This window comes from Tauraco erythrolophus, chromosome 11, assembly GCF_009769465.1.
Source record: "Tauraco erythrolophus isolate bTauEry1 chromosome 11, bTauEry1.pri, whole genome shotgun sequence".
NCBI classification, from domain to species: domain Eukaryota; kingdom Metazoa; phylum Chordata; class Aves; order Musophagiformes; family Musophagidae; genus Tauraco; species Tauraco erythrolophus.
The window spans coordinates 23,765,628-23,822,803 of record NC_141475.1 but is presented as its reverse complement, the minus strand read 5'-3'; the positions used below and the strand labels follow the sequence as shown (position 1 = coordinate 23,822,803).

General features: G+C 40.0%; 1 protein-coding gene across 6 annotated transcripts; it reads left to right on the top strand.

Moving 5' to 3' along the window:
• Positions 1–4,709: 4,709 nt before the first annotated feature.
• On the top strand, positions 4,710–31,436 carry ECT2 (epithelial cell transforming 2). Of its 6 annotated transcripts, none has more exons than XM_086618075.1 (24): positions 4,710–4,839; positions 5,884–5,960; positions 6,060–6,152; positions 7,076–7,258; positions 7,816–7,905; positions 8,954–9,061; positions 10,213–10,286; positions 10,419–10,549; positions 11,916–12,031; positions 12,226–12,288; positions 12,588–12,810; positions 14,345–14,481; positions 15,165–15,284; positions 16,986–17,054; positions 18,006–18,116; positions 19,132–19,228; positions 19,951–20,032; positions 20,965–21,043; positions 21,232–21,351; positions 22,698–22,836; positions 24,424–24,578; positions 26,599–26,706; positions 27,831–27,977; positions 31,347–31,436. In XM_086618075.1, the coding sequence occupies exons 1-24, from the start codon at positions 4,710–4,712 to the stop codon at positions 31,434–31,436; spliced, it is 2,742 nt and encodes a 913-aa protein (XP_086474201.1). The 6 variants fall into 6 exon arrangements, with proteins under 6 accessions (XP_086474201.1, XP_009979392.1, XP_086474199.1 ...); XM_009981090.2 differs by having other exon boundaries at positions 5,881–5,960; XM_086618073.1 differs by lacking the exon at positions 31,347–31,436 and adding an exon at positions 29,653–29,961 and having other exon boundaries at positions 5,881–5,960.
• Positions 31,437–57,176: the final 25,740 nt, after the last annotated feature.

The following is a 57,176-nucleotide window of genomic DNA, read 5'->3' as shown; positions in this document are numbered from 1 at the left end:
CGGAGGAAATACAAATACTGTAGAGTTCAGCCTTGACACAAATGACTACTTAATACTTAGTCACGGTCCTATCTTCAGCAAATGAAAATATTTATTTAAATAGCTAGATTCACATGCGTTGTGAATCTAATGCAGAAAAAAAGAATGAGCACTAATTTTAAAAATAATATTGCTTTTAAAAATGAGTTTATAATACTAAAAAGTCACATATAGAGTCGTGGAAAGGAAAATTTTCCTTTAAAAATGGACATGAAAAGGTAATTAAAAGAAAAATATGTTTCTAAGAAGTAAAAGGTCAGATTTTAAGACAGGTTTACTGGAACAGAAGCAAAACCTGTTAATCCTCAGCCCTGATAAATATGCTTCTCCTGTCTTTGCAGGCAAAACATTTTATATAGCTTTTTTGAGGATCTAGACCTCAAGTGGAAATTAATGCACAATCATCAGCTTCTTTTCCAGAAGCTATACTGCAGGACTTGTTCCAAACCCAGGAGAAACCTTGTCCGTGCTTCAGGGTGTGAAGGGAACTCAAGACCTGGCTGAAAGGGACTTTTTAAAAAGAGTTCAAATAAAGGAGAGAATGGGAAAAAGCCAGTGAAGGGCAGCCTGGCCTGGAACTGCAAAGTGATGGTCCCAACTGATACTTGAGGGTGATAAAAGGCCCTCAGGCTAGGCTGTACTCTTGTCAGTCATCGTTGCAATTACTCTGTATGAAATAAAGTAATTGTAGGACTGTGTAGTAATTGGCTGACTCAAGTGTCAAAATTGAAACGACCTCCTTGGTTTCCAGGCTGTTATTCTGAAATCTTTTGCTCAAGAAAATAGTCCTAATTTACTTGTACCTCACCAGCAAATCTTTATTCACATAAACACCACCTGCTATCATCTTTGGCTTCTTCGTATTCCGTTTTTCTTCCAAATCGTATGAAGTCACTGGACTCTTACTGGCACTAACAGCTGCTGGATCAGTCATGAATACACCCGAAGTAATGAAAATCTGTAGTATAAAAATATCGGTAAGATCTAAAAACTCGATTTGGTGTATAAGAATTTAGCATGGAATAGAAAATTCTATCTCCCATTCTTTTTTTACATGGAGCCAGTGAGACATTACTCTAAATCAGGTTTCAGAGAAGCAATGAAAGAATCCCTTTCCAGACCAGAAAAATAATTAAAAAATTATGGTAAAGCATTGGGTGCAATTAACGTGTTTTGGGGTTGGTACCACTGAGTTAGCTGACTGACTTTCATCTTGACCAGTTACATTTTCTCCTGTAAGCTCTTTTCCTATAAACTGATTAATATTCATGCACACTAATACCCTCGGCAAGGCAGAGCTTACTGAATTATTAATAGCATTAATAGTTTTACGGTGGACATAGTGATTATTAGTAACATTAATATTTTTACGGTGGCCATAGTGATGATTTCTCCTCCATTTTGCGCGGTGCCCAAGGGTGGTGTGACGGACCGCGGGACACACGGCGCCCTGCGGACCCCACGACATGACGGTGTCGGTCAGGACATGGCGAGGGGAGCGGCGGCAGGGCGGGAGCCCCGCCGCGAGTCTCCGCCGAGGGACGCGCCTTCCCGCGCACACTGCGGGCCGTTAACCGCTCCCTTCGGACAGCCGCGGGACAGCCGCGAACGCGGCCCGGGACCGTCCCGGCCCGCCCCCTCCCCGCCGCTCCATCCGGGCCTCTCCGCCGCGGCCGTTGGGAGCGTTCGAAACCCGCCAGTGGCCAATCAGCGCACAGCGCCCCCCACCCAATTCAGCAACCTGCTCTCGGGTTCCGCAGCGAGGCCCGTTCGGCTGTCCGGGAAACAGCCCACCGCCAATGGGAGGCCGCCCAGCCATGAGCGGCAGGTGCCGCATCCAATCATAGAGGGCAGGAGTGGAAGCGCTGTCCAAAAAGGGAGGGGAAGGGGGCGGGACATCTGGGAGAGATGCCGAATGAGGTGGCGGCTTACAGAGGGGCGGTGGGGCCGGCAGCCAATGCGCGGCGTACTTAGTGCGGCGGCTCGCTTTTTGAATTGGTGGCGGCGGTCGCTCATGGCGGAGCTCTCGTTTGCGGTTGGTGGTAGGTGGCACCGGCGGTGAGGGGCTGAGCCAGCCCTGGGCGCCGGGAGCGGGCGGCGGGGGCGCGGAGCGGCGCGGCCGGGGCGGGGCTGGGGGAGCCCGAGCCCGAGGAGGGCAGCGGCGGGTGCGGGCGGCCTGGGGCGGGGCCGGGTGAGGGGCCGCGGGCGGGCACCTGTGAGGCCCGGGGGTCTCTCGGGGCTCCTCGGCGCCGCGCTGGGCCCCCTTTGTGCCGCCAGCGGCCTCCTCGGCGGCCCGGGTCCGCCGGCACCTGCCGGCTCGTAAGGTGAGAGCAGCTGGCGGCATCTAGCCTTGCCTCCGGCCGCCGCCGAGCAGGGCAGCTTGACCGCATTCCTGGGGCGTTCCTCGGGAGGGAAGCGGGCGACGTGCGAAGCTTTTTTTTTAACGTCGTCTTTTTGCTTTAAAAGCACGTTTTAACGCGTGGGTGTTTAGTGACTTTCAGGCTTTCCACAAACTGTTGGGAAGTAATTTGTAAGTGTGATGCTGTGCGGACGCTCAGGTGTGCCTGAATCCTGCAGTGATCGTTCTGAGTTCTGTTCTTTTTTATTTGAGGGGAAAACTGTTGTGTTCTTGTCTTCTGTGAGTGCTGTTTGTTCTCTTCTGTATCTTGACACTTCTAGTGTGTAAGTCTAGTGAGTAGTGTTATGTTATCACTTAACTTGTGACCATATTTTTTAATTACACCCAGAATGAAACCTTATAAATAAATTGTAAAAGCCATAAAGAAAATCAATGCCCAGCTCAAAGTATGGGCCTCTCCCAAATATGCTATGAAGTTCTCCATAAGTTCATATACATGCTATTAGATATAACAGCAGCAGCATGACAGGAATCATTGATGTCTCAGACTAGTAGGATGTAGTAGTAGTCTTTAGGGTTTAAATTCAATGGTGCCCTTAACTGGAGGGTTTTTTTTTTGTCTTATTTTACATATAACTGTCTGTGTGGTAATCATTATTAACAATATGGTTTGAATCTTCCAAGATTATGCTTCCCTCCACCCTCACTGCCAAAGAAGTGGTAGTATCTTTATAACCTTCTAGACAGGTGATCCCTAAAGACTCTTTCTGGTTAAAATTACTTTCTCTTCCTGCTAGATCTCAATCTATTCTGAGATGAGCTGGATGGCTGGGATCTACTGCTAGGAAACTTAATTCTGTGAAGCCTGCACAGCTGTGTGACATTAAAATTGCAACTAAGGTGGCAATTTTGATAACTGAATATGCCTAGAGTGATAGATTCGTAGTGTTGACTTATTGCTCATCACTATATTAGGAGCTTACTTGATGTGTTATGATGACATGAATCCTGTCCAAGACTCAACATGATGTCCTAGACTCTAGAAGATGAACTCTTTTCTATATTGCTGTTACGCCAGAACACCCATTATTTTTTGTCTTCTGATTTTTGCTTTGCTTTGTAACTGGACAGGCATTGTACAACTTGAAAAATAGCGTATGCTCTTCTCTAGGGGTTTTACTACCTCATGAGTCCTCTTTCAGACAATGCTTAAATGTATTTTTTGGGTGGCTACTGTAAATAATGCATTATTTAAAGCGGCATTTGCAGTCATGAGGAGAACGACTTCAGCTAAAGTGATACTGAGGGTTATTATACTACAGCAGTTCAGTTGAAGTGGCTGGTCTAGGTAACTTCTGATATCACTGTGCAAATATTTGAATTTGCATGAATGATGAATCACAGGAAATGCATGTTTCTTGCTTCATACACAAAATAAAATGAACTACATGTTGGGTAGGTGTCTTGGAACAAATTTTCTGGTGCAAGATTTGGGTAGCTACCTGTACAAAATACTAGAAAGGCAGAATTCTTATTCCTCGTGTATGTGACAAGTTTGTTTGATGGGCAAGGAGAGCACAGATATCTTCTATCTGTGAGAAGACAGAAGACCTCTTTGTCCGATGATTAACAGATACTTTAACTATAGTATAGTAGATGTAGGACAATAGACTAGATCATAGAGATAGATATATGTGCATATTAACTTTGGAGAAACTCTCATGCATTTTGAGAAACTTAATTTTTCTTTGAGTAAATACTACTCATTCTACTCCCTGGGTGGTCATTTTTGTGTAACTCTAGCCAGTTCACCTGAAAAATCAAATTTTGGCAAGATACTTTGTGTACCTTAATTCATCTGCTAATGCTTCACTTCAGCAATGCTGCTCTTTGTCTCAGATCTAGCTTCTGGTAGTTTATCACTGAAGCAAACAAGTGCTTTTAGTTTGGTGGTGTTTTGTGATGAAACTTTTTAAAATGAACAGAGTTAGTGCTTCTCTGCTGCTCAGAGTTGAAGTACCCTTTCTGCAAATGATTATTTCTGTGGTAAGCAGCCTGCTCAGAACTATTCCTATAATGAGTTTGTTGTCAGTCCTTTCTATCGATTGTGTGACTCCCAATACTTTCAGAACTACTCTAACTGATAGTGTGAGTGGGATTTTAGTAAGAGTCTGAATGTTTTGTTTTCAGAAGTCTGATGTTAATTCTGTCTGCCTTAGTCACAGAACTCTTGTTACTGAGCTTTTTGCAACTGTGACTTAGTTTAACACATCTATCTTCCAGCTGTTGAAGAAAGGAACAAGACATAATCATGGCTGACAACAGTACGCTGGTGTCTGAAACCGGGAGGAGCCTCTTGGCTGATTCTTCTGTTCTTGATTCAAAAATTATAGAAACCTCTAAAGAGAATGCATTTCCTGGATCTGTTTTGGACATTGAAGGTAATGGGAGAAGCTTATTTTAAGACTTACTATGTTTTTGTAACGAGTGACTACTTCGTAGGTATTTAGTAGTTTTGAAAAACAAAAAGTGCTTCGCTGAACTACAGAACTGTGTGTAGGGTAGCCAAAAGGGTGTTGGTTTGGTATCCTTTCACCAACAAAGGAACTGTTAATTTTTAACTAACTCATCTTGTTATAAACATTTAGGGTTACAGTGATGAAATCAAACGAGTCTTCTGGCTGATGTGTAGGAAGCTGTTAGTTCCATTTGTTTCCTCTTCTGTGAAATAAATCATTCGGGTGCCCTTTTGACAGCAGTGTTTGGAAACTACAGCTGCTCTGTTGTGTACAGGTAGATCTTGGAGAGATGGATAGTCTTGAGCTTGAAATTAATTCAAGAACAAATCTTGAAATTAAGAAACAATGAAAAAGATATTTTTGTTTTCCTGCAATGCAGTAGCCAAAATCCAGTGGCACTATTTGGTGCAAATGACATGGAGGCAACACTTGCCCCTTTCTCCTAATATTTTGAAATATTACAGATTTTTACATGGAGGAAAAGAACAAGGTATCTAACTTCAGTTCTAATATTCCATGGTGAAACTGAGGAGTTGCTAAGAAGTAATGAACCTTGTCAGCCAGGAACACAGAAACTAGAAAACATACTAGCTGTCTATTTTCCAGCAAGTCTTGATATCTAATTCTGCTAGAAGCATTAAGTCAATATTTTTCTTTTTTCTTCTTGCCTTTGCTGACTCTTCTTGCATATTCTCGCTTTGACTGTAAGGTAACTGATCATGAATTGCAGGATCTTGTTTGACCGTATACTACAAAGTTTAGGCTCTCTGGTCAATTTGGTATGCCTTAATTGAAGGACAGGCTTCTTGAGAGAACATTTATTTTCAGGCTTGTTCCTGATAAACAAGGTATCTTGAAAGCATGCAGTCTGCCTGTGTTCTTCTATACAGGATCGCTTGATTTAGACCTAACATGGATTTTTTTATTAAAATACAAATATTGTCCTTGTTTCTCTGTAAACAGAAGAAATGCCTCAAATAGAAACAAGAGTGGTTTTGGTTCAGGAAGCAGGGAAACATGAGGAGCTTCTGAAAGCCTTGGAGGTATGTGAGTCTAATAAAACAGTCACTGGAATGACATGGTATACTTTTACACTTCTGGTAGCCAATTTGGTTCCATACTAAAGTTTTCCTCTTCCACAGACCATTAAGATAATGGAAGTACCAGTTATAAAGATAAAGGAAACTAGTCCTGGTAAATCAGAAGAAAAACTAATAAAAAGTGTTATCCATATGGTATGTCATGCAATTAAGCACATGTGATTGCATGCAGCATGTTTTGCTTCACCTGGACTGAAACGTGCACACGCTTTCATTTATATTAATTGGGCATAATGGTCACAATATATGCTAATGATTCTGACTGTGTTGCTCAAAGCTTGTCAAAATTGACACTTTCTTACACTCAGATATGGAAGTAATATCTGCAGCTCTTAGTGGTGTTTTCTAACACATAGAAATATCCATGGAGACATTCAACTGCATGCTTATTTTCAGTCAACGTGTAAGTTTTTGCTATGAACTGACTTCATAATTGGTTAATTGACTTCTCTTTCAATTGAAAGCTGCGTTTAAACTTAAGTGTAAGAAGTGGTTGTCCATTTCCTGATGTGAAAAACCTAGAAAATAAAATTTGGAACTAATGATTGAAATTGGAACAGACCAAATTTTTAGAGCCTTTAAAAATGTCAAGCAATGAACGAAATTGACTTACATTCTTTAGCTCTTATGCAGCATGGAGCTTGCTGTTGCAAGCTGGATGCTCCTTTTTAGTAGCATCCAGAAGTACCTTAAGCTGATCTGTCTGACAGTCTGAAACTTCATTTCTCTTTTGTGCTTAGCTTGGTTTTTTTTTGTCTGTAGATATTTCCAATACTATATTATCAGTGTGAACTGATACATAAACTACTAAAGTAACTAAAATTCTTATTCTTTAGAAGCAGGAATTGCTTTAAGACACTTTCTTAGGTGCAGTTCATAGCTATTCTTATGCTAGAGAACAGTCCATCTAATTTCAGCTTTCACAAATCCTAAAAGTCTCTGTTGAAGTCTGAATCATATATTTTTCTAATGGTCCAGTGTAAAAATCAGTTGAATTTTGATGCTAGTGTATGTATGTTGCCTGAATGATGTGTTCCCCTTCATCCCCATAAATCAAGGAAATTAAAATGCCCTACATAAAGACAGACACGATAGAAGAGCTTGGAGATTCTGATTCCCCAGAATTTGAGACTATCTTCATTGTATCAGACTTCCAAGATTCCATCTTTAACAACCTCTGCAAAGCAGATTGCCGTGTCATTGGACCTCCAGTAGTATTGCACTGTGCACAAAAAGGAGAGGTATGTGCTTCCTGCTCAAATCAACAGAGTAGTTCTCTGGTGTAGTGACTTCTAAATATTAAATGTTCAAAATAAAATCTATTTTGCTTTGCCAATTAATCATAAATATTCTTAGCAAGAGAAGTTTAAGAAAAGCAAGTGTCTAATGTTATGTTAGAATATTGCATGTATTGAGAAAGCACAGGCAGACAGTAGTAAGGCTACAACTACTGTAAGTAGTTGTGGGAGTTGTTGACCCACTAGTTGGGATTGTGCCGTTAGGAAAGGCAGCATACAAATAATACTCCAGCAGACACCTTATATTTGCAAAGGTTATCACATAAAGGGGATGGATTGTGGAGGAAAAAAACAGAATGGAGCACTACCTGTGGAACTTGAGGGTGTTCTAGTTACTTTATCAGAATGCTAGCGGGTCTGGAGCTGAGGTGTAACTGAATACGCAGACTTGGACTCGTGTCTGATGCTTTTTAGTACTAAGAACAACAGTACTGTATTAATGTTGAAACTTTAACGGAAGCAGTATGCTTTTGACTAATAATCTTACTTCTTTCTTTCAGCCTTTACCTTTCTCCTGTCGTCCACTGTACTGTGCAAGTATGTTGAACTTGGTACTGTGCTTTACGGGATTCAGAAAGAAAGAGGAATTAGTAAGACTTTTTTTCTTTTGAATTGGTAAAACTGTGTTAAGTTTATTTTCAAAATACAGTTCTGTCCTATCACACATAGAGTTTAACCATGACTAGAGCTCTTATGGAGAGAGTGAATTCTTTTTTATTTTGTTTTGTTGCATGTCCAGAGGCAGTGATATTTGAAGATGGGAATGAAACTGTTTCCTTGTCCAAGTCATTTTATCTGTGCCATTTTTGGTCACTTTTTTGTTGAATGACATTAAAAAGCTCTAATTCAATAAGGCTCAAAGATTTGTAGATTTAGGCTTCAGATAAAATGTTTACTCGATAGCGTCATCTGATTTGTGCAGGTAGTAGTGTGGTCAAGTAAAGCTTTGTAGTCCTGTTCAAAGCGTTTTCAGACATGTTATCTTGCTGCTGTACTATCTTGCTATCAGGATTTTAGTCTTGCCATATCTAGGGATGAAGTGGTTTGATACTCTAGGGCTTTGCTCTTCCATTTCAGTGATGCAGTTGGCAGCTTATTTCCCTATTGAACACCTGAGAATCAACAGTATGGCTCCACATTTTTATCTGGGGGGAAAAAACAAACCAAAACAAAAGCCTTTTCCCCATGTTAGGGATAGTTGTTTTATCTGCTAGGTTTAAACTGGCCAAATCATAATCTTGTGTGAATTCTGGGAATGGCCCCTTCAGGTAGAATTGACTCAATCAATGAGGATAACATGCCTCAAATCCATTGTGCATGAAAGGTGAAGGCGAAGGCGTTGCGCATGATGATGATCACAAGAGTCCTGGTGGCTTGGGTAGTATTCTTCAAGCTACACAGCAAGGCTCTATTAAACATTTAAAAAAAAAAAAGTTAATAGTTCTTCTGATGTATCAGCTATATCTTCTCCTGTAGATGTGAACAAGTTGTTTTAAGAACAAATCAGAGCATTTCTATTCCTAGACATTTAATGTATCCTCCTGTAGCTTGCTTTGTAAACTATTTTTGTACTGCTCTCACTCTGCACTGTATGCTTCAAAAGATACACTTAAAACTTATTTCGTCTTTGCTTTTCAGGTTAAGCTAGTGACCTTGGTTCATCATATGGGTGGAATTATTCGAAGGGACTTTAGCTCAAAAGTTACACATCTGGTGGCTAACTCAACACATGGAGACAAATTCAGAGTATGTAAGCTTGAGCTGGTACTTCATGGAAACTTTCAGAATTAGACTCTTGTAGGCTAGATTTGTAAATAATGCTTGTAAATTGCTGGGTTTTCTCCTATACTAACAATGACTTGTAATGGTGAGTTCATCTCTGTCTGGTGTTGAGCTTCGACATGTTTTTGTCTCTGTTAGAGATCTAAATAATATAAATTGCCTAAATGCTGAGACTTTGAAATAGCTAGTAAATAACAAGAACCAAAATGTTACTGAAGTACTGAGGTAATCAGTACTTGAGACACTTAAGACCTTGATGAACATTTTTTCGTCGATGAACAAGTGTTTCTATATCAATATGCCTGCTTCTTTTTTTACAAACAATAAACTTCAAGGTAACTTGCAAAACACTTAAGAGCTCAATTTATGTGCATCTTCCTTTAAAAAGTATTTTTAAATTGTTGTGTATAAGCATTCATATCTTCCTTTATGTATAAATATGTGGGTGATATGGGTTTTTTATTCGCTGACACCACCAAAAGGGCATCCTTCAGGACACGTATGTGCAGTTGGCAAGTAAATACAAGTTTATAGGGTTTTTATACCATGGAATAGACATAGCAATGCCTATGTCCCTTGACATTCCTTTGTTTGAATTCTTAGTAGTCTGTTGTTTTTTTCCTACTTTGTCTTTCTAATATTCCAGTTGGAAGAGAAGACCTACTTTCTAATTCTGTTCAAACATTCCTTTCTGCCAACCCAAAGGGAGAAAGGAGGAAAACTTTACAATCTCTCTCAAGCCGTCATGGAATTTAGCTTTGGAATAGTTGCTTTCTCTTTGGTAAAAGCAGGCTGGATGTTTGTCTTCTTGCAAAGTATCAAAAGCAAAAAAAATATCCCATATTCCACTAGAACAGAGATTTGCGAGGGATATCAGACTAACAAAACTGCACTTTTGCACAAGTGTCAAATTAGCTCTTGATGTGATATCCTAGTCACTGAAGAATTAATACATTCTAACTTTTTGGAGTTACAGTTGGACAGGATTCTTCAAGGAACATATTCACTTTTTGCAGTATCTGTCTTAAAGTAAAAGCAAGGTTATGAATTTTTCTTGGCATGGGAGACTTAAATGGAAATACTTGGTACAACTCTGTGCTTTTCCTGTTTTGTAGATTGCTGTAAGTCTTGGTACTCCTATCGTGAAAGCTGAGTGGATTTATAAGGCTTGGGAGAAAAGGAATGAAATGTAGGTGTTTATTTTCCTTCAACCTTAACCCTGCATCCTGTTCACCTGTAGCGCTGTGAGCTTCTGTTTAAATAGTGATGTAGCACTGATTTAGTGACCTTTTTGTGCATGTTTTTCCTTTTTCTTTTTCAGTGACTTCTGTGCAGCTGATGATGATTTTAGAAATCAGTTCAAGGTTCTTCCCTTCCAGGATTGCATGTTAAGTTTCCTTGGATTCTCTGATGATGAGAAAGCTAACATGGAAGAAATGACAGAAATGCAAGGTTATTGTTTATGAAAATTGACCTGTGGAAAGAATGGGGTTTATAGCTGGTAAATACTTCACTGCAGCTGAGGTGCTGGATCATGAATCCTGAGGACTCTTCAACTTGGAGAGCTATAAATTGGTTTTAGATGTTGGTGTACACATAAATTCTGGTAGCTGTTGAAAACTTCAAACTTTGTGGGTTGATTGAAACTAGACAACTTTTCTTGCAAAAGAAGTAATTATAGAATGCTTGAAGGTGTCCTGGAAGACTTGCTACATAATATGTATATTCTGCTTCAGTTTTCACAATCAATTTTGTGGTATGCATAGAATCATAGAATGGTTTGGGTTGGAAGGGACCTCAAAGATCATCTAGTTCCAGCCCCCCTGCCATGGGCAGGGACACCTTCCACTACACCAGGTTGCCCAAAGCCTCATCCAACCTGGCCTCGAACACCTCTAGGGATGAAGCATCTACAACTTCTCTGGGCAACCTGTTCCACTGCCTCACTACCCTCGGAGTGAAAAATTTTGTCCTTAGATCTAATCTAAATCTCCGCTCTTTCAGTTTAAAGCCATTGCCCCTTGTCCTATCACTACACACCCTTGTAAAAAGTCCATCTTCAGCTTTCCTGTAGGCTTCCTTTAAGTACTGGAAGGCTGCAATAAGATCACCCCAGAGCCTTCTCTTCTCTAGGCATCTTTACATAATTTACAGAAAGCATCTACAACATTTACAACTTTAGTATGAATCATCACTGGTAAAACACTTGACTGGAAGTGTTCCATTTTTTGATGATAGTATACTATAACATTAATAATCACATTGACAGTAATGATGCAACAGAACTTAGTCTCCAGCCTTGTATTGCTAGAGTTGCATGCAACAGAAGGATAGAAATGGGAACGGAGCAAGCTTGTAACAGCAAGGCTTCTTCAAAAGAGATGACAATTGGCTGAGTTTGCCTTTTTTTTCCCCCACCTTTCCCTTCTGCTGACCTGTTTACCTAAAGCTGCTTATAAGACTGTGACATGCTCAGGTTCTAGCTTGTGGATGTCTTTAGAGTGAGTATTCCTGGCTTGTTTTTCCAAGAAATTCTTTCCAGAAGAATATGGCATTTATTGCCAGACAGGTTTGAATGCCCTCTGAACTCTTTGTACTCTTGCCTTTTCAATGTGTACTTTACTATTACATGCATCATCCTATTTCCTAAAAACTGTCTGCTGCCGATAATATCCGGGTGTTATGTGAACCCAACAACTGATGGGCTCACTGAAGAGTTCATCTCCCATTAATATGGGTGCCATAGAGCTATAAAGTAAGCTACTAATTTCTAACAGTAATATTCTTCAGTCTTGCTAATTTACTTTTTTTTATCTAGGAGGACATTATTTGCCAGTTGGTGATGAAAGGTGTACACACTTGGTGGTTGAAGAAAATACAGTAAAAGATCTTCCATTTGAACCTTTAAAAAAACTTTATGTTGTAAAGCAAGAGGTTAGTGCTGACTAATTCCTGAAAGAATATTGCTAGATGATGCTCCATATGTAAGACACTTTTTTTCAGCATAAGCCACATGTTTGCATTTAGTAGCCAAACTGCCTTACTATTACATATATTACTTTCAATATTTTTAACTTTGGGTGAAGCCTTGTAATGCGTTTTTAATGTGTGGTTCCTTTTTCCTTTAGTGGTTCTGGGGAAGCATTCAAATGGATGCCAGAGCTGGAGAGTCCATGTATTTATTTGAGAAGGTTTGTTGAACTCTTCTTATATCATGTGCAGCATGTGATTGGTGGTAAAATTAGCATGTGCAATAGTATGTTTGGGGCCAGAGATCAAATATGTTCCAGGTAATCCATTATAAATTTTATACATAAAATACTAAAATACTAGTGTGGTTTCCAGTTAAAAAAAAAAAGGCTTTGCCCATTTTTTCCTAGGCTTTCTGAAGAAGAGTTGTGTGCTGATCTCTGCAATTAACTTACCTTTGCAGTTAGTTGAGCTGGAAACAGTGGGTAAAACCACTAAACTAAACTTTCTTTTACTGCAGTCAGAGAGTCCTGGCCTCAAGAAGTCTGTGTCACTACTTTCTCTGAATACTCCAAACAGCAATCGTAAAAGACGCCGTTTGAAAGAAACTCTTGCACAACTGACCAGAGAAACAGACATGTCGCCGTTCCCTCCTCGGAAACGCCCATCAGCTGAACATTCGCTGTCTATTGGGTCCTTGCTGGATATTTCCAACACTCCGGAGTCAAGCACTACCAATGGAGGTAGAGCTAAAAACCTTCCTTCAGACACACTTGCAATGTTTAAGAGCTCTCTGCATACAAGTGGTAATAGTAGTGGTAGGGAAGTCTTACAGGTTTCCAGAGGAATTCCAGGCTTTCTCCTTTTTGAAGTATGCAGAGAGCAGAATTGTAGTGAAGGGTTCAGACACAGACAGAGGCCGGGCTGCCTCTTGTCATTGCAGTAGGCGTATTCATAGCTGAAGGAAAAGATGGAGTTGATTAGTATAAAGTACAGTACAGCCTTACTCCAAAGTGCTTCAAATGCTCTGCTGAAAATCTGCAGCAAACAGGCAACACAGTTAACACTAAATCTAAAAGCCTCTCTAGTAGGATACTTGGTGAAAGGAGGACAAAGATTCTTTTCCAAATGAATTAAAGGGAAAATTCCTGCAAAGCCTACTCCTCCCAGGTCTTTGAAAAGTTCTGCTGAGGTAACACTATCTGTGCCAGCAAACTGTCATGTCTAAAACTTCACAAGAATATAAATCACCAGCTGGTTTTGATGGCTTAAATGGTAAAGAGCTTTTAATGTCTCTGCACATGGCTCTTGTGGAAGAGAGCAAACTGCAAAATTGTGGATTAGTCAAAAGCTAATATCTGAGTATTTAAACAAAAAGCCCCGGTACCATCATATAGAGGAGGTATCTGGAATTACTACTGCTTTTTAAAAAGCTCCTGTATACAAGTCAAATAAGTAACCCCAGTGAGGCACAACCTGTAAGTGGTAATTCAGAAGGAATACAGGAAAGATCAGCTTACTCCCAAAGACCAGCTTGCTTAGATCACGCTAGCGCTTTTGTAACCACTGATACGGAAGCTTCTTCTAACCCAACATCAGTAGACAGTTTCAGGAAAAGGTGCTATTTGAAAACAACAGGTAAGGTTCTTATTTCATATTAACTGTGACAGTAATGATCTTGACATTGGAATAAATGAGTACAGGTCTCTGAGGTCCAATACATGAGCAAGTATTTAAAACTAATGGACTGCTCCAGGTCCACCTTGGCTTTAGCTTTAAGAGAAATGGCTTTCTTGTGTCTTCCTCCTGCAATAAGATGAAATGTGAGTGTTGCATGCAAGGACTGACTTTAATAAGTGTTTTGAGCTACATACGTAATGCAAGGATGATAGGCAGCTGAAAGATAACTGTTTATATGGCAAAGGGAAAGTAGAAAAGTACTTTTGTACATAGTGTATGCATAAATAATGTTCAGCGCCTAATCCTCGCTTCCTACTAAACATTACAGAGTTAAGTCATTGACCTGCCCATAAGTGACTTAGTGGTTTCAGAATAATTTTGAGCAATAATATATTACTATTGTTTTATAATTAGACTGTAATAAAGCTATTTTCTAGAAAGAGTTCTTATAATTATAGAATAGCCTTTAAAAAAAAAGGCTATCTGTCCTTAAAAGTTCTGATGGATTTTTTTTTCGGACTTTGAGGGTGAGCTTTTTTTTTTAGGGACTCTATTGTAATAAAGCGCTATTTTCTTTTGGGAATATCTCTTCATTAGAAACACCAAAATCCTGTGCAAGGCCTTCAAAAAACTCAACTCCTCTTCCACTAAAGCAGTCTGCAAGATGGCAGGTTGCAAAGGAATTGTATCAGACGGAAAGCAACTACGTTGATATTCTAACAACAATCATTCAGGTAAGTTGGTTTTAAAACAAGTACAGATCAATTGTAAGAAGATGTGTAGTGTTGACATCAATTATTATTTTCAACTTGGGATCTGCAGGCTTTTGAGGGCTTAGGTGCATCAAAGGTTCATAAAAAGATGACAATGTAAACAGTCTCATGCAATTTTACTGACATAAAAATGTTTAGTATCTATTAACGATAAAGGCTGGAAAATACAATTTCTAATCTGAGATTTGTAGTGGGACTGCATGGAAATTTGCATGGAAATTTCAAGCTTCAGGAAAATAGGGTCTTTAAGGCTCAGATTTTTAAGATAATAGAAAGAGGTGGTGGGGGTGGAAAACTTTTTAAAAATTATTCTTAGAAGACCAGAATAGCAAACAGCTTATAGGAAGAGCTTATTTCTAGAAAGTTTGTTTCTGTTGCAACTAATTATCTACTTGAAGAATGAGCTAAAATGTGTATGAATAGAAAAGCAGATGAAAGGGGTGTTATGCTGTAGTGATGTGTCAAACTGTGTTTGTGTCTTAAACCCGCTCCTCCATAACCCGCTCTTGCTAAATGGGAGTACCTCAAGATTGTGACTGCAGGAAAGTATGATCTGGCAGGAAAAAGCTGTTGTTTTTATAACTATTTCTAACTGAATGTGTAGTGGATGGGAGGGCATTAACTTTTTTTATCTAATTCATCAGTTATTTCAAGTTCCGTTGGAGAAGGAAGGACAACTTGGAGGACCAATCCTTGCACAGGAAGAGATTAAGACAATATTTGGCAGCATTCCAGATATTCTTGATGTGCATACTAAAATCAAGGCAAGTTGCTACTTCTCCCCTGCAGGGGAAGCTTTGATACACACTTTGAATCTTTTCTGCATGCTTGAAGCTGTATCTGCTAGCCTGGTGTAGATTCATGCTGGTGCTGTTACATACTTATGTGCAAATCCAAAGTATGGTTTAAGATTTAACACTTATTTATAAATATTTGAAGTCTGAGTATTGTGCGTGTAACTAATACTGCCATTCATGAGCTGGATTCTCCTTTTCCCATTTTAATACCTCTTCCTGTTGGAGGTTTTCTGTAACTGGTACAAAACTGGTCAAAAGGGCCAGTGGTATGGAATGGTAATCTAACGCTCACAAGTGCTTATAACATACATGTTTCTATCAAAGCAGTAAGCAAAGACTCTTGGAAGCATAGCTAAAGCTATGGAATTAAAAACCAAACAAAAAACCCCTAAAAACCCAAACAAAAAAATAATAATTAAAAAAAAAATTGGTGTTTTTCTGGGCTTTAGACATGGTCACATAAGTAGACTTCTATCATTCAGCAGGAAAACCTGATCCCTCCTTAAATGGCTTTGAGCCAATTGTCAGAAACTACCAGCTCCTAAAAATAGCTCACACTTCAACTTCTGAAGCAGTTGACCTGCTACTGAGGCCTAATAGAGCTGATTAGAATTTTCTATGAGATTTTTTTTAATTGAGGTTTTGCTTATTTTTGTTTTGATCTGGATTGCCAGCACTCTCCGAAGCCATCTCTGGGTCTCACAATAGTCTATGATGCAATTCTTCCTCAAATCTGAAGGCATAACATCTCCTTCAAATAACGGCCTATGTCTCTTCCTGTCTGTATTTCACAGTAGACTTTTAAAATAGAGACTTGCAGACTGCCTGTAACTCAGTGGTTTGTTTTATTTTGCTGGTTTTTGTTTTGTTTTTGTTTTCCCAATCAATATTGGGATCCACTTTAGTTAATCACTGATAGGTGTTGATTTGTGCCCACTGAAACCAAGATGAAAGTACAGCATGTGTGTCGAGAAGGACTCACCTGCAGCATGGACAAAGTCGCCTAGATGTAGTGGTTGTGTTTTCCTTCGTCTTTGGTGTAGTAAAGATAGGAGAAGTGGCAGAAACGAACCAGTATTAATGGTGAATCCTTTCCACTTAAGGTGAATCCTGAACATTCAGCTGTACCTCCTGTCCCTGTTATTAGCTGACAGTGAATAAGCTTGATCCTTATCAAGCTGATACAGGCTTAAGAGCTTGGTCTCACTTTCCTTGGCACCCTGGTGCAGCAAGTGAGGGAAACCTGTGCTAGTTCCATTTCAATCCTATCTTATGACCTTAAGAGTCCTGTATGAGTTGTGCACTCTTAATTAGAATTGTTTCAACTATCTTCTGTGTATACTTTTTAATAATCATATGGGATATGTTCTGTAGTGTGTTGGACACAGCAGTGCCATCTTGTTGCAGAGCTGGCTAGTGCTGATACACTGCTAGGCTCTGCTTGCATTGATTCAAAACTATGTATTCAGTAAGCCAGAGGTCTCTTGCTTTCAGCTTTCGGCAGACTGAAAGGACTTAATGTGAAATTGTACAGCTCTTAGGATTCCTGTTTTGTCAGCATGGAAGCATACAGCTAACTGTGTTTGGCAGAACACTCATCCTATCTTACAGCTTTATGCAGTTCATTCTCATTTTATTTTCTTCCTCCCATCCCTGCATGTATTCTAGGAAGACCTGGAAGATCTTATGATGAATTGGACTGAAAGCAAAAGTATTGGTGATATCATTCTTAAATATGTAAGTTTCTGTGGGTTTTTAGAGCTATTATGAGCTATTATCTTGCTTTACAAATAATCCATTTGTAGGACCTAGCCAACACAAGCAAAGCACTACTGGCTGAGAACGAACACCAATTTGTATCATTGGATTTTCTGTTTATAATTTAACTCAAGTGTAAAGTCTATGCTTTGTATAGGTAATCCCTGTCAAGTTTAAATGTATGTGTCTGCTTGTATGAGGGGGTAAAACTCCAATTTGAGAACTGTAATTTGCAACACTACAGACGTACTTTTTACTTGGACATTAAAAGGGGCTCTTCCTGTATCTGCCGCCTCTGATCAAAAACAGTAAATAACTAGGAAATAACTTTCCATGGAAACTTCTTGTGTTCTTCCTTCAAGACTTTAAATGTGTAAGTGAATAAAGACTCCTTGTTTTCCTACATACAGAATGTGCCGAGTGGGAAAGTTTGGCCTGGGACTGCAATGCATTTTAGCATAAGCAGTCTGCTAGGCATCTTGTGCTGACCTGATCATTTTGAGGCAGATAATGTTTGGCATTCAAAAGTTTTCAGTCTAAGGTATTGCTTCTGGTGGTTTAGTGTCTTTTAAAGGTGATTGCAGTAGCTGGAGAAAATACCTGTCTGCAATTTCCAGAATTCTCACCAAAAACATCTTGCTAGGTGAGAATCTGCCTTCCACTTGAGCTGCTTGGCAGCTTCTAAGATTGTCACGTGTGTAGTTGATGTTTGTGAGAGCAGTCTGCATTTAATCAGCAGCGTTGAATCTTGGGCATCTGGCATGCAAAAATGTCTTAACTTGTTCTGTGAACACGCATGGGTTTACAACACATTTTTTATTATTCTTTATCGAAATGTGTCTGAGCAGCTTCGTATGGCTCAGGGCATATGAACATATGTACAATGCTACATAATATGTAAAGCAGAGCTGTAACAGTTGTTTCTTTCAGTCAAAAGACTTGTTGAAAACATACCCTCCGTTTGTGAATTTCTTTGAAATGAGCAAGGAGACTATTACTAGATGTGAAAAACAGAAGCCAAGGTTTCATGCCTTCCTGAAGGTAAGTGTCTGCAGAACTAAGTCTTTGAGTAGAACATGGAGGCCTTTATCAAGTAAACTACTTAATGCAGTAGATGGAAGAATGTGGAATTTTGGAAACTTGGAGGAATGTGAACATCTCTTCGTGAGACAGAAATAGGAAGGATTTGAAATTCAGTCCTTCAAGCTCCTCATAAGACTCTTTCATAAGAGGTCCAAATTCCTCCTCTGTTACACAGCTTTCAACGTAGTTTGATTAGATGCATTAATTGCTGAAAAAAGTGCATATTGATTACTTTCTCCCAAATACATGTCTTCTCTTTTCTGTAAAGATAACTAGAGCTATTGCTTTTTATTGGTCCCCCTCCCTGTGTTTTAAAAGACTTGTATTTCTGAAATAGCTTTTAACTCGCTTGTGGCAGCTGTGAAGTTCCAGGGAAGTAGGATCTCTCAACATTTGTGTGACTAATGAATAGGAGCATAACAGTGGAGATCTAAAGGAATGTGATCTTCAAAGAAGAGTTATCTGAAGATGAGTCTTAAGACTCTTGAGTTTTCAGATAAAGGTATATAGCTGATTAATAGCGCAGTGTAGCTTTAACTCCTTTTCCATATCCAGCAAGTGCCTTTCAAATCGTAGGGTAATCAAATTGACAGATGTCAGCTCATGTTTTTTGAGGTACCAGGAATCATATCTGAATATTGATATCTAAAAGATGGGGGAATGAATAAGAGAGCAGGCTGTCCCCTGTCCCACTCCTCATTAGCATCAGCATCTGAAACAAGGACTGAGAGGTTGATTAAATGGATAGTTTAAAACTAGACATTCTGAGAACATAAATGGTATGATAAATGCTGTGCAGATTTGAATATAATGCGGTTTTTAACATGATGTTAATGACTGAGTATCTGTGGTAAACGATTCTCAAACTTTTACTGCAATGCTAGTTTCAAGGAAGACAATTTTTCTCCTAGTTTTTGATTTTTGGAAGGGGTAAGTAAGAATTACTTCCTTTCTCCCTTTTCTCTTTCCCCAGATAAACCAAGCTAAACCTGAATGTGGCCGCCAAAGCCTAGCTGAACTCCTTATTCGTCCTGTTCAAAGGCTGCCTAGTGTTGCTCTACTGCTAAATGGTAATCTAGTGATGTACTCTTTTAATTCGTTTGTCTGTGAAGATGATAAAACCTGGCTTTTGTCGTAATTAGCAACAGCTTTTCTCATATAGAACAAGCATGATTCTGGGAGTTAATTGCTTAATGACAGTCAGCAAGACTAGTTACTGAAGAATGCATACTTCTGGCTAAATTTGACTTGTTAATGTATTTGCCTGGAGGATACAGGTAGAGGAAAGGTTTGCTCTGACAACAGTTTTGTCTCTTCAAATACAAATATAATTGAGATTCAAATGCAGCTAGCATAAACTAGAGAGCAGTTCGTATTGACAAGGCTTACAGCTTCATGTGTTCCACCTGCTATTAACCACTTGTAATAATGGTTGGTTATTATTGTTAATAAAAACAATAATAAAAACCCATATGACCGCCCTTTTGCTTTAGTTAAAAAAAAAACTTCTATGCTTGTCTCTGCACTTCAACAAAACCAGCACATGGTCTTGTTGATTTTTAAATAGTTTGAGGTTTTGGTTTTGTATTGTAGGTGAGCCTTTTCCTAATGAGATGCACGAACAGTTGCTGCTCAGCCTACTTCCCCACTTAATCAAGGCTATTTGGACTCTAGAACAACTGTAACTTCTTCAGTCATCTTATCTGACTCTACAGTTGAAACTTGAATTTTTTGTATTTCTTTTCAGGCTTTTGTAATGTGTGGGATTTTTAACTTTCTTTTTTAATTGTAGATATTAAGAAGCATACAGCAGAAGACAACCCAGATAAAATAACTCTGGAGAGAGCTATTGAATCATTAAAGGAAGTGATGACGTAAGTGATGCTCGTTTTATGAAACATACTGATATACACTTAGATCTCTCTGTTCCTTCTAAATTGCTCTTAATATGTTGTTGCCATAAATTAAGTCTCCATGCGTTCTTCAGTCTCTCTCTTGCCACTGTCACTTTGGGATTCTGTGCCAGAGCTCTCAAAGGGGTCTGTGGTGGTGTTACCCAGCAGTTCTACCTAAATGTCTGCTGATTCCCTGCTTCAGCACGAAGCTGAATCTCCTGAGTCCTCTGTTCTGTTCCAACTCCTACTTCTGTCTATTCCCTCCAGAATGGAAGAGATGTGTTTTGTCTTTAAATCTTACTTCTGTGCATATATCCACTGAAAGGACACACTAATAGTGGAAGATTAGTTTCTCTTCTGGTTCTGTATTAGCTATTCTTGGCAGCATTCCATGAGTTAATTAGCTTTAAGCTGAAGCTATTTAGGCTGTAAGTCTCACCTTTTGAAGTGTAGTGTATGTCTCCAGCAACGAGAACTCCTGTATTAATTGGGTAAATGTTTGTCCGATTTTTAACAGCAACAACTTGTAAATTGTAATTATTCTTGCATTTTCATCTTGGTGAGCTGCAGTCCTGACTTGAGGGGATAAAATGCAGGCTGTAAAGAACTGCATTGGGTTGGTGTCTAGTTCAAAATCTTACGGGGCAGGGGAGGGGAATTGTGTGTTAACTGAGTGATGTGTCAACTACTGATAACATGACAAGAATATTGTTCTAGATATGAAGTTTCCTATGTGCTTAGCATATGGTATTTGGTTCAATGAGCAAGTGTGGATGATTTTGTATTTTCCAGTGCTGCTGTGTAAACTTTCTCTCTGAATGTTTAGCTTTGTAATTTTTGTGTGTCTTAAATGCAGTGTATTTATTTACTGTTGCTTGATATTGAAGATAAATATAATATGCTTCCCTCAGACATATTAATGAAGACAAAAGAAAAACAGAGGCACAAAGGCAGTTCTTTGATGTTGTCTATGAAGTTGATGGATGTCCAGTAAGTAATTTCTCTGAAGCTGCAGACCTGTAAAATGACTGTGTGCTAGTTTGATCCCTTTGCAAAAGTATGTGTGGTGAAAATGCGATGGTACTGGTTTAAACAGATTTCCAGTGTTAAGTTGTAATCAAGCAGTAATCCAGCCCTTGAACTAAATGCTTAATGAGCTTTTTGCTTCTGTCACTTAGGCCAATCTCTTGTCATCTCACCGAAGCTTAGTTCAGCGTTTGGAAACCGTAGCGCTTGGTGATGACCTCTGTGACAGGGGAGAACAGGTCACACTGTTTCTGTTCAATGACTGCCTAGAGGTAAGATGACTGTGTAAGTACATCTCATGATCTGAATTACAAAAGCTTAACACTGCTTATGAAGATAAACCAGTAAAACTTAAAAACTTTGAATCAGAATTCTAAGTCACGGAAAGCTGGTAGCTTAACATGTGCTCATGTTGCCTTTCCATTAGCTATTGTATAAGCCATCACAAGTAGCTAATCAATTCTGGATGGTTGAGAAGTGTTAATGTAGCCTTTCATGTCTTGCAGCCAGATCAAAAATTTAAAAGCAGCTTAATATGTTAAGAAATAAATGTCTATCTGAATAGCAGCTTGAGTAGTACCAATGGATGAAAAAGTGCAGGAGTCTTTGGCTCAGCAGGATGTTTGTCCTTTTAAAGTTTAGTCATGTTTAATGTGAGTAAACAGTGGGCCTCTGGGCTAAGTCTGTCTGTGCTTAGGCTACAAAAAAATAAAAAAAGTCACATATTAAATGCCTTAGACTAACAGTATGTTAGGAAGAGCTAGGAGGGAAAAGTAATCTAACTGGGTTTTGGAGACTTACGTGGAGAAACTGAGGTTGTAAAGGACACTTTATGGAAGTACTTGTTATGGCCTACAGCAGTAAAAAACACTGTCTTCTGTGAAGACCAACTCTAAAGTAATCCAAAATTAGTGCTGTCTTAAGCAGCGCTTAGAGACAAAACCTATTGTTGTGATTAGTGATGAACTCTTCCTGGGAGTCAAGCTGACTCTGCTTCATCGCTCCTTGTAAAGAAGGGAAGGAAAATGAAAACACTTTAATAAAAGCTGCTTGCTTTATCTCTTGTGCAAGATACACGTTTTCTAAGTCAGATATCTTCAGTTGCTTGTAAGATACCTATTGTGTTAATGTAAAGTAAAAACTGACTGACCAACCTGCCCTACAAAACCCACTTGATGGCTGCATGCTCAGCAAGTGACGTTTCTAGGATGTAACTCACCATAGCCTAAGTTTGTTCATGCATACAGATGTTGTCTTTTCTGTTTAAATCTAGACTACCTTGTAGTAGGTTTCAAAGGCCCCTTGCTTGTTACACAGGGTAGAATTGAGGTCTGTAACACAAAATTACTTCCTCTCTTGATTCTTATTTATTTTTTTTTGAGGTGAGTGTATTGATGCTAAGCAACAAGTGTTGCTGGGCCATTTGAGCTGTAGATAGTTAATAGTGAGATAAATGAGTTCCTTAAAGACTTATGCAGTAATGTAGCTCTCTTTAGAGCATTTTTCTGTAGCAAGGCTTTCTGTGCGTTCCTGTATACTAGAAGGTAAAAGAATAAAAAAGAAAGAAAACAATGGGAATAGACCTTCTAGCTCTAATCTGTCTTCTGTCTAACTGCAGATTGCAAGGAAACGGCATAAAGTTATTGGTGCTTTCAAGAGTCCACACGGCCACACAAGGCCTCCTGCATCTCTCAAGCATGTTGTTCTCATGCCTCTCTCCCAGATCAAGAAAGTCCTAGACATCAGGGAGACAGAAGGTCTGTATGTTTTGAAGTGCTGTGGTAGCTAATGAAAACTGTGGTTCAGAGTATAAAGGAGAAAGGTCTGCTGTTGTGGGATAGAATGCTAAGATATGTTTGTTGTATGGTATGTTAGGTATGTGATTTTAGTACAAGCTTCTGTCTTAAGCTCTATATGAGCTTGAGAATTCCTTGCATTGACACCTTCTGGATTTTCAACAATCGCTGCAGGATGCTGAATTTGGCAGAGCTACTAGATGATATGATCCTAAGCCCACCAAATGGCAGTCTGAGTTAAACAAAGGAGTATGCTTGACAGCTCTGGATTTACAGAACAAGAACAAAACCTCCAAACTTCAGTCCAGAGCATTAGACTGACCAGACACAAGTGCTGTTGCTGTGAAACCAAATCTTCATTTAACTGGTGATAATTGATGCTCAGGAGGAGCTGTGATAAACACCTTGAAAGAAAGATTTAGATGACTTTATCTCCGTGGCTGCTTTGCCATACTGAGACTGTAGGGGTTCCACTGAAGTAATGCATTGCCACAGCAGCAGAACTCACATGCTACAGTACTGTTCCAGCCTTGCTAGTGACTTCTAAAGAAGTCTAGTCAGGCTGGGTTTTAGATCCGTATCCCAGAAAGGTAGATTTCATGTTTCACTGTAGGTGATGGTATGCACGTCATAGTGATTCTGTTTGTTCTCTGAAGCACCTGACCATAGAAACCCAATAAAAAAACCAGAGGTAGGCAAAAAGGGTAGGTAGTAAACATGATGTCTACCTGCGTTTTTAAAAGATTTCTTCTTTAAGAATTCTCTTTAAATTACTGTGCAATGCATAAGTTTACTTTGGGACTTGGGTGATGGGAGCCATTTGTAAGCATACCATTTAATATTTTCTAAGAAAATATTTAGGATGCAAGTCTTGGGAGAGGTCAGCTACTCTCTTTTATACGCACTCTTTTATAGGACTGCTTTTCCAGTACTCCTTTTCTGAACCAGCGATGGGTTGTTTTTTCTTTCTTTTTCTCTCAACTATGTTTACAGCAGACACAGCTGAAGCATACTAAAGGAATATCAGCACTGGATTAATTTTCTGCTATCAAGTGAGCAATCTTTGTCAAGTTTAAAGAGTAAAATCATTGTAACTTGACTGTTTTAATGTGTCATATATAGTACTGATGTCTTTGTTGCTTTTTCGTGCTTTACAAAATAGGGTAAATGTTGTTTTCCTTGTTCTCTGATAAAGAAATGATCTGTCCAACATTTCATGAGTTAGAGAATGAAATTGATATTTACTGCTGTATCCAGTAAAGACTGACTCATCTGCAGACTATAGTTTGCAGAGTATTTGGTGAATAAACAACTGTTGCATGAACAGCTGATTTCAGCCTCTTGATGAGGGAAGTGGGCAGAGTTTAGTGCTATTGAAATGATGCAACAGCTGTTGTGTAAATAAAGATAAAAATCTTTGCACCAAATCATGTCCTAACTCTAGCTCCTGACAGATGGAGGGTTAACTCTTCTGAAGGTTCACCCCTGAATTATATGAAAAATGATTATTCTTTGTCTTAACTCCTTGCTTTTTTTTATAAACTGTAGATTGCCATAGAGCTTTTGCCTTAGTTGTGCGGCCACCTACAGAACTCAACAACAAGCTACTTAGTTTCCAGATGACAACTGAAGAACCTCCTAAAGAAGACTGGCTGAAGATGTTGTGTCGGCATGTGGCTAACACTATTTGTAAAGCAGATGCAGTAAGTGCTCTGGAACCTTGTTGCTGATCAGAAATATTTCTCTCTTTTTGACTTGCAGCACATGAAGCTAAAGAACTCGTTAATAGTGGACATGCTTGAGGTGAAGTAGAGCAGAAAATATTTCTGCTAGCACATCTGCGAGTGGTTAAAAGGTGGAAAAGGAAACAGCCTGGAATTTAGCTTCTGCAGAAGTTAATAAGTACTTAAAAATGAAGAATCATGCCCTTCCTCTACCACAAATTAATTATAAATAATTTAAACTCCACACTGCACATGTTCATTAAGGCAGATCTAAACAGAATTGTCGTCAGCTTGCTTCTTTCACAGCTTTATTTCAATTTAAAATCCCAGCATTATGAATCATACGTTTTGGTTGAGCTCTGTGTTAGGCTGAATTCTTTGTTCTACACCTTACCTGCATGAGCATCGTAATGTCAGAGAAATGAAGCATCTTCCTCCTGTAGACAGAAGCCTACAACCTTAAACCAAGGAACTAAAGGAGGCACTGGCCTCCTCGTGTTTTCAGAAGTTCAGCATGTGGGCTTTCTACAGCCAGAAAGCTACAGATCTGAAGAGTAGATCCTCCCCAGTTAGGATGGGAGACTTTCAGCTAATGTGTTAATTCTGTAAGAGTGGATGCATATCCATCACCCAAACTTGCTGAAAATATGTGCAGTACATACAGCTGAAACTACTGGGGTTCAAGCTAGAAATGGTTTCTGTTCTGCACTGTAGTCTTATGGTACAATGTTTGGCTGTGGGTGATTTTTAAAGACGTGCTTGTTTGAGGAGAGGTAGTTAAGCAAGCAAAATAGCATCTTAGTTTTATTTTGTTTGGCCTGTTGTTTAGGGACTTATGAATAAGAAATTTGGCTTTGTGGTTTTCCTTTGGTTTTAGGTACTGAGTAGGAAAAGTACTGATTCAGAAGTCTTAATTTACTTTAAGCTGCCAGTTGCCTGTCTTCAGTCTCTTGATTGTGTTACGTTTAGCACAAAGGGATGGAGAAATGTTGTACTTTTTAAATAGAAATTAAATATTTGTGGCTTAAATGTATCATTCCATCTTGCCCTGGAACATTCAGAATTGTATGCTGACAAATTGTAACCCACTATGCTGAATCCCATTAGTTATAACTTCTGTAACTACTGCTTTGTACCAACTAGATAATACTTTTTTCTTGCGGATTTAAATGTCAAATGGAGCTTCAATTTCATCACATTTCCCTGCTGTTCAAGGACTTGCGTACAATCGTATGAGAATGCAATAGCGTTGACTTTGCCACACGGTGGCAGTAAAGGCTTTAATTACTACTTCATTAGAGCCTGGGAATAGCCAAACCGCTTGCTGTCTGCTGTCCTTGTCATTTGATTTCCTCCTCCACTGCCCCAACTTTTTTTTTAGGTAAACTATCTCTTAAAATTAAAACCTGAAACAACAAACGCCCTCCCCCCACCTCCCCCCAGCAACTTCCAGCTCCCATGTGTGCCCCTGCTACCCCCAGGTTTTGTAAGTAGCTAGTCAGAAATTGTTTTGCACATGACAGAGTTGAAGAACGACACGTAGGAGGAAAAAACCCCACAAACTCAAACCAAACTTGTGGCTATTCTGAAACATCTATTGGGCTTAAGCTGAAAGGTTTAGTCTTAATGTTTGACAGCTGGAGCTGTCAAGGTTTCACTTCACAAGAGTGCTGGATGTGTCAGTGAAACAGAGGTATGTATGTTGTGAAAATCCCCAGGTGTGCTTCAGAGCTTTACTTTGTGCCTTTACTTTGGTCAACCTTGAACTTGAAACCCAAAGAAACAAACCAAATGTAAAACTACAGATGAAGTGGTTTCATAACCTAATTGTGCCAGCAGTTCATCTCGTGAAATGGCATGAAAGGAAGTAGTCTGCCTAACTATATATATAAAGAGTTAAATATGGAGGAATGCTGCAATTAAAACCTCTAAGTATGACCTAATGAACTAGAGAATGATATTTTGACAAGTGCTGATGTTTGACTATCTTTGTCTATAGGAAAATCTCATTTATACTGCTGATCCTGATTCCGTTGAAGTAAATACTAAAGATATGGACAGTACTTTAAGCAGAGCATCCAGGGCAATAAAGAAGACATCAAAAAAGGTGAGATACTACAAAGATAGTGCTTTACAGTAAACACTGCTTCAGTCAGGGAATTGTACTAGTATTCCTGTTTCAGGCGTTTTGTAGTATTTACAGTAGTGACAGGAGAAACGTCATCTGAACTAAAACTCTTAAGTATAAGCTCCTTAAAGGAGGAAGATGGGGAGCGTTTGAGGCTTTGACTGAGTAGTGTTGGAGTATGTGTGTAGTCTTAAGTATTATGGTCATAGGTATTATGTAGTCATTTTTGACTCTGTTATGAAACTGATTTAGTTTAATATTTTGAATCTTTTAAATATATTAGAAAAAAATCAACCCTCAGCTGTAACTGTTTTTAGTGTATTGAATGGAGTTTTAAAGCTGCATTCAATTATCTAAATTCAAGGACCTTCAAAAGTAGGATGGGTGTAGAGTATGTGTGTCATGGTAATGAGAGAGACTTTGAAATAGCAAGGAAGTGCTGAATGTTAGTGTCTGCCTGTGTGCACTTTCCTTTGTGTGTGGCTTAGCTACTCACAACTAATGGACTGAAGGTCTGTGCTCGGTTCTGCGAAGAGGACCTGGCTGGATGGCAGGAGGAAGGCTGCCTGTCTGCTTGTCATGGTGGCTGTGCACTGGGTTTGGTTCTGCTAAAGCTTGTGACGTGTGAGGAGGGGTGACAGAGAATGATGCAGCAAGGAGGAATCTGTTCTCCATTCTCAGCAGGCTTCTTAAGATCACAATAATACTGTTTCTTCAAGAAAACTGAAGAGGCTGTTGTAGTTTGGAAGCTGCTGAAGACTAAACTGAGAGCAACTTAAAGGAGGGGAGCCTGACTTTGCAGAACCCAAGGGATGTGGGGAAGCCCAGTTGACTGGACCTTATTTTTGACTTCTCCCTGAAACTCTGCCCTCTTCCCCTACCATGGTGTCTTCATATTTGGACAGAGTGAGACGAGCAGGGGTGATGGGAAGCCTTAAAAGTCGGATCACCTTGTGGATGTGTGGTGTTGGCTAGTTTTGATACAGTCATATTAGCATTTGACACATGTCCTACAGCTGTTCAAAATTTGAACGATAGCCTCTATTGTAGTAACTATTACAACCTGACTTTTGTCAGTGTTAACTGTTTGTCAAACTCCTCAGGTTACAAGAGCGTTTTCGTTCTCAAAAACACCGAAGAGAGCCCTTCGAAGGGCTTTAATGTCGCATAGTGCAACAGAAGGAAGAAGTCCCAGCTCGGCTAACGAGAGTTATATCGGCAGCCGACTGACTAGTACGTCGTCACTAGCGGTAAGTGCTCTGGCTGTGCAGGCCAAAGAAGTGACCTTTCTAAGATCACAGTTATTTTGATGTCTGGAGCTGGTCTGTCTTTAACAGTTTCCAGATGCACAGCAGAAAAATTTATTTTTAACTACGTTCGTAGACGTGTTATTTTCTGAGCAAGAGTTGTTTAATGAGGAGGCTTACTTGCTGAAAATGCAGAAAAATCTGCTGTATGTGCTAGAAACTGGGAGTTGCCTTGTACAATTAAGTTGGAAAAAAAACTCCGCCACCCTCTTTTGCTAGAAATGGAATATGTATCCTCTTCTGAGAAAGTGAAAACTTCCAACATACTGTCTTACATGGATTCATGCTTTTGATTTTGGACAACACATACAAATGTGGCTTACAACCCTGAATAGACTGGTGAAAGTACCAATGAAAGTAGCGAGGTGATAGACATCCTGTGAAACAAACTGGAAAGGAAGGGTAGAGAAATGTGGCAGCCTGAGAGTTTTCAAAAAGGCAAGGAAATTATCTTCTTATACATGTTTAAGAAAAGCTGGTAAAATAATATATTGTGCTACATACTGCAGCTCTTCTGCTGTGCCTGGCTACTTATTGCAGGTCTTTTTCGCTGTATTAGGTCAAACTCAATCTACAAGTATAGTCTAATAAAGCAGACTAGATTTGGAGGAATTTTATAGTCTTTGCTTTTATTCTAGTGTTTGAATAAATCTGTATGCTGAGTAAACATCTACTTTAAAGTCTGTAGTTTGTAGGACAGAAGGCCAAGAACAGGATTTCCTGTGTATCTTTTTACTGTTGCCTGACATGTCAATACCTTAACTTGGAGATAATTCAGTATGTTTGAGTGGCCATTAAATTGTACAACATAAAGATATTGCCCTGCTCTCCCACAGAGGGGTGTGAGAAAATATGAATTAATAAGGGAGGAGGTATCACAGTGGACTCCCTTGCTTTAGAGGAAATAAATAAATAAAAAAAAATAAAAATCCAACAGCGTGGCTATACGTCAGTTCTCTGTAGAGATTTCTTTCTTCAATTATGATTGCTCCAACAATTGTTCTTGAGTTCTAATATTCTGTCTTCATTTTGATACAGCACTATATCTCATTTCTCATGAAAATGCAAGTTATGCACTTTTTTCTCTGGGTCTACCCCATACAAACCCACTTTTTTTCTGCAAAATGATAGGATCTTATAGTAGTAAAACTATTTTCCTGTTTCAAATTCTTGTCAGAGTTCTTGGGCATCTGAGATATAAAGCTGCAGCTTGGGAGCAGAGCATGTTATGTGTGATATTGTGTGTGTTTTTTTGTGTGGTGTGTGGGTTGTTTTTTTTTTTTAAACAATCCCTCACACCACTGAACTTGCATAAACCTTTTTGTTTGAATCATAAGGTTGAGGGGAAAAGAGAAGTTTGGATTCCAGCCCCTAAAGCTGAGATGCTAGTGCAGTTCTTGAGTAAGAAACTAAAGCTGCAGGAAACCTGTCTTGAGTCTATTGAGTCAGAGCTCTTATTCAGACATATTGTTTTATTTAAATGAAATCCTGGCCTGTGCTTATGTGAATTTTTTTTTTTTTTTGATGTAGAACAACTCTATAGTAAAAACATCAGTAAAGCTTGGATGCTTGGGTTTTTCTTGTTTGGACTAACTCTTGAACCCTTTCCTAATTGTAGATTGCTCGTTCATCTTCTACGTGCAGCCTAAATGGATCTGTCAAATGTGTTGTTAATGTTCATCGCTCCAATTCTGTTGATTGGAGCTCTCAAAATTCCAGGCCTCAACCTGTGCTGTGTCCTGGCTCTCCAAATATTCGTCTTTCAAATGCTATAGAAGAAAAAACCTGTTCCAACTTGAAGAGTTTAAATGGTCATGCCTTGGACAGATCATGTCCTATCCCTATTATTACTACCACTTGTGTTGATGCTGGAGATAATAACCAGTGTGGTGCTGAAAAATTCTGTACATCAAATCCTGACTGTTAATGCCCATTTCGCATCAAGTGAGCAAAAAATCTTGATTCTTCTAAGACAGCATGGCACAACTATATGAAACCCTAGAATCCATGAAGTGCGTTTTAAGTGGTGTGGGGTTTTTCTTTGACTTGCTCTAATGCACGGGCTTGCAGTCAATGCTCACATGTGGTCTAGTTCTATTTCTGGTTCTAGGTACAAAGCTGATTCTTTCACAAATCCTTTTAATTTTTCTGGGTGTTTATTCTTAATTAATTTCTATGCAGTTGAATTACTACTTGTTTCAGTTCAGTTGTCCAAGTGGCAGTGTAGCTCACTAGCCAGAGTTCTGAGGACTTTAATAACTTGGTTGCAGGGAAGTCTTGAGCAGCTGATTTTACTGATCATTTTAAGTTTTCCTTCCCCTAACTGTAAATAGAAAAAAGATCCTGTACGAAATACATTAAAATCTAATAAGAGCTGCTGTATAAAGAGGAGTTTAGGATTTAATTTTCAAATATTGCCTGTGACTGCAAATAGAACATGTGCTATAAGCAGGCATTAAACTTCATAGTGAAGTGATATATCCTTACCTGATCAAAATATCCCTATATAAAAGATTCTTGAAGCATGTGGGTGCAGCAAGCTGCTGAACTACCATGACCTGTTTATGTGCTGGAAAGCTTGGCTGTGCTATAAAGAGCAATAGAAGATGGCTTGTGAAAGTATCTTGAGGTCTCTAACGTAGAAAGAACATAAAATCTCAGCTGATCCAAGGAGGTTAACTTTTAGTGCTACATACTGATGTGTTGGTTTCACTGTAGTTTTGAGTCCCAGAAGCAGCCTGTGCTCCTAGCACCAGAAAAGTCAGCTTTTTGCCCAGTTTGTGCCCATCCAAGCACAGCTAAAGCAAGCTTTGACAGATCATTGTGATGCCTATTGCCTTCTGTAGCCAAGAAGGCATGTGTTCAGCATCTAATTTGGGCTCAAAGCTGATTAGAATACACAAAGTTGTAGGATCTGAGGGGAGCTCTGTTTCTCTAAGATTATCATAATGTATCTTGCCTTTGATTTGGAAGATTATTACTGCAAAAAGTGTGATGCAAGATGTACGTTAATACTTGGTTAACAGCTACTCTTCACAAACATGTTGCTGCATTCTGAATCTCTCAAGGCTGGTGACAAGGAGAATCTTCTGCACTCTTTAAAATATATGCATTCTACTGGTTTGGTGCTGTTTAACTTTGCTGTTCACAACCTAGAAATGCTGAATTGTTAATTTTGAAAGCTGCCAATCTTAAATATCTTCTGCACTGTTACATTCCTTACACTGGGTATCAAGGCTGAGAAATGACTACTGCACTATTGACGTTGGCTAATAAATGATTAAATAACTTTTTTTTTTTCTTCCCCAACAGGGTATTTCTTCTCCTTCCTTGGTCAGTCTTCCCTCGATCTTTGAAAAAAGGAGTCATACATTAAGTCGATCAACAACCCACTTGATATGAAGCAGGTTTAAAATATAGTGCTGTATGGTAGTGACTGACGAGCAGCTGGCTGTTAAATGACCTGTTACTGACATTAATGGTACCTTAGTCATTAGCACTTAGCCATGATTAGCAAAACGTTAGATAACACTAAGTTAATCACAAGAGGTTTTTAGTTGTATTGAAGCAGATCAGCTAATCAGGGAAAAAAGTAACTTGGTCTTTAAGACACAGTATTCCCTTGCACAGGTGTATTTGTTCACCAACAAAATGGAAGCATTTTCTTCTATGGAAATTGCCCCCTTTAGGCAATAAGCTAGTTGTCAGATTTTTGAAATGAAGATGATGTCCATGTAACTGACTGCTTGTTTGGATGACTCTTGTGCTTGCCTAACTTCATCAATTGGCAGAGCACTCCAACGTTTGAATTGTTGATTTCTCAAATGGAGATGCATTATGAAGTACCTGACCTTTCAAGTATGACAGTTAACCTGTTGTACAGATGCTTTTTACAGATATTTTATAAATGTAGTTTATAAAGAAATAGAATTGAGTTTCTGTGATTGTGGTCTTCTGCAGCCTCACTGTAACACAGTGGTATGTTATGTGGGTTTATGTGAGCAGGAAGTTTAAAGGCTATGACCACCAAAAGTGATCAATTGGATTCTTTGAATGTCTTTGAAGTGGAAGTCTGAGGAAAATAATTACACTCCCTTTTAGTAGGGCTGTTAAACAAACAAACCTGGAAATGCCCACACCTTCCACATACTTGGTTAACAAATCCATTTAATGCATGGGATTACTGATGTGACATGGTCACATGAGCGCACAATATTGGTGTGTCAAATTTCAGGTGTAGTACTCCTAAGGCTTTTACCTGGCTTTCTCATGTATTTGTGTCTTCCTTCAAAACTGTGTGCTCACTCCTTTCATCTCCTCTGAACAGTTAGTATGATGCAATGCTGTCTCAGGAACTATCTAAATATGTATATTTCTGCATTTCATTAATGGTTTAACTGTCTGTATTAGCAGGAGTTCTCAACTCCTGGTTTCTTTTTAACCACCGGTATCTTGTCTTATGTCTATATGTAAGTAGTGATGCTTCTGAATGTGTCAGACTTGACTGTATTTTATATCTCTTTGCCAATCCAAGAAATGTAAATAAACTGATTAAAATAATACTGCTTATGGTTTTGCTGAACAGGCTTGTATGAGAGTCCACTTTTTTTTCACATAAAAAGCGTTGTGTTGGGCTCCAGCCTACCAAGTGCACTCTCATAAGCTGTATAGCTGTTGCTAATAAAGTATACAACTTGGTAGGCCTGAATCTGCCAAACCAAACTTTTTTTTTCTTTAATATATGCACCACTTTCCCATCTTCCCCTGGATATGTGTATCCATGGCATTTTTGTCCTTATCCACTCAAAATAAATATCTGAGCTAAATATGCACTGGCACGTAATAAAGTGGCTCTAGGAAAGTATTCAATAAATACTACGCTAAAAAATCAACAACATTTTTTGGTTTCTTTTTTTGTTAATTTTCGAAGAGCATCTTCAACCTGGTAAACTCCATGCAAACTTATTATAATATCAGCCTGTCATTATTCCTCTGATTTTCTTTAATTTCTAAATTATCTTGAGTTCACTTGCACTTAAAGCCAATTGAACCTCAAGTGCTCAGTGTATTGCCTAATCTTGTCATTACCACCACTGTGCAGCTCTATTGTTGCTAAATGGATGGAAAATGATTGTTCAGAGTGTGGAGTCCTACAGCTTTTCAGTTGTTGTGTATAACTTTCTAATGGAGGAGCTAATCCTGCTCAGTCTTACTAACTGAGGAGAAGTTAGCAAGAAAAAGGAGAAAAATGAGGAAGACTATACCTGCCTCCAGTGTGACTTTACCCTTTCCTCCATTCTGGATGCACTGTTGTCTTAACTGTTATGTCAAGTTTCAGCATGAGATGCCTCTATCTTTATTAAAAAATGCAGGTGTACTGGTAAAAAAAGATGATCTTATATTAGGACTATGAGGGGAAAAATGGCAGCTCAGTCTCCTTGTTCTTAAATGAGACGATTTAAAACTGACAAGATGTTAATTTCTCTGCCTACACTCCAAGGTGATGTACTCTAGCAGCAGTTAATTGAAGGCATGCTTGGTCCCAAATTAGTGAAAAGCTTTGCTACCACTGTGTGTCTTAGGGTGGTACTGAAGCCCTTCACTGCTTTGTGGATATCAACTGTCAGAGGACCATAAGTTTTTCAGTGAGATGGAGAGAAGTAAAACCAGTTAGGTTTTAGTTTAAAATAGCGAGCTGATAGGCAAGAACACCGATTTGCTGATTTGATAACATGCTCCCAATCTAATTACCCAGAGCAGTGTAACATGTCTGTTGGATACTGGAGAAAATAGTAGGAATTATCTGACCCAATTTCAGTAAGGCTTTGTCTTGCGTGACAGCATTCTAAGTTTGATAGTAGAGGGGAAACTACTAGTGAGCGAATACAAAACTGGCTGATCTCTACCCCTTGGACAACAAATCTTGCTAGTAGCCACTGTGGTTGTATTAAGCAGGGCTCCACGGGGCGCTCTTCCGTGGTTCTATTGACCGAGTGGATAATGGAGTGGGAGAGCGTGCTTATTGGTTTTATAGCTGTCACACAGCAGCAAGAAACCTGAGTACATGACAGAACAGCATTAGAGGTGGAAGTGAGTTTTTACGTTAGACAGGTGTTCCAGAGTAAAAAAAATAAGCAAAAATAAGAAATTTTTACAAATGAGAGGTTTCACCTGCCAGCTTTTCCATTTCCAATGCTACATGCGCATGTTGTAGCATTAGAACAAGTACATAATTTTGGAGGGTGTTTTGGTTGGTGCTTTTTCATATTTTAGGTGAGACTGTGGGGATGTGCCTTGTTGCGTAGCAGGAGTCATCTGGTTTTGCACGACACTGAGCTTCAATTATGATACAGATGATGCACATCTCCTGAATAATTTTTAAACTTCAGAGAGTTTAGCTGAATGAAGTTAAATTTCTTAAGTCTTTATGCTGAGATTTCTTTATCAGTAAAACTTTGGGATAAAAAGAATGTTTTGTTCTAATCTACCTCGTATTCACTTGCTGCTCTGCTGAGGAGTTAGCCAGCCCACAATCAACATACAAAAGAATTGTTTTCATTCAGAAAGACTGGAACTCTCTGAAGAGGAGGTTGAAAGATGATCTTTGTTTAAAACAACCATCTCTTCTTGCAGGCTGTCCAAAATGAAACGGTTCAAGGAACTCATGCTCGTTGCTGCAAGAATCCTTACTTTTAATGGTTGTTATAAATTGGGGCCTCCTAAAATTGAAGAACAGCTATCGAAGGAAAGGGTCTTCTGTTGGGTGGGTGTTAGGTGGGGGATGTCTCACTGTTCTGATGCAAATTTTCAAGGAGAATGCAGTTTTCTAGCAGCCTTCCCTTGTTAGTGTGTTTATCTTGAAGTTCTGGGTAGCAGTTCTCCAAGAAGAAAATTCCTTTGAGTAGGTGTGCTATATGTACATTGCCATGGAGTTTATTTCAGTATGCCCTTTAACGGTTCGAGAAAATTGTGCTGTGTTCCCAACCTGTCTTTGTTACTAGTTGAAATACAGCGTAGTGCTCAGGAGTCTATGCTGCGGATGGTGTTTAAGGAGCCTGTATAGCTACCGGGTGGTAGTTTGGAGGGAGCACCTAGACAGGGTGATGTATAAGGAAGCAGTAGGTTTTGTTTGCCTGCTTAAAAAAAAATAGAAAAAAAACCCCCACTGAGATATTAAAGAAGCCGGCAGTTGGCCAAGAGACCGGAGGAAGTCTGGAACACAGGTTGGAGCTGAACTCTTCTCCTTTTGTTGCTATCCGAATCGCCAACTTCCTCACGTAGCTTAGTCTGGGCTTGAGCGGTCCAGCCGTTCATAAACGGACGCTCGTGGCAAGCTATTAAAACATTTATGGACTGAGATGATTAATCTTTGGTAGGTTTTTGTTCAAAGAGGAAAAGATGGAGAGACCACAGCTGCTTCAGAGCACCTGTTTGTGAGTCTGTTGTAGATTCAACAGGACGGCTTGACCTGTATTTTGCAGGAAAAATAGTTGATGTTTCAAAAATAGGAACTGGAAACGCCGCTGTGAGATGGATGTTTACAGCCCCTGAAAGCCAGCCATCAGAGGCGAAACAGGGGCTAGCTAGAATGTGCTTTAAAAACACAAAAGCTGTTGAGAGCTTAAAATGTTGGCCCAGTGCTCTGTGCAGCTGACACTGGAAGGGTGAAGGCAAACTGGTGCCACGTTCTTTGCCTCGGGACCTGTTTTAACGTGGAGCCAGAAACCTGCACTCTCCCATCAGCAACGAAAGCTAAAATGGGAATGAGAACACCATGAAAACAAACTAATTAAACATCTAGTGAAATAGATGTAAGGCTGTCAGACAGTTAGGCAAACAAAAGTCATTTTTAGATAAATAAGAACATTACCAGTATTTAGGGCTGGATTTTCAGCTGGCAGAGTATTCTGTCAGCCTCTATACAAATGCAACCATGCATTTGTGTGCCTAATTTAGGCAGTTAGGAGGGCAATTATCACCCTCCTTGCAAATTGTAATTAGTTTAAGCTGCCTTGGTGCCTTTATCAGCGGATCCATACACTGACACTGACTTTAAGTATCGAGTCTGACTACGGTGGGAGCTGCCTTCTGTTGCTGAAGCGAGTTATTATACATAGAGAAATACATCTCCGGATGAGGTCGTGAAAAAAGAAGATGTTTATGAAGAGATGTGAAGCTTCCCTTTATTTTCACCCTACGTAGGGAGGCCTAGTGACGGTATTGATATTGGTGACATTAAAGAGTAAAGTTCTGATATTACCATGGGTAAAAAAAGGAGAGCCTTAATGGCTCTTAATGGCTCTCCTTCCTCTCCCTGGAGCACCTCGATTTCCTTGAGGGCTGAGGCAGGAAGCAGCGGCTGTTGGCCTAGCGCTCGGAGAGGCCAGCTTTGCTGCTCCGCTTCCAGGAGCACTGCAGAGCCCATCGTGTTTTGGGGAAGGCGAAACCTTGTGCCCACCCCAGCGCAGGAGCAGGCCGGGTTCTGCCTCACCAGCTCAGGTTTCCCCAGCGCCTGCGAGGATCGGGTAAAGGATGACTTTTTCCACTTCTCTTCCACCACGTCCTTCTCCATCCGGAGACGGAGGAAAGAGCAACAGCCTGGTAAGCACGCTATCAATTTATTAACGGATTCTTTAAAATGGGATTGACTGGAATATAAACTGTATTACCTGAGCTCTTGGAAGTTTTGTTTCGTGTGTGGTTAAAACCGGTAACGTTTATTTGTCGGTTTTTGGAGATCCTGCCTCCCTCTCATAAATATTCAACTTCTCTCTTTACCCAAACAGTTGGTAATTCATCGGCTGTGTTGGATTGTAAGCTCCTACATGCTTTCTGCTGCTCTGTGATGGCAAAGATGATATTTCACTAGTTTCTCCAATGTTTCAGCCTGGAGGGAAGGTAAATATAAGCATAAATGATTTTGAAATTGTGCCTTTTTTCTGTGTTTCAATGGCTCGTGCATTAGAGTTGGTATGGCTGACGAATCACCACTGATTGCTAATTAAAAAGCTGAATATATTAAGGAGTTTCACACTTCCCTCTCTTCCTCAGATTGAAACCCTAGCTGTATGAGTGAGTGCTAGTGAAGCTCTAATGGATACAGTCTAATTACTTGCCATTTTTGCCTTGACTTAACAGTTCATGAATTACAGTAACTCTGACTGGCAGATCATTGCTGATTACTAATTAAATGGCAGAATTCGGTTTTATGCACCTCCAGCTTTTACCCCCACAAAAAGCGACGCTCCGTGTCTTAACAAAAAAAAGCTTTTTCGCTGCTTGTTTGTTGGTATGGAAAAGCTGATGGTCTCATCCCTCTGGAAAACAAAAATTCTTAGGGCACGTTTAACAATAGCGGTGGATAAATATATTTCAAAAATGAAGTTACTGCTGTGTTGCTTATAAAGGAGACTTCGGAGAGAAACTGTCCAAGGCAGTATAGCCACTCAGCATGTTTCCTGGCGCTCTTATTCTCTTACGGATCACCTCAACCCTCATTTAGTGAGCACAGGGAACAATAAGATTTTTAGCCCTTTATCTGCGGGAGGGGACAATTCCTTCGCTGCTGTAGGTACTCCCTGGGTCACCCAGACACTACAATAAATGCAGAACGAAGTGTCTTCCTCTTTCTTTCTCTTCATTTGCCTTTTCTATTCAACATACCCAGAACTTAATCTGGTTCTTGATAGGATTACTACACTCCTTATCTGTGATATGTTTTAATTTGTGATCGTGATCTGTAGAAAGGAGTTGTTGAGATTGAGAGTTGTTCTTGTGATGATGGTGTCTCTCTAGTCCTGCATGGCAGTGGGTAGAACTCTGGAGAGCTGGTAAATGGTGTAACTCTGCTGTAACTTTTCTCTCTAAATGCCCAGAAATGTTCGGTTCTAAATCAAGAATAAGGGCTCGTTAATATTGCTACTGATCTTTTGAAATCAACGCATTAAAGATATTGCACCCTGATAAACTTTTCTCTGTGCTGATTTCAATCACTGAAATTGTTACAAAAACACAGCAGAACTTTCATCCTAAAAAGAATGACTGCTCCTCTGAAAGGAAATTATGCTTCTCTAATCTCTTTCAGTTTGAATATGCCCTTAAGTGTGTGAATATTTCAACACATAGTTTGTAAAAATCCCATCAGAGAGAATGCTCAAGAGCAAGGGTCAAAAGAAATAGTATGTTTCTTGAGATCCCATATATCAAAAAGCACAGTGTAAAAATCCTTGGCATATAGGTGATCTTAATGGTCCCTTCTGGACTTCAAATGTATTACAGAGACAAACCATGAAGTCATTTTTACAATTTAAAGCTTTGTCTTTTCTTTGTTAGTAATTCTTCTTCTCTGAATATCATTGTTCACCTTAAGCAAAATAGGGATTATATTATTACTGTGAGATAATAAAAAAGACTCTGTGTTACTGCGGTCAATACCGGTAATAAATGTGAAATTTGGCATTCTAATGGATGGCGGAAAGGTCTCTTTCTCTTTGCCCCCACTTCCGTCTAAAGCAAGTATTTTATATCATTGCTCTTAGTAGCAACTTGGAGTAACACATTTGTACAAAGGCAAGAATATGGCAGCGTCTGAAAAACAAACGATCCCAGGTCATCGTAACTGAACCACCACAGTAATGTTTAGAAAATCTTTACGAGCAAAAGAAGCTCGTGTGAAGTCTTGAAATTAGGTCTTTTGACCACAAGGCTTTGGAAAACATTTTCTAATACTTGCCTGTATAACTCTGTCGTTCACGATGGTGTGATCTTTCAAAAAAAATAAAAAAAAGGGAAGATTTGACAAAGATGTACGGAAACTTCTGAAAATCTGTTGAGACCTACTATGCCTCATTTTCTACACGTGCCTGAGACCTGTGAGGTCCACCTGCCCTGGTAGTCTTGGTGAATACTGAGATAAAGCTTTCCACAGCTGACAGCCCACATGGAAAAATTCCACCATTTCCTCTCTTTGACTAGGAAATGACTGGAATGACTCAGCTCATGTAGTTAGCGTAGCAAGTGTGACCTTTCTAAAGAACGCTGCCGTATGGAGCTTTTTCGCCTCTACTTTCTCCAATTTTCCTTTTCTCAAGAATGACCAGCTTCAAAGAAAAAGTTCACTGCTCTAATTGAATATTCTCCATATTGAGAGGGGTAAAAATAAACATTCTTCTCGGTTTATTCACGCATAAACTAGAATCATCCAAGTGTGACATCTGAAAGGAACTACATGATTATAATCTGAAATGAGAACAAAGTTCATCTTGTGTGATTTCTTATTTTTTCCCTGCAGACTTTGAAAGAGGAAAGAGATTGCAGAATCTTAATACCCATTAAAACTCAAGAAAGCCAGGGCTGTGCGCTCCTGTGTTAACCTTTTTAGTATTCTGCTGGCTAATTGTCTGTCCGTTCCACCTTCTCCTCCCAGGTTAATGGGGTGGTTAACAGGAGAGGATGGGAACGGTTGGCCAATCACACTACAAAGAAAACTGAAAAGGTCAAAGTAAAGCGCTGTATTATTCATGGACTATGCCTTGCTGAGGTATCTTACATCTTGTGTCTTCTCGTGATGAATTGCAACAAGAACAAGAAACGGCCCAGTGTGAAGTTGGCTCTTGTGACAATGATTGTAGTTCAAATGGAAAAATGTAAAACTGTGGTCCGCTGCTGTTCTGGTTTTTGAGATTAAAGATGCGTGATTCCATCTAGCCACTGAATAAGCAACAGGTTCCATTCGTACGACATCTCAGATGGGTTGTAAGTATAATACAGTGTATACAGATTCTTCTAGTTTTAGCCGTGGACTTTGTTTTGGAAGTACTGTGTGGTGCCTAATATCCCTCTCAGGTCTGCTGTCTTGATAAACTCATGATTAGTTTATTGATTTCTTAATATAAGGCTCCTTTTTAAGTGGTGTTTTGTTTAGAGATATTAATATGCTGCTTTGTAGAGTGGCCACCTAGAGTGGACTGTAAGGCAGTCCATGTTATCAGGAGTTTGCAATCTCTATGGTCAAATTTGAAGGAAAACTAGATCTAAACCTTATTTTCTTCTTCACCTTCGGTATGAAACAGAGGCAGAGGGAGATACTTGCAGAGGCAGGAGTGTGACCGAGGTGCTCAGAATTATTTTCTGAGGACTGTCCCTCTCACTGACTGCAGAGGGAGATTAGCAACAACAGGTTACTGATTTAATCCCTAGCAGTGGATGCCATTAGTGCATCTCTTTGTTTCATCCCTATCGCTGGATGTCATAACTGCATCTCATCTTCTTCCTCTGGTGACGTGTTTAATTTAGTACTTTAGCTGTAGGCCCATTCTCCATCACTTTGAATTACAACCTTGTATTTTTCATGAGTTTTCACCACACCCCTTTGACAGGAGAGACTTCACAAATAGTTAAAGTGCAAAATGTCTCTTAAGACCCAACCACTGCCTGGTCTACCTTCTCTGAGTCCTAATTAGTGTTCTAACCCAACAGTAAATATATACCTACAACCTGAAGGAGCTGACTCTGCTTGTGCTCATTGTCCCTTCCAGGGCTTTGTACAGAAGTTCTGGTACTTACAAGGAAGCAAAGATTGCAACAGTAAGCAGAAGAGAGTTACGAGGCAGTTTTAGAGGAGAGGGTATTTATACCTTTTTTTTTTTTCCCTCCTTTCTTTATATTGCTATAGTGTTCTTTGCTTTTCATTGAGTGGTTTCAACTGACATCAGTTGCCTGAGGCCAGTGAACCTGGCTGTCAACAGATAAATCATTTTTTGTGACAAAAAAATTCTGTGATGGAGGGAAACAAGCCCCCATCATTCATTTGGCAACTAGACTTTGAAAGACAAGTGACCTGAAAGTGGAACTCTTGGGGACCGGCCTCAGATGTGTCCTTGTGTATGAGACTGAAATGGCCACAGTGACCATGGGCCAGGCTGTTTTTAACGTGCCCTTCAAAAAAACAGGGATGAGGAATGAAGCTCAACTTGTAATAATATTTCCTGAATGAGAGGAGCCATGGTATATGTCATCATCCTATAGAAATTGCCAGCTAAAAGGCCAGAGAATCATTATAACATGGTCTGCAGTCTCTTCAAAGGGCAAGTTAATGATTATTATGCGTTTTAATTTTTGTAGGTGATCCTAGTGAATCTCATGCTTTACTATTCTGCATGCAGCAAGCATCAGAAATTCCCCCCATGGGCACTTCTTCCCCATTGTCCAACCAAAGATGTAGTATACTCATGGAGTAAAATGACTTTGAAAGAGCCCTGAATAAAATACTATGCAGATACACAGATCTGGACCTGGGAATCTGTGCGTTACAGATGGGTATTCTTGGAAAATAGCAATGCCCTTCTTCCTGACAGGGGCTCCTTTCGTGTTTGCTTTGTGCTGTTTCATAGCGGACCTTCATCTCCTGACAACTGTATTAGTCTGTGGCTTTCCAGAGAGGCTAAAGGGCGCTGTAGCCAGGTGTTGGCCTAGATGTTTCCGTCACCTAACAGATTGATTTGGGCTCTGGCCTCTCTCTCTCAGTGATGTATTGATCTGCAGTGCAAGACAGGTTTTCCGCCCTACCTGGTATCTGAAAAGTGAAATGTCACATCTTGTCTCGGATCTGGGTCTCTCGCAAAGCTCCGTGACGAGACTGGCACATTTTTCTCAGTGTGCTTGGATCAACTTGTTTGTGTTGCACAGACAACTGTTTTTTCACTGGCAGTGTTGCTTTTTTACTCCCAAAGATCACCTGTTTTCAGTGCTCTTTATTATTTTTCATCATTCTAGGTAAAAATACCTGATTTTGCATTAAACATGGCAGAATTGTAAGCCAGCTTGCGTCAAATTAAGAGTATTTGCTTAAGAGCCTCATGATTTACCAAACTGTGTGTTGACTGTGACTTGATGATCCGTGGGGAGCAGTCTTTCTGATTTAGTGTGTGTCTGCTCATCAAAGATGGATGATTGCCACTATCTGTCATAAAACTTCATCTGACAAAACCAACTCCATAGCAAAATAATGCCGTCTCCAAAGGGCAATAATTCTTCGTCTCTGTCCCACATGTTTAAGGAGCTCAAGCTAGCTCAGATTTTCTCAAAAAGATTTCTTTATACTTACTCTGTTAGTAATGAACAAAGGACCATCAAAGCTTTTGCCAGTTCTTTCTCAGCCTTCAAAAGTCTTTTATGAGAGCCTAGCAAGATGGTCTCTAGCAGCCAAAAATCCGTAGGATATAGACTACTATCTGTGATAAATAGATAATGGGAATTAAGTAGCTAAATACCTTTTGAGGTCCTGGATTTTTAATTAAATCTTAGGGCTGTGGGGGTTGGATTTTTCCTTTCTTTCTATCTTTTTGTTTTAAAGTCACCCTTGAATGAGAAAATGTAATGAGCTGAACGCTGTTGTTATAGGATGAGGTTATTTTCTTACAAAGTAAACAGGGTGAACAAAAAGGGAATGCCAGCCTCAGAACAGCCTGCGCCCGTCAGCCAGGGATGTCTGTCAAACATCATCTGATAAGGTGATCTCTATTGAAAAGTAGGTGCGTTGCTTTGCTTGCTGATGACAGGTCTCAGGGGATTTGGGAATCTGTGCTCCCCTTCCTTGAAGACCAAAGCGATGTAAGATGTGCCTACATGACAGACTGCTGCCGTGGGAGTGCAAAATGTGTCGCATATCCTTAACCAGATTTGCACTGGAGAAGGCTGGTGTAGTTGTTCTCTTTCCTGGAGTGTTAGTGCATCTAAAAACCCCCAAAATTACCATATAATGGGGGGAAAACCATCCTGAGGGCACAGAGGAGAGTGAGGGGCTTCACATTCTTATGCATGGGGCAACACCTGGGCTCCTTTTTAAATTTTCTTTCTCTTTTCATAGTGTTGTGTTTCTTGACCTTGTAGTTGCTGCAGCCCTAAGGCATGGGATGCCAATTTTCATCTACAGATTGTACCAATATCTATAGCGTAAGGAAGGTATTAACCTGGAAAGAAGGCAATGTGAGGCTGAATTCCTGTCAGCTGACATGGAGGGATCCCTGGTTTTGGTGCTTCTTGGGTGATAATCAAACCAGGAGGATTTCATAGAGTTTGAATGAAGAATATTCTCAGAGCAGAAAATACAGACCCCTTTTTGGCTGGGTGTTATTATTTAAATAAACAAGACAATTTAAAATAAACCTTTCAGGAACATTTATTCTAGATAGTTAAGAGGTACCGAAGATACCCCTTAGTGAGGGGAAGGCTCATTAAGTGGAAGGGGGGCTTTTTTTTGACCTATCTATCAAATATCTAGAGTATTTATTTTCTTATTCGCTATGTAACCATGTCTTTAGGGCTGGTGAGGGACAGTTTCATATTTCCTATGCTCTAATATTCCTCTTGAGTCCTCTTCATTGGCTGTTTCCATCTTCAGAGGTTTTCCGTCCTTTGTTCTGTAAGTAAGCGTCTTCTGCTCGATATAAGTAGTCTTCAATTAGTCCAACCTGCAATTATAAAGAAGCAATGTCAGAAACATGTCCCTTGCACTCTATAAAAACTTTAAAAACTTTTGCAATTAGTTTATTTCAAAAATAATTGTCATTAGAAAGAAAAATACATGAAGGCACCTCTCATACGATTGGCTGGAGTAGTGGTGTACCTGATTTTTTTTTTTTTTTTTTTTTTGCCCCTTTCCATTTGGTTTCAATTATTTTACTGCTGTGGAATAGACTCTTTCATTGAAATCTGTACATTGAAAACAGGAATTTATCACAACACTGTCTTTAAATGGCATTGAAAAACAGCCACTTTAAAAGGAAGAGATGATGAGGAAATTAATCTCAGGCAAGTTTTTCTTGATAAAGAAAGAGAACAGAGGCTTCTGGCATTTATATGCCAAAAATCAACACATGGAGAAAAATGAGTATTCTACATTGCTGTGGCAAGAACTATTTTTCTATTAAATCAAAATGAAGTTCTGAATAAATATGTTTTTCCATGAATATAATATGCTAGAGAATACAGTAAAAGAATAGACAACCTCAGTGTCCTCCCCAAAATAAAAACAATTATTCTAATGAAGAGTACACTCAGGTAGAAACATTTGCCTTGCAGAGGTCGTTTCAAAACAACCAAAAATATAGATTAATAGTACTGTGTACCGGTGTTCCGTAAATACCAGGCATTCATAATTTTATGGCTATCTCTCCCCATACCTTACTTTTATTCATACCCTTTGTCAGCTTTTCCGATACGCAGCATTTCCATAAGGGAAAGATGAGAATCATCTCCCTTCATGCGGAGTTATACTCAAGACCTAGACCCTATATAATGTGAGGATCTAAAGAATCAATCTTCCAATTGCATTTTAAGGTGAAATACTTAAAAATAAATAAATAAATAAAAATGGCCCTAATCTATCATCCTGACATGCGTTCAGTGGAGCACTACTTCTTTAGGCACAACACCGAACACCTGACTGTGAATTAACCTAAGTGTGGCTTCCTATTGTATTTATTCATATATTGAGCTGTTACTGAAGTGCTCCTCAGCCCTGAGCTTGAAGCAGTGCCACATGCTCTGGCCATGGTTTGTGTCGGTGCGAGGTGTGTGTCTGAGAGACAGAAAACGAGGCAGGCAGAGAAGCTTATGGACAATTACTTCTGCCTCCCTGGGGTGCCAAGGGCACAAGGATCGTGTCTGGGAGAGGAGCTCTGCCTCCTCCTCCCCATGAAGCTCACAGGGCTGATGTTAACAGTGGATCAGCTTCGCGTAGCACCGCGCATGATGTCATGGAAAAGAGTTTTCTACTGCGCTGGTGAACCTTGGTGGGCACTTGCCTGTGGGCTTTTGCTCCTCTGTCGCCAAGAGATCCATCGTAACAGGAGCACAGGGAGGTTGGGGCTCTCTGAAGATGGCCTTGCAGGCTGGCTCTGCTGTGACATGATCCCCATATTGAATCATTACACTAGCCTCGTTTTTAAGAAGTTGAAATAGAAGCTTAGGAAATCATTGATCTGGCCAAAAACACATGGGAAGTCTCAGAAAGACTTAGTACCAAGCTCCAGTCCAGAACCTTAGCTGTATGAAAAAACAATCACCAAAACCTGTTCTGCAATAGGCCAAATTAAAATGTCTGTGTAACCTTCTCCTGAGGTTAAAAGTAATCTTTTCTATTTTAGGAGTAGTGTGTGTGTTTGAGTGAGCACAAAGAGTGGTAAGAGGAAGGGAAATGGGGTCCCAGGTGATGGGTAGGGTGTGGGGTGAGGGCAAAGGGGGCACTGCTTTTACAGCAGCTCCTTTAGGACCATCCAGCAGTGCCTTGAACTGCTGGTGATGCCACCAGAAAGCCCCGGTGGAATGACGTCCCTACCTCGAACCGTGGCTCGGCTGCTGTTGTGTGCTTTTCATATTTATAGAATACCTGTCAGCTCCAGCCCCCAAAATAAGTTCTAATATGGCATATCAGGGGTGGAAATAATAGTTGCTTACATAATTGCAATGTTACTGACACAGCTGATGAGCTGATGATGTTATTTGCACAGCAGTGATGGCATTCAAACCCTCGCCGACTTACAATTACACTGTATGCTCTGAGCTCTAGCATGATTTAAATTACCATATGAACACAATGAAAATACAGTCTCTTGACAAGATAAAGGAGGTGGGGGGAAATGGCTTAAAAATCTCTTTTCGGTGGCTGCAGCGTGCAGTAGTGCTTATTCATGGCTTTTTAGCTTGCACATTTCATTTTAAGAAAGTAAATTGGAAGCATTATGTTCTGCCTTTTTGCCTTGATTTAAAACCTCCCTGCGCCCGCTCTTCTGCTGTCTGACTGCGGTGAGCCACCTTCGGGGCTCTCATTGGGAAATGTAAATTTTTAAATCAATAACTTTGCTTTTTTTTTTTTCTTTTTTCTTCTTTCCCCTCCCAATAACTGTTTAAATCAGAATCTGTGTGCATGGGAGTAGGTAGAAGGACGTAGTTTGTAGCCAGCCCAAACGTGATTAGTGTTAGAGCCACAGCTGTTGTAGGAAAGTGGATTTTGGAAAAGACTTGTGACTTAATTCCCAAGCAGAGCAATAGCTGGCTACAGACTGATGCTGAGACCTAATCCCAGGGTTATATAGCTGAACCCTTTAGCTACTAATTAGGCTAAAGCAGCTCTGAAGCCCAAGCAAAGAGCTCTGCAGGACTTGGTTCACAGCGGAGCGTTCATTACTGGTGTTGCTAGCGGCTCACATGAGGCTCGTTTCGGGTCTGATCCCAGACCGCACGGAGATCAACATCTTGGGTCAATCCTCTGTGCTACTGGTACTTGGGTTATGTTTCCCAGCCTCTAATCCTCTGATCCACAGAGTGTCCATGTGTGCCACTGTCTGCGCTCAGGAGCTGGTCAGCAGCATCGCGTCCCATCTGCCCGGGCTGCGCTCAGCTCTCAGAGGCTGAACTTAGTGCTTGAAGTCCCTTAAATACTCTCCTGAAATCCAAAACTGCACTTCTCCCATCTACCTAGCTACACTGTGTCTATATGGTCTTTTTCTGAACTGCCTGGTGACCTGAGAACTTCAGAAGACAAATTTGGCTTCAACTTATTTTTGACTTTCCACTGCTATGACATCTTACTTTCAAGATATTCTGAGTATTTGCCTCCCCAGTTACTCCCAGCAGTTCAGTGGCAGCATTTTTACTTTGGATCGATGTCTCCAGCCCTGGCCTAGCTAGAGGCTCCTCAGTGCATGACTGCCCCTCCATTCAAGATCCTCTCATTTCTTCCTTGTTAGGTCCTGATTTCAGGCTGCTCTTGACCCCGTTTCTTTCACTTAACTTTCCTCTCTGTCTTTAGTCTGGCCTCTGCGATCAGCTGGAGGGAGCCGGAAAAAAAGGGAATGGACAGAATGAAGATCAAATGGAAAGAGGGAAGAAAGAGAAGCAAAAGATGCCTTTAAAGCAAATTATATGCTTAATCCACAGCACGTCCGTGTAGTACTTATAGGTGTTTTGGAATCACGCTAAGCAGAGAAGTGTAGGAGTCTGGGGACAGAAATTTGAAAATGAACCAGATACTCAATAGAGTTTATTTTGTGCTCTTTACGTTAATATTGCATTTATTTTGAGTTACCCCCAAATTCTCGTTTGTGCTTCAAATTTTTGCATGATAATATGCTGTGGAACATATCAATGGTGAAAATTGTTGATTTGGGGAGAGACAGATGAAAAAGCAAAGGAATGAACATCGAGAAAACACCCGGGCTTCTGCAAGAGTACAGTCATATAGTGTTGGTGTTTCAACTGTCCACCTGCAGTTTTATACCCATGAGACCACGGAGGTACCTGGGGAACCAAAGCACCGGGCTAATGCTGGGTCTGCATGATAGATGCTTAGGGGAATTGGGATGGAGGGATCTCTAGGCTGCAGGCTGAATGAAAACGAGAAATGGGATAAGAAAAGCAAACATGTCTGGCCCACCTGAAGGAAATGATGCTATTTTTTATGCCAGAGGAACGAATGGGAAGGACAAAACCTCTGAGTCCCCACCTCAGACCAAGAAGCTGCTGGCCTCAATGGCACAGCCTTTGCTGCGGTGCTGAGACACCCGCACAGAGCTACAGCATGGACAGGCCACGTCTCCAAAGTATTTCTGTGCTTTCATTCTCTGGGAAAATCAGCTGAATGAGCGAGTTTGTGTCTGCTTTTCCTCAGTGCCACACATCAAGGCGTTTTTATTCTGACATGGAATGAGAAGGTGAAAAGCGTAATTGGCGCGCCAGAGTACTTGGACAGACTACGAGTCAATTAGCCTGCTCTGAATTCTAGTTCTGAGTTTGCTGGGAGAAGAAAATGATCTGTGGTCCATTCAGATACCGAGGTGATCCCCGTGTTCTTAACCGAAATGGTTTTACATCATTCCCTAAGGTTGGGCAGAATCTCTAAATACTTACATTTTTGGTACACTAATGCAGTTTATGTCTGCAATGGAAACACAGAGCCCTTTGGGCAAGAGGCAATGCAACAGGATTAGCTGGAGGGATGAACTGCAGAGGGTCTAATCAGGTGAGGCAATATGTGGTTTCCCTTTGGCTTAGGATTTGATTTGGACCTACAGGAGTTCTTGAAAATGACATTATATAGATCCACACAAAGATAAGGAACAGTACAAGCCTTGTTTGGAGCATATAAAAATATTTCTAATCGTACCCTTTTGTACACGTTGTCCAGTGATGGATAAAGGGGAGAGACTCGCTGCTGCGAGCCTTCAGCCCTGCTCTCTGGATGCCATCCTGATTGATTGGCTCGCGGCGTGGAGGGATATGTAAGCAGCCCTTGCTGGCTGCAGCTGAATTACAATCATCGAAAGATTTCAGTGTAAGGGACCTGTGGAGGTCATCCAGACCAACCTCCTCTTCAAAGCAGGGCTTTATGGGAAGTTCACATCTCCTTTTCTGAAAAACTTACTGCATTTCTGGTAATGCCCTAGCAGTCACTTCTGAACTCGTCTGGATGCCTCTGGTTTTGCCCTGAAATATCTCAATGCAAGCATCTTCTTTGCCCTTCCTGTGCACTTACCAGGATAAGACATCCCACATATGGTTCCTGATTACCTGACATGTACCAACTATGATGAGGGAACACTGTGATACTATCCATCATTCAGCGTGGCTTTGTCCAAGTCCTGATGGGCCACAGATGTCACAAAACTTGTCAACCTTTGCTGCAAGGGGGCTGTTCCAAGGAACAGATGTCCGTGTTTGATGGCTTACTGACTGTCCAAAGGAAGCTCCACAGCTTATCCAAAACTGGGGGAGCTATTCTCGTGACAAGCTAACTTGAAGGCACACGGGTCTTTTAAAAGATCAGCATGAATTTGAATACCAATGCAAAGTATTGGTTATAGTACTTGCTAAAGAGTTTACAATGAAATGAGAGCCAGGATCCCACAAGGACAATCTCCTGTGGGAAAATAACTTTGTTTAGAAAAAAATTTAGATGGATAAGCAGCAAGCAGACTTTGCAAACTGTAAAATTGTACAACTATGTCTCAGATGGATGCGTATGGATGCATTCTATACCATGCCCAAGCATCTGAACTTCCTAAATCTCAATACAAACCGAGGGAGTCACTCTCAAATAAGAAACAGGTGCTTTTGAAAATATACCCAAGAGCTATAAATAACATGTAACAGTGAAAAGGATCTTTTGGCGCACAGGATCTATTTTTGTTACTTGGGAGCTATTAGTAATAGAAGGCAAATGAGTTGCCTTTTTAACATGAAGTACCTCTCAACATTTTCCTTTGTCTCCCAGAGCTACTCGGAGTGAACATAACCAAAGCAACAGTACTTGAAGGGTCTACGAGTAAGCAGGGATGGCTGCATAGAGTGAGGAGGAAAAGCTGAGCATAAGCTTGAGAAAAGCTACTGATATTTTAATAAAAATGAAATCTCAATCTGTATATTGCAGTAGGGACAGTTAGAACAAAGATTGCTCGGTATATGGGAAAAAAATAATTGATTTTACTGTTTGTACATTAAGTGAAGCGTGTTTGAGCTGCTATGGTTGGTTTTGGAAAGGGATGGGTTTGCACAGTTACGCATGATCTGAACTACCATGGTCAGGCCAAAGTCACTTCCCTATGTTGGTTTGGCAATGGAACCCAACTAACTACACGATTCTTGCCTTCGACCTGCTTCTAGAAATGTTCGTAGCTTCAGATGCTGATGCCAAAGATAAATATGCTGTCCCTCATGCTTCATTCCTGTATTTTCACATGCCTCGTTTGTAGGCACTGCCTTTTTTTAAAGAAAGAGGTTTGACAGGCAGCTCTGTTGCGCGTTTCCGTTGTAAAGGAATGAGTCCAGTGAAACACTGAAAACCGGTGTTTGCCAGTCAGTTCTTAGCCCACTAGCAAAGCTCCAGCACTAAAAGCAGATGGAGGAAAGTGTTTGTTGATGAGGAACTAAATAAAAATAATATTGATGCTGGTAATGAATTACACTTATTAACTACCTTACAACTCAGACGGTCCCTTCGTACATTATAAGCTCTCCTGAAATCTCTGTCCAGCACAGCAGTGTTTACTATGAGCGGTCTTGTTGGCTCATGCTATTTTTCACAGCAGTAACAATACCTGGTAGCGAGTGTTTATAGGGCTGGAGACCTTCTCTGGTCGAGGGCAGCAGGTAAGCAGACAGCTCATTTATAACTGACAGCATGATTAGCAAGGGCTGGGGAAATGTTTATCTAAATCCTTACGTGGGGATTGTTAATGCCTAGAATCGCCTGTGATTTAACTGCCAGGCAGCTACAACCAGCTACATTATTCCAATGTTTAGGACATTTACTGCTCAGTTGCTAGATTTGCTGCTATTTAAAATTATTCCAGTGACTTATCGCACCCTATAGCTTGGTGGAATAGACCAAAGCCTTTCTCATCACAAAACACTGCTTCCTAGTAGCGTTAGCAGTGTTTTGTTGTAGCTGTGACGGCCTAAGCATTATGGATATAGATGATATCTGTTAGTAGACTAACTGATTTAGCTGGAAAAAAAAACATGCTTCTATGTACAGAAATTTTCCTTCTGGTGTGGAACAGCAAATCTGAAAGTCGCTGCCTCTGCTTCAGACTTGAATAAAACCTTGTATGCCCAAAAGCTCCCTGTTTCTTAGTAGTCACAGCCTCTGGTTTTATATTGTGATGCTTGTCTAGTTGTGATCAGGAAGTATGGATGTTTAGTGTGTGGTCAGTAATTAGCTCAGCTTTATATTAGATACTGGTGTCTGGAGAGTGGGAAATGGGCAGGATGCAATTGCTTCTTCCAATGTAGCTGAGGGCCATGAAGGCATCTTGCTTGAGGCATCTTCTGTTGTGGGCAAGGCACAAAGGACCAGGGACTCAAAAGGGCAGGGATTGAATTTTAGGGACCAGGAGTATTGGTAACTGCTGAAATCCCTCTCTTTTGCACAAAGAGCTCTGCGAATGCTGTCACGCTTTTCTTGTCCCTACAGAGAGGCTGAATTTATTAATGGGACTTCTTGGTTTCCTACATTCCTTCTGTATCGCCTCAGATTCCATGGGGCAGATGTCGTTTTCTGCTCACATACTCTCCTTACTTCCTCTGCCTGGTCTGAAAATTTCACTCAGTGAAACCTCAGTTAGAAACCTCTGCCATGGTTACTTCTTGCCCCTCTCGAGGCTATCACTGGTTCTGAGTTAATCCTTTCTGGAATGTCTTAATATGTTTTCTCTAATCTTAGCACGAAGCCAATCTTTGGCCAACTCTAAACTTTTTTGCATTTCTACTTGGTTGCTCTGCTCTCAGTTTCCTTTGCTTTCAGTCTACCTGCATCAGTGCCACTAACATTATTTTCTTTTTGCATTTGTACTTTTCTTACTTCATTACACATTAGACATTACATATTAGACTTCCACTCCTGTTCCAGAAAACGTGCTTTTCCTATCCTTTCCCAACTTTTGCTCCCCCTTTTCATAATTGGATCCACGTGTAGCTACATCACAGCCCCAAGAAGAGAACAAACCAGGAACCAGTTTCCTTCTGTTAATTCAGGAATAACCAAGTTTGGGTCAAGAGAGTGCACCAAAACACAGCAACTTCTGAAGCTGGCATGCTCTGAGAACACTGCATTTCCCAGTGGCTGTGGCATGGGCTTGGATGACTTTACAAGACCTTACAAAGTCATACACATCAAATAACTGTCATAGCAGCCAGCACGATACTACTCAGCAACATGTCCGCTTTCCATCAGTGTACTACAAATCTCTCTCCTTGCTCCTCTGGCTGACCGAAAGCCTAGCAAGTCTATGGCCCTTTTCCATGGCTTGATTTTCAATTAAGAGGTAATGTCAGTGGAAGAGCACAGTCCATCAGATAGCGTTCCCCTGCTGTTGCAGATGGCAGAGATGTAGTAAGCAGAGGTCAACTACGGAAAATCTGTGTGCCTGGCTAAAAGATTATGTAATATGTTAGGCTAATTTTACTTAATTTCATATTCACATATATTAGTGTAGCTTTTGTTATATACTTATCCTTATGTAAGTTACATCTGTTCTTTTATTCACTCATCCATGTTTGCTCTGCTTTCAGATTTATGAAACAGGCATTCCACTGAGCTCAGCAAATGATGGGCATAATAACTTATCTAAATTGCAAAGTATGTGATGCCCTTGAGGTAAACTCAGATGTGAAGGTTTTATGAAGTGTCTCACGTGGAAGTGTAGGAAACTGTTTATTTGCCAACTCCTGTCTCTCCTTTGGCTGTTCAGATGATGTTAAGAGGATCCTATGAAACTGCTATGAAAGCCTAGGGGCTAAACGGAGGAGAGAAGTAGAACTACATTATCTTCATAGGGGAAGCAGAGCCATCCTGGCACTTGCACTTGTACAGCTTTCCTCTCTTTGGATGTCAAAAGTTTCTGGTTGATAGGCTCAAAAGTATCTATTTATTTAACAAAATGCCTCTCACTGTAACAATACTGTGAGGCTTTACTAATGAATTACTATCTTTTTATGAGATAGGAAAGTAATCTCTTTTTATTTTTATTTTTTTTTTCCTCTTACAAGACTCCAGAGAAGCAAAGGCCCTATAGAGGAAAGGGGGAGACTTCCTGGCATTTTATATATCTGAGATACTGTAAACCTCTCTGCCTGTCTAGAGCTGCTGTAAGGTCTTGCAATGGCCATGTGGAGACCTGGTCCCTTGAGTCACTGAGGGCCAAGCTTTACTGCTAGTCCCAGCATTTGTGTTCATGTCAGGTGTCACATCACACATAACCCTGTCAGCAAAGCAGCTAGTCGACTTGGCTACTATGGTAGCATCTCCATCTGCTTAAGATCCAGTGGCTGGACCAAGTATTGTGGGACTGAGCTGAGTTATCAGATGAGTTCCCCTCAATATCTCTTGAAAGTTTCCTGTTGGTTGATGGTGAGCCTTGTGCACCAGAGGTCATTGCTCAAACCACTGGGCTGAATCACTCTTGTTAAAATAAAAAAATCAAATGTAATTTGAATTAAGAAGAGAATTTACGCTTCAGAATCCAGCAAGCAAAAATACTTTTCTACCTCTGTTCACTGATGAAGGCTTAAGCCTTTTTAAAAGAGAGTGTTTGATGCTCTTTCTTGTAACATTTCCCATTGACTATTTCAGGAGGGCTTTCCGTTCACAAGGGTGGCTTCAGAGAAGTCCATTCTCATGAAATGTTGACGGTGTGTTATTTAAAGACCTTCACAACTCAACCTATAACACAATTTGAACCAAGCTAGTAACTAAAAAAAATAATTCCTAAGCCCTAGTATGGTGCCTTGAATCTTCTGCAAGGTTTGGGAATGTCTAACAAGTATAAAAAGAAGGAAGGCGGTAACTTTTTTTAGGAACGCACTTGTTCCTGAAGTAGACTGGGACTCGATCCCTCCATTAATTGCTTGAAAGGTCTTAGACCCAAGTGTCTGTTTCCCCAGATTGCTAATACAAATCTTACATTTTATCCAGGGGACTGCAAGGAAAAGTGTTGGTAAAATCCTGCAGAATAGGGATTTGGGGGAGACTGACTCAGCCTGTTTTTCCTGTCTCCGAGGCATTCTTCAGGGATATCTAGTACTTGGATAAAGCCTCTGTGGGAGGATGTTTCTTTATCTCCCAAGGTAATCTAGGCTCTCTTGGATCAGCTCTCCTTGTGGCTGTGGAGTCCTTATATTGAGAAAGGCATCTCCTGTGCACTGATGTTCTCTTTCCTCCAGCTAATTACGAGGTCATTTTTCAATTCTTTGTATTTAAAGCTTCCAAAAATAATTAGCCTGTTTGATAAGTTAGTTCGCTTAAAAACATAAATTTGTCAGTGAATTGGATGAGCAGCGGAGCACCCAAAACACTTGAAGCTACACATATTTTACTGCTTTGTCGGTCCTGTAAATTCAAAATTGCCCAGATTAATTTCGAACTAATTTGATAAGCCCTCCACCGTGACAAGAGGAAAAGTGTTCGGGTGTCAGGCTTTGTGCCCTTCTATGTCAGATTTCAGCCTGAATGAATTTTTTATGGCCGACTCCAGAATATAAAACTCTGAAAACAGTGGTTTGTAATGGCACTTCTGACAGACCCTTTAACCATTTGGAAAATAGGCACTGCTATAATTCTGCTGCATTAGAGAAAAACGTTGAGTGCCTTCATTAGGTGCAACAGCTGTTTCTATCGCAAAAGCCAAACTTCATTGGTGGTAGCGTAGCTGTCAGCTTTCCAGAGTTTTGCGTTTATAGCTGATTGTATAAACTCCGTTATGTTCTTTTTCGCTTTCCAATGTATGTAAATTAATTCAATAGCGAAAATACAAATAACTACCTTGTAACTAGAGCTGTGTGAAAGTTCTCTGTAGGCTCCTACAGTCAGCGTCACGCGATGAGCAAACTGAGAAATAACGAACTTTTCGTAACGGTTCTAGCACGAGTGACGTGCGGTAATCCACACCACATCAATTTTTAATCATCAGATTTAATCCTCCTTCTCAGTAATATGTTAGAGTTCTTTAACCTAGCGTAACATTCTTAATTAGAGCTGATTTTAAAAAACCCAACCCACAAACCAACAAAAAAATCCAGCAAAACTCCTGCCTAACTCTCTGAGTGTCTTCCTGTTTCCTCTACGCAAAGAGAATTTTTTCCTGAGAACATGTCGAATATGCCAATATTAAATTTTGGGGAAAAAGTAAAGTAGGAAAGAAATATTTCATGATGCTTTTCGTTTCTTTGTTCTGACATAATATAGAAAAAATATTTTTGTATTACGAAACACAGTGAGTTCTGCTTGGAACAACATGCTTTGAATCAAATAGTTATCTGAGTTGTCAAAAATGAAATCCAAAACTATGTTCAGAATGCAAACAATTTTTGAGGCACCAAATTTTAAAATGGATTCAGTAAATTTTATTCTTGAATATTGAATTATGCGGAGTTTCATGTGGTATAATGTAGGATACTAGTCCATTTTAAAATGTTGGCTTGATTTCCATTAAGACTATACTGAAGTGAAGGTATCTAGAGAAATATAAAGGATGGACATACATACATATTAATAAACTGAAGTATAGCGAATTGACTATTTGTAAATATTGACTATTTGTATTCCTCTAGTTATCAATGTTTACTATATATGGCAGGAAATATGTATGTAATTGTATAAATGTCAAATTCATTTCGCACATAGCGTTTGTGTTGCAAAAGATTCTCTTGTGACCTGTAGGCAGGTGCAAGAGATTTGGAGACCATCCTGGCACAATGTAAAAGCGATATGAATATTTATCCTTTGTTTTGCCTCACAAATGTTTGAAAAAGATGAAACACAGCCTGTCTATAATTTGGGGCATTTAGGTTTTGGTTACTTTCTGAAAACACTCTGTATTTGGAAAACTTTAGTAAGAGCCACTGCTCTGACAGCTAACCGAGGCAATACACCTTCACAGACTTTCTCTCAGAGGAGATGCCTTCTGAAATTTTAGTTTAAATCACTTGAAAATATGGACTTTGAAAATACCTTGACCCTCCACCCTGTGATTTCTTTTGGACATCGCTGTCTTATTTGCTTATCCTGGTCACACTGACCCAGAATGGCCAGATTTTGGGTTTTCAGTATCTTCCCTGAGATCTGTCTGTAAACCCTAAATCTCAAAGAAGGACAATTTCAAGTCCCCAGTGGAAGAAATTCAAACCCTCTGGTCTCCAGCCTCCCACTGCAGCCACAACTCAGAGCAAGCGTGTGTCCGTCTGGAATCTGACGGAGCCACGAGACGTAGGGTAGGATCAATGCTTTGAACCATGAGTAATATTTTCCCGTCCTAGTGACGTGTTGCTACCCTTTTCCTGAGAAGTGGCTGAATGTCAATGGTGTTGAGTGCTCAGAGCTGTGATTTGCTCTGGTTTGAAAGGCTTTGTGAAAGTGTAAGATACTCCTATGACATCCCAGCCTGACCTATTACTCATTACGTTGGGTCAGATTCCTCTGTACAGAGAACCAATGCAACATTTCCTGCATTTCACAAATCCTTTAAGAATTAAATTGACTGGTTGCTGTGCAGAGATGCCAGAAAGGTATTTACATGTCCCTTACCTCTCTCATCGCCAAAGTCTCATTTGAGCTCTACAAAGGGACTTAATTTGTTGGGCTGAATTTTACTCCTAACTACTCTCCCCCACACCCAATTAGCGCAGTACCCCTTATGACTAAGATAGAAGTATAATTATCAGCCAAAAATAAGCTATTCAGGTTGTTGGTGCCTTTTTTTTTTCATTAGATAACCACATGAGACCATCAACAAGGACAGATATCAACCATAAGGGCTAAAGCAAATAAAAATTATGTATTTGTGGTTAGTGCCTGAGCTCTAACAGAGTTCAAGGCACGCAGTCAGGTTTCAAATGGCACCTACTTTCTTTTCTGCCTTTTGAACAGACATGACTCAGGTGGACATTTACTCCCCAAGGAACAATATACTCTCCTGCCCTTTGCTGCAGGTTTTTACCTTCTCAATTTCATTCCACGCACGTTCTCCATCACTTCTTCCTGCAAGGGTGTCCATGGCATCTGCCATTAGTGACTGCAGCTGTGGCACCAAGATAAAAATTATCAGTGTGGAATTCACACAGAAAGAACTTCTCTAAATACACAGATTAAAACCTAATTAAAAAATCATTTGTACACTGATGATTTTATTACTCATCTTTCACACAATGAGCACTGCTGCCTCATCTTTGCTTCAGCCATTACACTGTATTATTGTGGATGTAGAATACTTAACAATGGGAAAAAATCCTCTGGAAAATTTGTATTTAAGCCTATAGGTTTTAGTGCAGTAAATGTTTATACTTAGTAAAGGAAGACTTGGGTTGTAAAAAATAAAGGCTCCGTATTTCATTCTTTAGCTGTCTGGGATATTCTGTGTCGTACACGAATGCTTTTTAGTATTTTCTCCCAAGGCTAATGTATCATAATTTAAAGCAGCATGTAAAACCTCACAAGAGGACAACACTAAAGCTGAGATGCTTTTACTGTAGCTGGAAGTAGCTAGCTCATTTTCCCTGCTTTTACTATCCTTTTGCTTTGGCAAACCCTCCCTTCTCCCCATCATTCAGCATAACAGAGCATAAAAACAAGGCTGACAATTTCTAGTGTAA

Excerpts from the sequence above, each read along its gene's own strand:
- ECT2 (XM_086618073.1), top strand. The coding sequence starts at position 4,710 with ATGGCTGACAACAGTACGCTGGTGTCTGAAACCGGGAGGAGCCTCTTG. Across the intron at positions 7,906-8,953 it reads TCAGAAAGAAAGAGGAATTA|GTTAAGCTAGTGACCTTGGT; the intron begins GTAAGACTTTTT and ends TTTGCTTTTCAG. Across the intron at positions 15,285-16,985 it reads ATGTGCATACTAAAATCAAG|GAAGACCTGGAAGATCTTAT; the intron begins GCAAGTTGCTAC and ends CATGTATTCTAG.